Here is a 72,089-nt window from a genome sequence, read left to right as displayed (position 1 = left end):
AGAGCTTCACTTAATGTTCTTGGTTCCATTTCTGACATGAAAGTCATGAAATCTGGCCCGAACGATTTCTCAACTCTAGCCTGTTTGCTACGACGTGGCTCTTCACTTTGATCGTCAATAGTCCTTTTATAACAGCTAAGTTCGGTAACGTCATTTTTGTTTGAACTTCCGTTGTTATCACTTTCAACGTTTCCCTTTTTATTTGGGAATACGTTTTCAAAGAATATCGCATTCCGAGATTCTATGGTTGTTCCCACATGTATATCAGGAATGTCTGATTTGTGAACTAGGAAACGATATGCACTACTATTATGAGCATATCCGACAAATACCGCATCGAACGTTTTAGGTCCGATCTTTACTTGCTTTGGTTTAGGTACTTCGACCTTTGCCAAGCACCCCCACACTTTCAGGTATTTGTACGATGGCTCGCGGCCTTTCCATAGTTCATATGGAGTTTTATCATTTTTCTTATGAGGGATTCTGTTGAGAATGTGATTTGCTGATAATATTACTTCCCCCCACAAGTTTTGAGGTAAACCTGAATTTATCAACAAGGCATTCATCATTTCTTTTAGTGTCCGATTTTTACGTTCGGCAACACCGTTTGATTGAGGTGAGTAAGGCGCCGTTGTTTGATGGATAATGCCAGATTCTGTACAAAATTCATCAAACGGTGCACCATATTCTCCACCTCTATCGCTTCGAATTATTTTAATTCGTTTGTCAAGTTGGTTTTCAACTTCTGTTTTATAGGTTCTGAACGCCTCTAAGGCTTCGTCTTTACTTCTTAAAAGAAAGACATAACAGAACTTTGTGCAGTCATCGATAAAAGTAATAAAATATTTTTTACCTCCTCTAGTTTGCACAAATTTCAAGTCACATAGATCACTATGTATCAACTCTAGAGGAGTTGTTGTCCTTTCCACCGAATGAAAAGGTAGTTTCGTCATTTTCGCTTCCACGCACACTTCACATTTGTGTGTTCCGTCAACATTGATGTTTGGTAATAAATTTAATTTGACGAGACATTTGAGAGTATTATTATGCACATGTCCGAGTCGATCATGCCATAAATTAAAATACTCAACAACATAGCTGGAAGCATTTATTTTATTACCATCAAAATTTCGGAGTACAGACATTACAACCATTTTGAATAGACCCTTTTCTAGGTACCCCTTTCCTACGAAGACACCATTCTTCGTAAGTACAAAGTTGTCTGACTGGAACACTAGCCTAAATCCGGCCTTGACCAATGCCGCTCCAGAAACTAGGTTCTTACTGATGTCGGGAACATGGAGTACATCAATGAGTGTTAGCTCCTTTCCGGACGTCATCTTCAGAACAACCTTTCCGAGTCCAACAATTGGCGACGTCGTGGAATTACCCATATAGAGCTTCCTGCCATTTATCGGAGTATACTTGGAGAACATCGCCTTATCGGAACAGATATGATGAGTTGCTCCAGTATCAATGAACCACTGCTTCGGGTTGGTATCCACCAAGTTGGCTTCAAATACAACCGCAGTGAGATCCAAGTCGTCAAGAGAGGTTGCGACATGATTCGCAGCATCCTTTGGCCCCTTGGTTGGCTTCTTTGGGCGTCTGCAGTCCTTGGACAGGTGTCCTGCCTTTCCACAGTTGTAGCAGGAGCCTTTGAACTTCTTTGCTTGAGCCTTCTTTTTGAACTGCTTCGGCTTTTTAGCGTTCGGCTCGACCAGGTTGGACATTTCGTCTATAGTCCGCTTGGTTCCTCTGGAGTCGGATAACTTTCGATTATCCTCCTCTATTCGTAGCCTCAGGATCAGGTCTTGCAGCCTTATCTCCTTTTGCTTGTGCTTTAGGTAATTCTTGAAATCCTTCCATGATGGAGGGAGCTTCTCAATTACCGCAGCAACTGCGAATGTCTCGTTCAGTTTCATGCCTTCGGCGTCCAGATCATGCAGTATTAATTGCATATCTTGGACCTGAGATGAGACGCTTTTTGAGTCCACCATTTTGAAATCCAGAACCCGACCGACGATGAATTTCTTCAATCCAGCATTTTCGGTCTTGTATTTCTTCTCAAGGGATTCCCACAAAGATTTCGCCGTCTCCAGAGAACAATATACGTTATATAACGTGTTGTCCAAGGCGTTGAGTATATAATTGCGGCACAGAAAATCTCCGTGAGACCACGCATCGCTAGCAGCCTTACTACCTTCCGTAGCGGCTGGCGTGTCTTCGTGCAAAAACCGTAAAAGGTTTAGCGTTGTTAGATAAAACAGCATCTTCTGCTGCCATCTTTTGAAGTCGGTTCCGGTGAATTTCTCTGGCTTTTCTTCGTGCGGAATGGTTGTCGGAATGGCGGTCAGAACGACCGTCGGAATGTCGTTGGTAGCCATATCAGTTTGCACGAAATATCGTTTACGACTGTTATACCCGGGTAGCTTCTGGAGTATGCAAACTGATCGTCGAGGCTAGTATTCGACACTATCTCCGTAAACAATATTGCTCCGCTACGGTGCTTAACGGATTGTTGCAATTCGTTCCCAAGATACAACGATGACGAACGTCTCGGAATCGAAGCACTCCGACTTCAGTTATTCCATCATCTGGAGGATTGAGTGAATATTCCATCATCTGGAGGGTTCTATTTATACTGAAAGAAGAGGTTGAGTGTCTTTTGGGTGAGTGGATGTGTTCCTTGGGCTGGATCGATCTAGATCATCCATTCTGAAGGGTTGTAACCCTTCACCAAGCCCACTTCAATCTCATCCATTAGATCTGAGGAGTTGTGACCCTCAGATCCCGCCTATTATCATCGGCCATCGGATCTGGATTCATTGATTCGATGCTTCAGATCAAGTCTCATCCCAAGCCGTCAGATCGTTACTCTTTGGTGCAAAGTGCGCCTACAAAGCGCCCATTGCGCACGTGCACACGTGGCGGGTGGCAGGCTCACAGGTGCGAGCACCTGCTCGCCCTGGGCTAAGGGAGCACCCGTCCTTTTATTTTTGTGTTAACTCCATTAACACATCTTCATTAATAAGTAGAGAATACACATCGAGAATTTCCGATGTGGGACTATTCTCCCATGCACTTTATTAATGAATAATAAATGTTATTTTGGGCCGACTTTAAACATTAATTTCTCATTCACCCTTAATCGGTTTTGAGCAAATTAATAGTCTAAATCTATCTACGCGAATCGTAGATTTCAATTTTGAAGTCAATTACGACTTTCAACAATTGATGACTTCCTTCCTCAAAATCATTTTTGGTCCATTTAAGGCCCCAATATCCAACATTTAAGTGTACAGAAACTTAAAAACACAAGAAGTCAAGCGGAAGACGTAGTTAAAAAAAAAAGATAACATGGGAAGAGAGTCGATGAGTTCGGTGCATCCTAGGATGAGGAGCTATAGAAGAGTACATCAACGGATGAGAAAGACACGCACGATATTTCTGAAAGACAAGAAGTTGGAGCGGAAGACTGTTGGAGGAGAAGGTCGGAATTGGATTTGAGTCAGCTCAACTTTGGATGGCTGGAGAATCACCCAAGCAACCAGAACAGTCAGACATGTCAAAATGAAGTTGACTTGTCCAGACGCCTAGACTCTAGGTGCCCGGACCAGGTCCGAGTGCCCAAACCACCTTAGGTAAGAATCGACACCCCGTCAAGACGTTGCTGTGAGGATCCTATCATGAAGTCATTGTGAGCCATTGCGAAGCAGATATGGCCCCACGGTGGAGGCGTTATAGCTGCCACGTCAGTCAACAATAAACTCGACTAGTAGGCTATAAATAGAGCTCTGATCCTCGTAGTTCAATACAATACTTAAATGAACTTGTGCTTTTAATTCTAATTCTGTTTTTATATTTCTATGCTTTCAACAATGTAAGAGACTACTCCGCCTTCATCAAAAGGAAATCTTTCTATTGGAGCTTTTACTGCCTTGGATTAGAAACTTCTATGATGATAAACTAAGTAAATTCTGGCTCATCTTTTAATTTATGTTTATTATTTCTTATTCAACTAACTTGTGTCTATCATTGCTACATTCAAAAAGCAAAAGAACTTTATAATCTAACTTGTAGGCTATAGTACTCCCCTTCATAGTCAGCCTCAATGGGATCAGCAGTTCCAAACAGAAAAGGGTATCGATTATATGATATGAAAGCTAAACAACTAATTATGAGCAGATATGTTATTTTTGACGAAAATGCAATATGGAATTGGAAGGAGAAAGAAGAGCTTGAGCAACCACGAGTACAAGATGTTATATTAGCTTCATCAACTCCACCAAGTGAAAGTGAAAGTGCAAAACTTACTTTTCAAGACAATTTTGACACAATAAGTCCTCAAGGTATTTTCCAAACTCCATTAAGTTTAACTTCTAATGCAAGTTCGTTTTCTTCGTAAAGTCCCCTGAGACGAACTCGACGATTAAGTGAAATATATGAATCATATAATATTTCTGAAATTAAACTAAAATGCTTTGAAGAAGCCAATAAACATGAAGTTTGGAGAAAAGTCATGCACGATGAAATCGCTATGATTGAGAAAAATCAAACATGACAGCTTGTTGATCAGCCAAAAGATTGAGAAATAATTAGAGTCAAATGGATTTTCAAAACAAAAGTTAATCAAGATGGAAGCATCAAAAAATACAAAGCGAGACTTGTGGTTAGAGGATTTTTTTCAAAAACTAGGTATTGACTTCTATGAAACATTTGCTCCTATAACAAAATTGGAGATTATTCGAACATTGATATTGCTCTTGCTGCACAAAAGAAATGAAAATTTTATCAACTTGATGTCAAGTCAGCTTTTTTGAATGATGTTCTAAAAGAGGAAGTACATGAGGAGTAATCATAAGATTTCTTTGTGAAGAGGATCGAAGAAAATAAAATCTACAAGTTGAGAAAAGCTCTCTATAGGTTGAAGCAAGCTTCTTGTGCTTGGTATGCTGAGATGAGATTGATAAATATATGTTGATGATTTAATCTTCATGAAAACATGTTCATCATTTCAAAAAGGATATGATGAGCACTTATGAGAAGACTGATTTAAGGGTTACTACATTATTGTTTGGGAATTGAAGTATCTCAAATGAAAAATGAGATTTTCATTTTCAAAGAAAGTATATAGAAAGTGCTCTTAAGATGTTTAATTTATTTGGATGTAAAGCTATCGATACTCCATTAATGGTAAATGAGAAGTTAGAGAAAGAAGATGGAGTCCAAAAGGTTGATGTTGAAAAAAAGATAAAAGCCTTTTGTATTTAACATTTAACATCCACTAGACCTGATATAATGTTTGCAGCAAGTTCACTATCCAAATTCATGCAAGAGCCAAGTCAGATTCATTATGAGTAGCAAAAAGAGTTTTGAGATATTTGCAAGGTTCGGTTGACTATGGGATTTTATATAATATTGTCGAAGACTCAAGATTAAATGATTATTTTGATAGTGATTGGATTGATTATATTGTATATGAAAATTACTTCAGTTTATAGTTTTTCTCTTGGTTTTGAAATATGTTCATGGGATTCAAAGAAACAAAAAGTTATAGCTAAGTCCACTGCTATATTGTTATTGGCAAAAATCCAATCAGTCATGATCGTGCAAAACATATTACAATCAAATATCATTTTATTAGAGAATCAATTCAGAATGAAGAAATTCAATTGGAGTATTGCAAAACTCGAACAATTTACAAATATTTTAATTAAGGCTCTTCCCAAATAAAAATTTTATTTTTTCTGACAATAAATTGGAGTAGCGAAGAAAGTGCATTAAGGGGGAGTGTTGGAATTAATGTACTCATTAGGAATCTAAAGATAATGATAATTCTCCATCACATATTGATAAAATTAGGATAGTACTAAATGGTCAGAATGATCAATTAGAAAATGTCCTTGTAAATTATTATCAAGAGTATTTAGTAATATTATATTTATATATTAATTATATACATGTATTACAATTTATTTATAGCTGGCCAAATTCTGCTTTCAAGAACATAAATGACCTTGTTATTTTCAAGACGTAGCTATATTCGAGAAGATTAGTATTAATAGCTTTTATGATTTAATGAAGGTAATGGAGTCATGAGAGTCTATATATATCTGAATTGTAACTCTCATTAATATTTTATATAGAGAAAAATATCGAGCTTATCAACTCAATTCTCCACTAAAATCTTCTTCTATTCTCTTATTGTTATTGTTCTAGAAAACATACTCTTTCCAATGATATGAAAATAGATAAATTACAGAATCAGTTTATAGTTAACCGTTAAGTGGTTGAAAGATGAAATTGTTAATGTAATCAACCTTTAGGGTTTTAATATTTGTTTGACAGTATATTTAATGGAGCTTGGTCAAGGTTGACCTAATCAAGTGTGAAGTCTAGACTTAGAGCTGTTAGACGGGACAACTCGTGGCGGGACAGGTCAGCCCGTGGCGGGCCAACTATTTGGCGGGGCAAGGCGGGCCGACCCGTTAACTTACGAGTTGGCAAATTTCCAACCCAACCCAATCCAAGGTGGGCTACGGGTTTGGCGGCCCAACCCGCGGGCCCATCAATTTAAAAAAAAAAATTAAAAAAATATTTCATATCTTCAACGTTTTACTTCCAAAAAATTTTATCAATCAAATGTATCCATAAACATGTATTTTAAATATAAATAGACACAAATGAGTACTTATGTGGGATGAAAAGTACTATTTTTATTTCAAAATTATAACAAAGAAAGATAATAAATTACCATAAAACTTGACTTACATGTGTTTCTCAACCCGTGGGCTAACACAAGCCCGTCGCGGGCCGACCCACGTGGGTCGCGGGCCTAGGTGGGTCGGCCCACGGCGGGCTTGGATTGATAAAATTTCAACGCAACCCGCTTAACTTATTTGGCAGGACGGGTCAATCCGACGGACTCAACCTAAATTGAAGGGTCTAGTCAGATCAAAATTAACTAGATGACTGATAAGTGATGAGTAGTCTACCGAGTGGCTATAAGTGGTAAGTAATCTATAGAGTGACTAGCAAGTCCAAGCAAATCAATGTGGCCTGATACTTGGCAAGAGGAAAATCCTAAGGGAGGTAAACCTAAGTAAAGAGCAAAACCCCTAGGGGGAGGTAATTTTAGGTATTTAGGAGGAGGTAATCCTAGGTAATGAGAAATCTTGGAGGAGTGAACTCCAAGTAAAAGTCTTAGTGAATGAAGCTAGATCCTAGTGAGTGAAGTTAGGTGGTGAAAGCCTTAGTGAGTGAAGTCAAGTAATAGAAAATCCTAGAAGGAGGTAACCTTACGTAATGAGAAGTTTTGGAAGAGTGAACTCTAAGTATATGTGATCGAATGAACCTAAGTATAGTTTTGCCAAAACTATTTTGCATTTACTATTATTTATTGTTGTGTTAATTTAGTATTGTTGGAAAAGTCTTAGTAGATCAGACGATCAGATATTGAGCAGAGAAAGTCTAAACAGATATGAAGGACTAGATGTTTGGCAAATGAGTGAGGTAACCTCTGGAGGGAGTGCGGTGAGGTCGTATCCCAGTAGGGGCAAACTTTAGGTATAGATTCAACTCAAGAGACCAAAGGAGCTTTAATTTCTAAGTTGATATCAAGATAGTCATTGCTATTTCATTCATGTATACTATATTTGCATTAATCTTGCTCTACATATTTATGTTTTAACTCTGTTTTGTAGGATAATTATTATTTATGTTACTAACACTGTTTTGTAGAAAATGAGGTTCCGTCGACGGAACAAATATATTTAGTTGATGAATCGATGAAATATCATAATACTAAAATTCAAATTAGAGTACAAAAGGAAAAAAAGTTATTCAGTCTCCAAATAAAGTCTGATAAGTCAACGGAACAACGTGATCTTAGGGATTGGACAGATCAGATATGAGCAAACAAAGAAAGTGATGTTTAGTCGACGGAATAGTGAGCTTTTTATGATCGAACATATCGGATTATCGCAAACAAGAAAGGAGCAGAGGATCCGTCGATAGATAGAAGGATTAGTCGATGAATAAGTTCAGTCGACGAAATGCTTTATCAGTCGATAGAACGAGACCTATATATAAAATAAGCCATCAAGCTTCGAGCCATGTACAACTCCTACTTTTCAATTTTCTACTGTAGTCATTCTTTGCCCGTGCAATCGGCAACGACTATGACGCCGAGAGACTTTCGGCAACCTATGCTTCTTTCTGTTAGAGTACCATCCCTAATAATTAACTCCTCCCACCTACTGACGCACCATCAATGGTCCGCCCACTTACTTTTAATTTATCACAATTTTCTCCTCCGAAAGCTTGAAGCATCCCTAGACACTAGTGCCTCTAAAATTTTAGGTACAATATATAGAATCTGTGACTGTGTTCACCATTACTTCCAATTATCATATATATAACTATATCCACCTCAAACTCAAAACTGTGTTCGCCATTACCTCCATTATATTTAATCGTTGCTCTGCTCATCCAACACATATGACCAGAGCACTCGCGGGCGCGACTATAAATACTGCAATATTCTGGAACCTTCTCCTCACCAGTTCGACCAATTATTAATACATGAGGATGCGGGCCGTGGTAGTGCTGGCCTTGGCGTTGGTGCTAGGCCTAGTCGTCGTGGGGCCGTCGGAGTCGGCGACGTGCAACCCCCTTGATTTGATCCCGTGCTCAGCGGCGGTTCTGTCGGGGGCGCAGCCGTCGCCGTCGTGCTGCGCCAAGCTGAAGGAACAGAGGCCGTGCTTTTGCCAGTACAGCAAGAACCCCAACTTGAAGCAGTACGTCAACTCCGGCAACGGCAAGAAGACGCTCGCCACCTGCGGCGTCGCCGTCCCCTCTTGCTGAACTGCCTGATGCCTGTGATTTCCTCTGGGAGGATGAGAAATCTTAATTCCAGCATATCACGTTCGGCACAAGGAATTAATGTGTCTCCTTTATAGACGGTGTGGATGGATAAATAATCTAGATTATTAATATTTCTGTGTGGCAATTAAGTTATATCAATGCTTCTAAATTCAATAAAATTTGGCATAATAATTATATATGTACTGACTTTTATTAAACTATGTTCATTTAATTGTACTATAAAGTGAAAAGTTTAATAATTATTAACTTCCTAATTATGTACTAACCTCCAGATTTCAATCCACTGACATTATTGAAGACCGAGTACACACTTGGTTGAATATCTAAGTAGGAAATGAGCACTCCGAGACGGATATTACTGGTCTTAAAAATGGAGATATTAGAGGTTAGGGGTTTTGATGGAGAGATGTTTAATCTTGATAAAATATTCATAAAAATCCAAATGTATGTGTTTAGATTTTTAAACTCTTAGATGGTATATTTTTACTTTGTTCTTAATATAATTTACTTGTAAAAAAAAAAAGTAAAATGGAAAAGTGAAAAACGTGAATAAAAAAAAAAGTTAGAAAGTAGATATCAAGTGCGTGCCTGTTATAGAACGTAACTTGATAGTAAGGTAGATTGATTAACTTGACATGATTGGCTTATCGGCACTTTCGACCAGATCCATAAGTTTTCATTGATATTGAAATCCTATAATTAATAAGGAAATGCTCTACTATACAAAAAGCAAAAAATCCACGGAGCAATTGTTCTTACAATTAATTAGTTTCTATGAGGCATTGGCTATACAATTGACCTAGAACTGATTTGATCCATCCTTCCAACCAATAGTGTGCCTTCATTTCTAATTCTTTGCAATCAGTAACAATAAATTTACAGGACCTATTGTCGTTGGCCAATTTTTTTTCCAAGTTTCCATTTTTTTTCGTTGGTAAATTCAGTTTTCATGTATTTGCTGGGGAGATTAGCTAAGGTGGTTGAATCAGTGAAGCCAACTGAACATGTTAAGGATCCTGAACCGAAAACTGAAGAGGAAAGGTTCATGCTCCAGAAGCATGAGCTGAGCCTAAAACTGCAGGTAGGAGAGAGGAGTTTCTCATCATTATTAGTTTCTCCTATGCCTTTCTGAAACTCCTATCAAATAATTGTCCTGTATTTTTTATTAATCGTTCTCGTCTAGTTTTCTAATGGAAATTAATTATTGATATGTAGGCTCTAGGCCCTCGTATCTTAAATTTGCTAAAGAAAGCGGACTGACATCGGACTGAATAAAGAAAAAACGGGTTTATTGAGAGAATAAGAAGAGAAATCCAAGAAAAAGAAAATCATCGTTCTCTCAATTTTACAAAATAATAATAATAATAATAATAAAAATAATCTCTCAAACAACTATATATATATATATATATATATATATATATATATATATATATATATATATATATATATATATATATAAACTTTGATTCATATAGGCACAACTATTAAAAATATCCTAAATATTAAAAAAATAAAAAATTACTAAAAATAGTAAATAGATATTCGGAAACTCTGAAAAGACCCTAAATGATATTTTTAGGATCCAAAATTTGATGTTTGTAGGTTCAACTCAGTAATAAATCTAGGTCTTTGAAGCAACTTCATTTTAAATTAAATAAATCTAATTTTGATATCTAAGTTAAAAGCTATGACCTTATAAAATTTAGAAAATCTTCTTAGATCGATCCTATGGATCAGTTGAGATCTAAACTTGGTACCTTATTCTTGTTTTTGTATCATTTAAGTTCTCTTTGTTTGGTTAAAAGCTACAAGGATTTTATAGAATCTGATACAGTGATAAAGGTGGACTCCCCCTCCTCTCAAAAAAGAAAATAACGGATAAAATAAGGAAGACTGACCGACGTGAAGGTTAAAGTCAAGAAATAATCAAAATCACTAACCCGAGCATGGGCATGAGGGTCGAGAACCGTCGACCGGGCTTGTGTGGTCGAGTGGGCCTCGAACATCAGTTGGACAGGAGTGGCCGATCGAACATGAGAGGTCGACTGGAGCCATTACTTGCGACGTTCAGACGAGGTTGAAAACTAAATAATAATTTACTTGGTCTATTGCTCTGTCCGATCAGGTCTAAGGACCGACTGGATATATTGCGCCTCCCCAGCAAGAGGGAGGGTCGAGTGAAGAACGAATGGTTGACTGCATTCCATGCAGTCGAGCTGGCGATCTCCCAGCTGAGTGGCAGCTGATCAGCTTACAGTGGGACCTATATATCTATCATGTCGTACTCTTTTAGAAGCTTGTGCTACAAAGGACAGAGAATATCCTGCCGGTAAATCATTTTTTAGAAACTTTCAGCCTATCAAATCACATAGATTTGCACACTCGTTTAATGAAGGGTGTCAAAGGCCCTTTATGGTCTGTCCTTTCTTAAGAATACTTTGGAAAGCTTGCAAATACTTTGAGATAGGTGAGTAAGCCTAACAATGACATTTTAAAAGGGCGATCTCCATTTACAAATAAAAGTATGCGATATTCTATATTTTCACATGCCCATTTGTGGCTACTCGTTTCCACTATTTTCTTTTCTTGAACTGTGTATTGATTTGAGCGTCGGAGGATCAACATGAGAGATCCCTTCTTTGATCCGACGCTAACATTGTTTATATTGCAGGACCACGAAGAATCTTCATAATGGTGGCAAAAGGCGAATATGTTCGTCCCTAACACCTCCGCAAATCCGTACGAAGAATCTTCATATAGTCAATAGTAAAGTGGCATTCCTAGCTAATTATCTTTATGGCTTTTGAACAGGATCAGAACTATGAATTGTTTTCTCATTCATGCTCAAATGGACCTAGCTACAGATCAAGGAGATAAGGAATTAAGCTATCAAAATTTTCCCTTGTAAATTATCTCTTCATTAACGCGACAGGAACACCTTTTAAAAAAAAAGTAGGCAGCCTGTCATGCATTATGCAAATAATTTATATGGAATTTGATCACATTTTTCAATCGTCAAATCATTTCAACATCCCCAGAACGTCCATTCTATTTTTTTTTCTTAATTTATTGTATTAGAATCACATTAGACAAATATATGTAAATGACAAATTAACTCTGACCAAGATGAAGTTCTCGTTCAAAACGTGCCTAAGCTTGTGGCGTGTTCGATACCACTTCTTGTAAATATATTCATTTTGCATTATTGAGCATGTTTAGTAGTTATTTATTTTCTTTCAATCATTTCACAGTACATGAGGTTCTTTCACTCGCATGCTAAAATGGATTCTCCAATCCACTAAATTTGTTATTTTTTTAATTAATAATATAATTATTTTCAGTGTGCTCAGCTTGGTTGATCCTTTCATTTTTCTTGGCATCGTATTAATTAATTAAATTAGCATGTTTTATTAGAGTAAAAAACAATATTTCCAATTGTCTCGTTGATTAGGATGTAAACTCTACTCCAAAACGCGTTCCCGAAAACCCAAGATTTAGTTGAAATTTGATCTTAAAAATTTCTTCTAATTTTTTTTAAGGAACGATAGCTTGGAATGAATCTAAAGATTAGCATAGAAATTCATAAAAAATAAATATAAGTTAAAACTCGAACGTTAATTATAAGTTACGCCTTCGATATCAAACAATACAGAAAATCTTTCACAGTGCCATTTGGGTTCCCTGCCTGTCCATGACAGGCACACAAAAAAGTCAACAAGCATGGCGTTGACTTGTCTGCTACCAATATCTCCACGTTTATTTCGTTAGAAAATCTTATTGTAATCTCGAGGGCTAGCTGTTCTGAGGTCTGAACTCTGAACTTTGCTGTGGTGGAGTCCAGACTAAATTTGTTCTTTCTTTAATTTCCTCGTCTGCTGGCACAGAGAAAGAGATGGAGAGTCTGATGCTCCCCGTACTTCCTCTGGTAAAAAGCAAATCAACTGATGGATTTCTTATTCTTCTTCTTCCTCTGCCGATTCTTCCCTATTTCTAGAACAGAAGAAGGGCTGAGTTTTTGTTTCTCTTTTTATCGATTTCCTTTTATTGAAGGATGAACTAGTTTCATTTTATAGGACTTTCTTCCTCATCAGGGTAGATGGGAATGAAGAAGTCAAGAAACAGAGTCATCTTTACATGCTTTCGAGGAGCATAAGCAGGTATCTGAAATTTTTTCTGTCACTATAGAAATTTCTTGCAACATTAATAGTTGTTTTGTTTCTTATTGAAGAAATCTACATGTATGCTACTGAATTTTCAATATTTTTGAGGTTTGATTTGTTGTTTAAACCTCTGGTAGTTCCAGTTCCTGTTATATGATTTTAACTATGCAAATCGATTTAAAATTCAATATTTAATTATCTTCTATGTAGAAAATTTAAATAGCATACTCTAACTCTATGCCATTTTTATTATACAACTAATTTACAAATTATTTTTTAAGAATTAGATACTCCGGCTTAAAATGTGGTTCTTTATAGAAGCAGCGACTTTTTCTGATGGGTCAAAGAGAAAAAACGTGTTAAAATGGTGACTGACTGTTTCTTTTCAGTAGAGAAGTTTGACCCTCACTCCCGATTCCCATTGGCCGTCCACCTCTTCAACTTTCCGGCCGGTGGCTTTAAATCAACCCTGAAAGGGTCAACCAGTTCGAGTTTCATTAAAAAAAAACAAAAGTCAACTAAATTTGGTCGAGACAGTTCAACTATTTTGCAACTCTAATCTCGGATTTAAAACGCTGGTTCAATCTTCTATTCCAGTCAAAGAAATCCCAGTCAAATTCTAAGCCGTAAGATTTGTTTCTTTAATCCAGTAAAGAGTGGAAGGTAGTTGACGACCGCAGCTTGATGACAGATTTTTTCTTTTTGATTGGATCATTTTTCAGTTGTATTTCCTATTGCAGAGTACTGAATGTGCGTGAGAGAGAGGGAGGATGGATTGATAAGAGAGGAACGAAACAGCCATCTTCAGGCAGAGGTAACAACTATTTTTGCGATTTGGTGTTAATGGTTAGTGTCGTACTTCCTGCTTATTTTCATTTCTAATTATGTTTTTTTCCTACTTTGCTGCTATCTCTAATTGAAAAGTAAAGTCAGTATATATGAAATTAATTGCTGTGGATAGTTGTTAAGTATGAGTAGGGATGTAAAGAGGATTAAAGTTTAGGGTTTAGGATTTAGGGTAAGATGCTGAATGTAAAACAAATGGTGTAGAAATCTGAAATCCATCGAACAGAGATGAGTAGGCTCGATCATAATAAGTCAGAAAGAATAGAATGGAAGAAGAAATGGACGGCGCTGAGCGGCATAGAATTGAAGAACGTAGATACAGGAAGCAATCATACTTCTATGATCTTATGAGATTATCAGCCTGCATCATTTCTTCTTCGTAATCTTTGAATTAAGAGACCTTTAATATATTAAATCGAAACTTGTTCAAAGATCTATAATTAATTATCAGGTGTAATTCATAACGGCCCAATTTTAGACTAAAAAACATTGTTTAATGTCTTTTAAGAGGTTTTGAATAATTTTTATCGTTATTTTAAAATTATTTTCGTCTTTTGTATCGTTAGAGTTTTAGACTATTTAAATCTTTATTTAGTTGATGTTAATGCATTATCATGATGTTGTGCATTATCTTTATTTTTGAATTAATTTTATTCTGTTAAACCTAAAGACAGTCTCTACATTTGACGATTTCTTGTATCCTTTTTGAAATTTCTCAATAAAAATCAACCAGTAGAATAATCACTATTTTATTCAACGTCAATATATTTGTATTCTTAATTCAACCTTCCTTGGGAAAGTTCTAGTTTTAAGATCTAACCGCCTAGATCGACCAAACATATAAGGTTTGATTTCACCCACTTGCTGAATATTTGACTCCTACAAACTATGATCCTGGTTGCCTTATCAAAATCATAGGTATAGAGCAACTTCATCCCACAAAGAACATCAAGCTCATAGTTTATCAATTTGACTATGATAAATAAGAAAATAGTTAGAAAATTCCTAAAACTATAAGCGATTGCCCCTAATATTGTCGGAGATATTGGAATTTTCTGAATTGAGATTATAGGAAAAATAACTCATTATTTGTCGAGATGACTTGAAAGGATAATCTCAAACTGTCAAGTAAGGAAGGAAGATCTGGTTGATTGTCAGTGCTCGAGCCGGTCGCATAGCGGTCCGCTAGGTCTAGTGGGTCTCTTGGAGGAGAAGACCACACAAACAATTAAACACTAGTTGTTCATAATAAACTTGAGCAATAATAAAAAGAGGATTCATATGGTAAAATATTGATTGATTTTTTAGGCAAATTTTGCCCCAACCAATCAGCATTTGAAGTGCTAAGTCTTGCTCACACATGAGTCATGCTCAGCCCCGGTCCTTCGACTCAGGAGGCCCGGGGCGAAAAAAAAAGATTCAAAATAAATTTTTAATAATATACAATTCTTCTAAATGATTTTCTGATATTTCTATTTGTAAAATCATCTATAATATTATCAGTTTCAAATTTTTCAAAATATTTTTCTCAATACATAAAATTGTAAATCCATTTAATTTTTCATGTGATATTGACGATCTTATATATGTTAATTTTAATTTTAAAAAACTCTTTTCAGCCAATGCTACTGTAAAAGGCATAGTCAACAAGATTCTATAAGTAATTACAACATTTGGATAATAATTTATACTTTGAACAAATTCAAGAATATCAATTGTAGAGATTACTACATTTGGTAAAGTCATTTGCAATATTTTTTAATTCGATAAATAAATCATCTAACTTAACATCTGATAAGTTTTTATGAGTTAAGAGTAGATTTTAGATTGACACAATATTTTCGCAATTCATCATTGTCCAAAGTTCTTAACATTTTTGAATCAAATAAAAAATTAAATATATTTTCAAAAATTTTCATTTGCTGAAATCTACATTTTAAAGAAGCAATCTTATGTCCACAACAATAACAAAATAATCAATTCTAAATGACTCTAATAGTGAAACTTCATCGTCCTCTTTTTCATTAAATTATTTTTTTCCTAAAAATATGATGCTTTGTTGTAAATATTGGCTCTATATTCATATATAATGCAAGACTTTTAGTAATAGTCAAACTTGCACCAAAACTATTATTCGTATACTTTTCAAAAAAATAAGATTATACCTTCCAATTGTTTCATAGTAGTCCCAAATCCCTAATTTTTCATTTGTTTACCACTTTGCAAATTACAACCTAAAAGGATAAAAGTAAAAAACAATATCAAAAGGTTCTGAAATATGAATTTGGGCCCAACTATCCAAGGCCCCAATTACATGCCTAAAAAGATAAAAGTAAAAGACAATATCAAAAGGTTCTGAAATATGAATTTGGGTCTAACTACTCAAGACCCCAATGACATGCCTATAATACATAATATTTACAAAAAAAAAATTGGCCCTCTCAAATTCTGGGCCCAGGGCCATCGCCCAGTACCACCCTCCTCCAGGGCCGGCCCTGGTCATGCTCACACACGAGCCAACTTAATTTAGTATAATTCAGATCTTGGATTGGCACCCCCTATGGATCCACATGTGATAGAGAGTCTCTCCTCATGCATATATTCACAATTTCAATACTTTCAATATATTATAAATCAACCATAATACTATGAAACTTTTAATGTCGGACTAAAGTCTCATTCATAATGAAGTCTTATTTCTTTTATTATCTCTTTGGTTTCCATTCAAATTTTCAACAATATCATCATTTTGTCCTAGGGTCAATTTGATACTTCCCCATCATTTAGGGAGCTCAACCTAGCAACAAAATTACCTTTGATCATCTTTCAAGTTTGCCCAAACATCAGTTAAAGATCAAAACACCCTGATCAACCACTAACCATGAGAAATAAATTGATTTCCTTGTATTATCGACTTTTTTTCTTAATTTATTTTCATTGAATATAGATTCCTCGAGTAATCACCTATCAAATGATGGATGACATACTCTTCTTTTAATTTGATAAGCGATGTATTGACTGTGCATCTACTTTTATAAGGCTAACAATATATTTATTTATAAGTGCATCATGAACATTTCTTTTGAAGGACCATCACAAAAGTATATAACTATATAGATCTCAAAAAGAGATGACCTTCACAATCTCAACTCTAAGGAACCTAACATACTGCCTGAAGAGTTTTCATAATGAGCTGATTTATTTTCTAATAATATTACCTATATATTTATTTAAATATCATCATGTGAGATTAATTATTACTTTTAATTTTAAAATTTTACTTAATAGTTTTATCTAAATTTTTAAACGGTAAATATCACAAGTGTGTTCTTTTTTATTGGAATAATCACAAACGTACTTAGTTTTTTTATTTATTATCAAAACAACATTTGATACTGTCTTAGCTCTTCTTATTCAGCATTGCTGTATTAATTATAATTCATAATTTTTGTAACATGAATATTTCAATTCTGGTTAACACTAATAATACTATATTGTATTAGCTACAATTCATAACTATAATTATATGAACACTTCATCTCTGATTAATATTATTCGTAGTAATTATAAACCATAACTGCTATAACACATATAGTTAATTTCTGATTTACATTGATCAACAATATGTTATAATAGTTACCATTCACATCAGTTTTTCTATAATATTTCTAACATTTTGGGTAAACCATCTACTTTATTAAATTTAGACAATCATTTTTCACTATACTCTATATCACTTATCCTAAAATTTTCATTATCTTTATTATTTTATTATTATTATTATTTATTATTTATTTCTCTCCTATGTAATATCTACTTTTTATTACCCAATCAATTCCCTTTATTTTTTCTCTCGCCCAAATTAAATGATATTTTAATATTTAGGGAATAAATTTCATTCCCTAAATATAAAGTACTATTCATAAAATATAAATTTAGGAAATAGATAGTAGGTGATGCAAAAGTTATTTTTAAGTAAATTGTAAAATTTAAGATATATTTTGTGTTTAGAAAAGCTGATGTGGATGTTCTTTATAGGGTCATAACTATCATATAGTTGTAGCAGGTATAAAATTATAACTAGTATAATTGTATAGTTATATATGCTATGATCCATAGCTGTTAATTATAATAATATCGAAACTAAGAGTATTTAAAAAAATAAAAATGGACTTAGATAAGATGGGGTTGTCATTTGATAATAAATGAAAAAATGCATATATTTTATGATTCCAATAAAAAAACACCCTTTTAATTTTTAGTTTTTATCGCTATTATAAACTATATATCTTGAATAATATAACCTCCTAAATGACTCACCAAGATAAAGATGACTTGAACCCCATTATTATGCGATTTCCTTATGGAATTTCATGAGTTGTTCTTATGTATGAATTTCTAAAAGTTTCGGAATAATTCAAAATTGGATCATATATATCATTAATGTAAAACAATTTAAAAGAGAATGGTCGTGAAATCTAACCTGAATCAAGAGTTATTGTCATTTAATAATTGTTGTTAAAGCAAAATGAAGTTCAGGAAGTAAAATCTTATTGTAGATTCAGGGAGGAAGCTAGGATCTTGATTCAGCATAGACAACACTAATATAATTAATAAAATATAAAATATAAAATCTTATAATCATAATGGTTCAAAAAATATAATAGTTCACTTTTTTTATAGCTTATTTGATGTTAAGTACATTAATCTTTAACTAGTGAAGTGAAAAGTACGAGCCGTTGAATTAGGATTTCAGAGTAAATATAACTCTAGATATTGGAGAGGCTTGAAGTATATTTTTTTATAGTAATATAGGCTTTTACCCTTACAGATCTGACTATTCTTGGAGGTGGACAACCCTCTCACCTAGTTCACCTATAAAGTAAATCCAGAAGCACTAGGGGTAGTGTGCCTAATAGTTTACCTCCATAGTTAACTGCCCCCATTACTGAGCAGCATAAGCTAGTTAAATGGTTTTACAAGACATTGTGTGCCACTTTGTACAATCGCTATGCCAATTGGGTTGGCAATTAGTTTTACAAGACATTGTGCACTACCTTATTAAGTCGCTCTACCAATTAATAGCCTTATTGCATGCTGTAGCTGCATATTGTATTGAGATGCTTTGTGAATCCACCGATCATCTTTCTGTTGCATTGTGTCTAGTGGCAGGTTTGGAGTATTTACATGAGGGTATAAGATCAAACTAAAAAAAGAGAGAAAATTTAAATTTTAAGTATGAGGAAATTATTATTTTTCTTTTTGTATATAAATCTTATATTGTTTTGGGGGTATGTAGGCTATTCCACCTGTGATGGATCATGATATCTGTCAACATATATATTGTTCAACCACTTTATCATGACTAGAGTATGATTTTATATCGTTTTCTTGTATTTGATGGATTAATTAAAAGACAAACATATTATTTTTTGGCACTGGAATATATATATATATATATATAGTATTCCACCTGTGATGGATCATGATATCTGTCAACATATATATTGTTCAACCACTCTATCATGACTAGGGTATGATTTTATATCGTTTTCTTGTATTTGATGGATTAATTAAAAGACAAACATATTATTTTTTGGCACTGGAATATATATATATATATTTTTTTTGCACGCAACAACTATACTATACTATTTTTTCTGGGCTCCACCTCTGGATAGATTGATCTTCCAAAGGGAATAAGGAGACAACAACCGTTTTCTTTTTGATAGGACAAGAAGTCTCACACCTTACCCTTTGAAGACCCCATTTATATACTATAGACCCATTTATGCTATTAGCCATAAAAAAAATAATACAAATAGAGGCCTACACACACAAGATCCATATTAATTAATTTAGTCCATGATTACAATATTAATTAGATCACTATATTTAATTTAATTTTTAATGACAAATTTATTAGTTATTGTTGGAGTAGGTGGTTCATATCTGATGGGCAACAATCAGACCGTAGCACGATCATGGTGCAAAGCACAGTCAAGTTGCGTTTCGTGTTGGAAATCTATGTTCAACAGAACACGGTCGTGTTCTTTGACATGGCTGGGCAGTGTTCTGTTCTGGAGACGGTTAATTTGGAGATGTGAATATCATAGGGGTATATGTGTCTTAATTCCTCGATATGGCTAGGGTTGTATAAATACAAAAGATGTAATCCTTACTCATTAATTTTCTAGTGAACATTTGCAGTCGCTCCCATGGACGTAAACACATCGCCGAACCATATAAATTTGTGTGCTATTCTCTCTCGTGTATTTTATTTTCAACTACATATTTTGTGTCGGAATTCATTGCTTGATCTCAACAATTGGTATTAGAGCTCAAGTCATCATGTCTGATATTTAATTTGCTAAATTTGATCTGGCAAAGTTCAATGGAATTGGTAATTTCGAATTATGGTAAAGAAGAGTTAAAATATATGTTAGTATAACAAGGCATGGTAAATCTGTTATGTGAAAAGAAATCAGAATGGATGGAGAAGATGGATTGGGAGGAACTACAAGCGAAGGTTGTGACAACAATTAAGCTTTGTCTAACTGAGAATGTGATGTATCATATTATGAATGAGGAATCACAAGTGAAAGTTTGGTAAAACTTGAAAAGCTAGTATATGTCTAAATCATTGACAAACAAGCTCTATCTTAAGCATAAGCTATTAGAGCTTAAGATATCAAAGGACACAAATCTAAGTTAGCATATCAACGTGATTTATTAGATCATAAGCGATCTGAAATGAGTGATGTAAAGATCGAAGAAGAAGATAACGTGCTAATGTTGTTGAATTCTCTACTGACATCTCATATGTATAAGAATTTGGTTACAACTCTAACGTGGATAAAAGAAACTCTCAAGTTAGATGAAGTCACAATTGCCTTGTTGGGTTTTTATCAGTGAAAGAAAGCTAGTGATAAAAATTCTCAAGGTGAAGAGCTCATGGTGAGAGGTAACCAGGAACGTGGTAGGAGCAACTTTTGGTTTGAGTTGGGTAACAATAGAACTCGATCTAAATCAGGGAAGGAGAAGGAGATCATGTATTATAAGTGCGGAATAAAAGGGCATATCAAGTGAGACTGTCCAAAGAAAAAGAAAGTGAACGCCGAGAATAAAGATGGTTTATTCAAATATGCAAATATAGTGTAAGAAGAAAATTTAGATATCGACGATGGTGATATGATTTCTATCTTATCTGGTTCAAAACAATTAACAAACTCTTGGATTTTGAATTCAGCATATTCCTATCACATGACATCTAACAAAGATTGATTTGATACCTATAGGTTAGTTAATTTTGATTATGTTCTGATGGGTAACAATACATCTTGTCAAGTTATTGGAATAGGAAATATCAAAATTAAAATATTTGATGGTGTGGTTAGAATGTCATGAGATGGTAGGCATGTATCAGATCGGAGGAAAAGTTTAATTTATTGGGCACTTTAAATTGTAATGGTTGTAGTTATAAACTGTAAGTTGAGTGATAAAAGTGACTAAAGGTGTTCTTATAGTAATGAAAGGATAGAAACTAGTAGAAAATATTTATAAACTATTAGGCACCACAATTGTAGGTGAAGCTGTCATTGTAAAATCTGAATCAGATAACACAATCATGTGACATATGCGACTGGGTCATATGGTTGGGCATGGAATGATGAAACTTCATAAAAGAAAATTATTGATGGGTGTCAAGATATGCAAACTCGATTTCTGCAAGTTCTGTATTCTTGGAAAATAAAATAGAGTGCAATTCAAGATAACTACACACAAGATAGAGAGAATTCTTAATTATGTTTATATAAAAATCTCGGGGCTAGCCAACATTATATTATATGGAGGACATATGTATTTTGTAAGTTTCATTGATGATTACTCACCTAAAGTTTGGGTGTATTCCATGTGACATAAGTTAGAGACTTTTACTAAGTTTGAGATGCGGAAAACTTAAGTAGAGAATTAGACCAAAGAAAAGTTAAATGTCCTAGATTAGATAATGGTATTGAATACATAGAGTCGAATTTTCAAGAATTTTGTGAGCAATATGGGATAAAAAGACATTTACAGTTCATAAGACACCACAACAAAATGATGTAGCAAAAAGAATGAATCGAACAATAATTGAGAAAGCTCGATGTCTCATATTGAATGTAGGGCTTACAAAGAACTTATGGGCAGAGGTAGGGAATATGACATATTTCTTAATAGATCACCGAGGGAAGCACTAGATGGAAAAGTATCAGAAGAGGCGTGAATATGTAATATGATCGATTACTCTAATTTGAGAGTGTTTAGATGTCTATCCTACATATTTATTTCTAGTGAGGACAGATTAAAGCTGGATGCGAAGTTTAGACAATGTACTTTTTTGAGATATTAGAAAGGGTGAAATACTTAAAGTTTTAGGATCCTAAGGCAAATAAAATAGTGATTAGTAGAGTTGTGATCTTTGATAAAAAAAACAAGTCATGTATAGCATACTTAAGGGGATGGAAAAACTGTTATAAAAAAATTTCAGCAACAATAAGATAAGGTGTAGGTGGAGTTAAAAACTCATGATTTTGATTCTCATAGCTCAAAGAATATGGAGCATCAAATTATAAATATAGACAAGACCAAACATATTATCAAACTACCTATCAGGTATGATTTTGAAAACTTGATTTCTTATACACTTATCATTAGTAGTGCGAATCTTACTATTTTTCAGAAGAAAATATTAGCTCAGAGAAAAATAAATGTATAAATGTTATGGTGGAGGAGATAGAGTCCCTGCACAAAAACCAAACATGAGATCAGCTGAAATTCCCAAAGGAGAAGAAGACTATAGGATTAAATGAATATATAAGAGAAAAGAAGTCATACTAGAAAATGAGGAAGAAAAATTCAAGACTCGTCTAGTAGCAAAGGGTTATTTATAGAGAAAAGGAATTGACTATGATGAAATTTTTTCTCCTGTGATCAGGCATACTTCCATCAGATCAATGTTGGCTTTGATAGCGCAATGTGATATATAGTTGGAGCAAATGGATGTTAAAATAGTCTTTCTCTATGGTAATTTGGAGAAACAAATTTGTTTGACACAACCAGAGGGGTTTAGTTAGCCTAGGCAAAAGCACATAGTTTATAAATTGAAAAAAAATATATTTTATGAGCTAAAGCAATATCAAAGGCAATAATGTAAACTATTTAACTCTTACATGATTCATAATGGCTATAAAAGATGTGAGTATAATTGTTATATTTATGTGAAAAGTCTTGATGATGATTCACTTACTTTCTTGTTATTTTATATGGATGATATGTTGATTGCTATGAAAAGTATGGGTGAGGCTAATAAATTGAAAAAATTATTGAGTGAAGAATTTGATATGAAAGATTAGGTGCGACCAAGAAAATTCTTGGGATGGAAATTCATAGGGACAAAGTCTCTAAAAGATTATGGCTATTTCAGCATAGTTATGTTGAGAAGGTGTTAGACAAGTTTAACATAGGTAATGAAAAATCAGTGAGTACACTGCTGACGCATCATTTTAAATTGTCCATCGCAAAGTGCTGAAAGATATATGATAAGATTTAAGATATGTTAAAGGTTCCATATGCTAGTACAGTGGGTTGTCTGATGTATGCTATGATTTACACAAAGCCTGATTTGGTGTATGCTGTTAGTGTAGTGAGTAAGTTTCTTTCAAATCCTGATCGACAATATTGAGATGAAGTCAAGTGGATTTTTAAAAATTTGAGAAATACTGAAAATTATGGTATCATATTTAGTAGATAGTAGAGTGATCTTTCAGTTGCGGGATATGTAGATGTAGACTATATAGGGCATTTGGTTGATAGAAGGTCTACTACAAGATATATGTTCACTCTAGTGGGAGGACTCATTTTTTAGAAGTCCATGACACAACCATAGTTGTGTTATCCACTACTAAGTCAGAGTACATGGCAGTAACAGAAGTCACCAAAGAAGTGTTATGGCTTGTAGGGATGGTTAAATAACTGGTGTTCGAAAAAGTGGAGTCAAGTTATATTGTGATAGCCAATGTGTCATCTATTAGGCGAAAAATCAGATATATCATGTGAGAACCAAACATATAAATATAAGATTTCACAAGATCATGAAGCTGATTTTTTTAGTGAAATATTACTTTTAAAAGTCCACACTTCGAAAAATATTATAGACATATTAACAAAGTCAGTTACTATAGAGAAGTTCAAGCATTGCTTGAGTTTGATCAATTTCTTTAATTGCTAGATAAGATTCACCCCAAAGTCAGTCTCTCAAGTGGAGTTCTCAGATGCTCATTTTTCTTCTAAGAGTGGATATCACTAAGGTAGAGATTGTTGGAGTAGGTGGCTCATATTTGATGGGCAACAATCAAACTGTGGAACGATTATGGTTTGAAGCACGTCCAAGTTGTGCTTCGTGTTGGAAATCTATGTTCAACAGAACACGATCGTGTTCTCTAACACAGCTTGGCCATGTTCTCTGATACAACTTGGCCGCGTTTTGTTATAGAGATGCTGGTTAATTTGGGGATGTAAATATTATAGGAGTATTTGTGTCTTAATTCCTAAATATGGCTAGAGTTGTATAAAATACGAAAGATATAACCCTTAGTCGTTAATTTTCAAGTGAAGATTACGGCAGTTCCCATAGACATAGACATATCGATGAACCATGTAAATCAGTGTGTTATTCTCTCTAGCATATTTTCTTTTCGATTGCTTCATATTTTGTGTCGAAATTTGTCGTTGATCTCAACCATTATAATTTTAACTTGTAAGTCCAAATTTCGTCCATGACGACCGGTCATGGCTGGTCCCAAGCCCGGATAAAGGAGTAGTGTTGCATTAAGTTGTCAGTCAACGTTAAATCTATGATAAATATTCAATGAATGGATTCATTAAATTATTGTTCTAATGCTATGTTGTTCCTTAGAAGGAACATGTTGTAGGATTTGATTGTAACATCTCGACAAGGATCACTACATCTCTAGAACTCAGATGTAGTGCTAAATATGCAAAAGTTCACGTTGCATGGTCTGACTGTAACATCTCGACAAGGACCGCTACATCTCCATGAGAACTTGAATGTAGTGTTAAATAAGCAAGAGTTCTCATATCATAGGTTGGATAAGAACAAATATAATAGGAAAACTAATAATCTAAGATTGAGAACATGGAATGTAGGAACCCTCACTGTAAATAAATGGAGGTAGTAGATATGATGATTAAGAGAAGAATTAGTATTTTATGTGTACAAGAGATAAAATGGGTAGGCGAGAAGGCAAAGATAATAGAAAATTTGATTTTAAGTTATGTTACACTGGAAAGAGTAAAGCAAGAAATGGAGTGAGTATTATTATAGATAGTTCGTTAAAAGATGAAGTTGTAGGAGTAGTTAGAAAAGAGGATAAAATTATAGCCTTTAGATAATAGTGGTGAAAGAAAATATGAATATAATTAGCGTATATGCAATGCAAATATGATTAGATAAAGCTACAAAATTAAGATTTTGGGACGACTTAGATGAAATATTATAAAACATTCTGTCAAATAAAATGATTTTAATTCTAGGTGATCTAAATGAGTATGTCAGAGTGAAAAATGAGGAATATTAGAGGCTACATGGGAGTTGTGGATTTGGAACGAGAAATGAGGAAGGGAAAACAATATTCGATTTTGCGATAGCATATGATCTTATATTAGTTAATACGTTTTTTAAAAAAGAGAAAAATACTTAGTCACGTTCAAAAGTAGGAATAATAAATCACAAGTTGACTTTCTTATAGTTAGGAAGAAGGATAGAAAGATTTGAAAATATTGTAAAATCATTCCTATAGAAAGCTTAACTATCGAACATGTGTTAGTAATGTTGGATATATGCCTCAAATATAGTATCAATAGAAAGAAAATATATACAACTCCTAGAATTAAGTGGTGGAAGTTAAAGGATAGAAAGCAAAATATATTTAAGGAGAAGGTAGGAGTACAAACATTAAGTGAAATATATAGTAACTCTAATACGACATGAGATAAGATGATATCAAAGTTGAAAATAATAGTTAAGAGTGTACTCAGTGAGTTAAATAGACATGCACCACTAAGTAAGAAATCTTTGAGGTGGAATGAGAAAGCATAAGAGAAAGGGAAGGAAAAATGAATAGCTTATAAGGGATTATATATTTATAAAAATGAGAATTTTTTTTTAAAAAATACAATATCCAAATAGCCAAGAAAGAAGCTAAAATAAGTAATGAATGAAACTTTTGAATGATTATATCAAAAATTGGATACAAAAGAAGAGGAAAGAGACATTTATAGAATAACTAAAGTGCTCTAGAAGACAAGAGATTTTATCTAAATAAAATATATTAAAGATAAATGTAATATGATACTAGTAAATGATAGAGAAACAAAAGAGCAGTGAAGATGTATTTTCATCAACTTTTTAATTAAGGTTTAGGTGACCAACTTAATTTATGTAATTTAAGTAGGTCAAATGAATATAGAAATTTAAATTTTTATCATAGAATTCAAACTTCAAAAGTAGAACAAACTTTAAATGTGATATGCAATGGAAAAGCCTTTGGACCAAATGATATTTCGATAGAGGTATGAAAGTTCCTAGGGAAACAAAGTATTAAATGCCTTACAAAATTATTTAACATGATATTGAAAACGAAAAAAATATCTAATCAATGGAGGATAAATACTCTAGCTCCCTTATATACGAACAAGGAAGACGTACAAAATTGTACAAACTATATAAGTATTAAACTAATAAGTCATATCATGAAACTTTGGAAAAAAATAATAGAAAAAAAAATTAAGGAAGTAGACCATAGTAATCGAAAATTAATTTGAGTTAATACATGGAAGATTGACAATAGAAGTTATACATTTTCTTAGACAATTAATTAAAAAATATCGGGAGCAAAAATAAGATCTACACATAGTATTCATTGACTTAGAAAAAACTTATGATAGAGTTCCAAGAGAAATTATATAGAGAATTCTAGAAAAGAAAGGTGTTAGCGTAACATATATTAAATTAATTAAGGATATATACAAGGATGTAATAACCAGAGTAAAGACTTCAGGTGAAGTAATTGAAGCATTTCCAATAAAGATAGGGTTACATTAAGGATCAACTCTAAATCTCTATCTTTTTATACTAATTATGGATGAACTCACTACGCACATTCAAGACATAGTACTGTGGTGTATGTTGTTTGCAGATGATATTATTTTGGTAGATAAAACACATGAAAGAGTAAATGCTAAACTAGAATCTTAGCGGGAAATACTAGAAGGAAAATGTTTTAGGCTTAGTAGAATAAAGATAGAATATATGAAATTTAAGTTTAGCAATATTAGACGTAATGAGATAATTGTTGAGATAGGAGATGATGAGTTGTCTGGAACCTAAAGGTTTAAATATTTAGGATCATTTTGTAAAACAATGGAGGAATTGAGAGAGATGTTTTATATAAAATAAAAGCAGAATAGTTGAAATGGATGAGAGTGTCGAGTGTTTTATGTGACCGTAAAGTACATTTAAAATTTAAAGTAAAGTTCTACAAAATCACAGTTAGACCTGTTATGTTATATGGAACTGAATGTTGGACTATAACTCAAATACATGAATAGAAGATGAGAGTTACAGAGATGAAGATGTTAAGGTGAATGCGTGGATATACGAGGATGGACAGAAAAAGAAATGAAAGCATTAGAGAGAAAGTCAAAGTTGCATCTATTGAGGAAAAACTCCGAGAGATACGTTTAAGATAATATGAACATGTACTTAGATGACCAATGAATGCCCCAGTTACGTGATGTGAAATTATAACCAATACCCATATCAAACGAGGAAAAGAAAGATTAAAAAAGATTTAGTTAGTAATAATAAAATGAAATAAAATTTATTTAAATATAAATGATAATATAGTAATAGATAAAGTTTAATGGTATAAAGAAATTCATATATTTAATCTTTATCTAATGGGATAAGATTTAATTATTGTTATTGATATTGAACTTCAAATTCAGATAAATAAATTCTTCAAATTCAGAGAAATAAATTCTAACATTATCATGATCTAAGTAGGAAGTTTCTTGCAATTTCTCCGCATTTATGCTATGGAAATAAGGCAACGAAGTTATGGTTGTGAGCCTGATGACCAAGTCAGCGGTCCTGCCAAATGCTAAACATGGTTTTAAGCCTCCAAATGACAGCATGTGTTAATGGAGGGTTTGCTTTTTATCTGACTCATTAAACATGTGCATAAATTTCCTAAATTTTTACACGTTTCCTTTATCACATAAATTATAGGATAATATTAAATGAGTATAATATAGTTAATTAAAATGTTTTTTTATAATTTTTAAGGTTATTATTTAGATTTTCAAATAATATCATAAAAAGCCAATTATATATTTTTCTCATCTATTTTTATATGTGCTTTTTAAAAATAATATCTAATTAATTTTTATTAATAATTTAATTAATTTTTTAATTAAATAAATTTATTTTTTAGCTGACCAAATTGTGACACTAACCGTAAATTATATTTTAATTAATAAGATTTACTGTAAATTATAATTTAATTAAGAAGATTTACCGTAAATTATAACTCTGCCGCATTCTCCCAGCGTTTAGTCAATAAAACAATTTGATTATTCCAATACCCTATTTTCTACTCTTTTCCCCTAAATTCAAGACCACACGGTTCTTAAGCCTGAAATCAGCTATATTTGCGGCAACGACGTGGAAGCTACTGGATTACTGTAGATGTGATTTATCTCCTCCTCATCCACACACACATGCGCTATTTGGACGATCCCGATCCGTTGGCTGGTGCAGTCAAGAGAATGGAGGGGCAGAGATCGTGTTCGGAGGCGTTCGCATACTTCCACGTTGACGCAGGATTACCCTTTTTGACCACGTTTTTCGAATGCCGTTTTTGTGCCCTGCGCGCTTTAAACACAGCGGCAAATCAAAGCTGACGATTTCGAGCGCAACGGCAATGGAGAGGCAGCCCTTCGTTCCCTTCCCCGACGACTACTTCCACGGCGGCGAGAGCTGCCTGCCCTGGCCCTTGTCGCCGGACCTGCTCCACTTCGATTGTCCAACCGCCGCCACCGCCGCCTACCCGGACCTCTCGCCGGAGTTCGATCCCCCACCGCGGGAGGTCTATCGGAGCGCATTCCGGAGGTATGAGGGTGCGCATATGACGGAGTGCTCGATCTCGGGGGCAGGCACCGGCGGCGGGAACATGCACCGGCGGGTGGTGGAGATGCTGAAGAGGATCTCGAAGGCGGAGGAGCAGGCGCCGAGCCCGGTGGCGAATAGCCGCGGATTCCGGCACATGATGAGGGAGCGGCAACGGCGGGAGAAGCTCAGCCAGAACTACGCGGATTTGTACTCCATAATCGCCTCGAGATCAAAGGTCCCATTTTTGAGCGATTCCCCTGTTTTTAACCTAATTTCTTACCCTTTTACCCAATTCTAACGGATTTCCCCTCTCAAATATCAGGGCGACAAGAACTCGATCGTTCAATCGGCGACTCAGTACGTGCGAGAGCTGAAGGGGGTGAAGAAGGCGCTTCAGCAGCGCAACGAGGAGCTCAAGGCAGGGATTCTCGGAAGCGATGAAGTGGCGACAATCAAAATTAGGGTAGAGAATCCTTCTTCTCCCATAGACTCCATGATCGGAGCTCTTCGATGCTTGCAGAGCATGGGTGTGACGGCCAAAGCCGTTCAGTCTGATCTCTCTCGTTCTGAGTTTTCTGCCACCATTGGCATCGATACCAAGGTGAGCAAATCATCGTTGAACAATTTTCACATTGCTTCAGGAACTTTTTTACTTTTTCATTTCGCCTCTGACATTTAATAAATTACACTTTACCCTTAAGAGAACACCAAGTTTTACTAACATTTATATTTGGAATAAAAAAATATCCTTCAGAATACCTTATTTCCAAGATCAAAATATTTAATTATCATTTTATATTTTTCATGGTTGTTTATCTGTCGACAAAAGAGGACATTTTTAAAATGAGAAATATTAATGTATATTTTAACAATAGCAAAACTTCAAAAAAAAAAAATTTTAAAAAATTTTTCTTAATATTTTCCCCATTAATATTGAATTGCTAATTTTTAATAAAAAAAATTATGTTAAAATTTTAGAGGTGCTTTAATGTTAGGAAGGTAAAAGGAAAATTGCTAAATTCATAGGCACAAATAATATTGAAAACAATTAAAATATTTTTAATTAAAAATCATAAGTTTTTTTACTATTGCAATAGATAGCGACGGCTGACGTGGAGAAAGCCATGGAAAGTGTTCTGATGGAAGTAGAGAAGCAGCTTCCTGGAATCAGCTATCGGCCTCAACAATGTCATGTGAAAATATAACATATTTCTCCACGTTTTAGCATATTTTTCGAGTTCTTTAATTTTAGCAAAGTCAATAGTTTGACCATGTTCTTCTAGAGATGCGATACAAGTTTGACGAGGTCGTATTATCACTTGTTTAGAATTGACAAAGTCAACCATAAGAAGGCTGCTGGATCGAGGTTTCGTTTATGAAATTGTTTTTTTATTAGTTTACATATTGGGCAGTGTTTTTCCATGTTAAATTGTATTGATTTGTATCAAAATGCGCACGTTTAAAACTTTAAATGCTGCGCAGCCTTTTGATTTCTACTTCATTTGTTGCACGTTAATGACAAACCGAACAGATCATTAAAAATAAAATTGCAGTATTGGTTAGCGGTGGAACGTCGTTAGATTATGGATTAGATTTTACTTTGTCCTTTTCTCATCTTAATTTGCTATTTTTTAGCTAGACCTTTGAGCTTATTAATTATAAACTATTGGTTCAGCATGAACATTATAGTATTTACTGCAAGGAAGGAAGGAGATCGAAGGTAAATGAAAGAAAGTGAGTAAGATCGAGAATGTAAGAAAGGAAGGAGGAAGCAAATTTACTTGGATGAGAAAGAGCAATAACTAATTTTTATTAATATGTAAATGATTATGTTTAATTTTTTTTCAGAGTTTAAGGACTGACGCAATAATAAATTGAGCCATGTACCTAAATAGTCTGATTAGTTTCCTCATCAGAGGATATATATTGACTCCATCTTTTTTAACAAAAAGTAATTACGTAAATGACTGGGAGAGAGATTTTTTTCTCTGAGATATTGATCATATCCATTGAAATATCAAATTTATAAAATAATCATGCATGTAATTTAGGAACGGACGGAGTGTAATCATCGTTTTTTTATTACATAAGATGTCAGGGCATGGAGCCAATAACATAGTGGGTGGGGTTCAGATTTCGTGTTTTTTTTTCGCATTCCCTATTTCTCTTCGACCGGCACGCACGACATAAGTCAGAATCTAAATTTATTTGAAATTTACTATCAAAATTTTAGTTTTCAATTCTTCTAATAATCAAACTTGTTAGGGGTGTTTGATTTGAGGGAATAGGAATGGAGAATGAGAATGAGAATTATTGATTACCATTGTTAATGTTTGGATTATAGGAATATGGATAAGAATAAGGGAATGAATCCTTGAAATTGGGTAATAACTCATTCCCATGTACCTCCCCTTCAATGAGTCATTACCCTATTTTCATCAATCAAAATATTCTCTTATTCAAAAAACTAAAAATTTATTTATTTATTTTTTGTTCATATCACTTCTCTCTCCTTGTTTTCTCTCATCATATTTTCTCTCTCATCATTTTATCACACACTTTCTCTCTCCTATCACACTCTCTTTCCTCTTTTTTCTCATTACACTTTTTCTCTCCTCAATCTCTTCCATCACATTCTCTTCCTTCTTTTTTCATCATACTTTCTCTCTCATCATACTTTCTCTCTCCTCAATCTCTCCCATCACACTCTCTTTTCTCTTTTTTTTCTCATCATACTTTCGCTCTCATCACACTTTCTCTCTCCTCAATCTCTCTTGTCACACTCCCTCCTTTTTTTTCCTCAACACACTTTCTCTCTCATCATACTTTCTCTCTCATCATCTCTCCCATCACACTCAATGTTCTCTTTTTTTCTCATCACACTTTCTCTCTCATCATACTTTCTCTCACCTCAATCTCTCTCATCACATACTCTCTCTCCCCTCATTTTTTCTTATTACATTTTCTATCTCTTCATCCTCTCCCATCATAATTTCTCTCACATCATATTTTATCTCTCATCTGCTCTCTTCTATCACACTCTCTTTTCTCATTTTTTCTCATCACACTTTCTCTCTCTTCATTCTTTCTCATCACATTTTCTCTCTCATCATACTTTCTCTCTCATCATTCTCTTTCATCATATTTTTCTCTCACATTCATCTTTCTCTCACATCTAATTTTTTCTCTTATTTTCCTTTAAGGGTAAAAAAGGAAATATAAATTTATTTCGATAGAAAGTATGCAACTAACCAAACATTGCTTTTAAGAGTGATATCCATGCTCATACCCATTCTCATTCCACACTACAATAATTCCCATTCCGATTCTCATTCCCATGCTCATACCAAACGCCCCCTTAATTATTAAATTATTATTAATTTTTTCAACTAACTTTTGTTCAATATAAATAACCATAAAATTCATTAAAAATTCTTCTTCCATCTTATTACAAAGAGTTGTTTTAACAAGTGTTATAGTTAAAAATGTTCGTTTCATTGTTGTTGTAGAAATAATAAGAATTAAAACAAGACGAATCAACCTATCGATTAAATAAATATATTAGATTTAATATATAAGTAAATGATATAATTATAATATATAAACAATAACTAATAAAAAAAAATAGTAGTATAGTATTTGACTCGTAAAGATAATATCAAGTAGGGATATTAATAGTAATTGACTCGTAGAGATAATATTAAAAGAAAATAAATATGTGGTGATGGTCGCTATATATCACATACTATTTGAGAGAAGGGATGTGATGATTGTACTTGTCGAGTCATTGTCGAACACTTCTACCAGACATGAATATAAAATATCAAGTAAATGATAATATAAAACTCTTTAAGAAATATAGAGATTACATCATTGAAAAAGGAGGTCGAAGGAAATTCATTTCAAAGACAAACGGATCAACTCGAACCCAATGAAGGAAAAGGACAAAGAGGATCAAAACTAGAATCTTTAGCACCTATGACTCTATGGCTCTACGGCTGTGAGGAGGGACAAGCAAGATGGTAGCACCAATTGCTCTTGCGGCATTAAGCAAAAACATCACGTGAGTGGTACTGATCAAGTGCTGATTTTTTTTTTTTGATTGAATTAAAGTTCAAGCAATCTGCTCTTTTAACTTTAATTAAACCAATTCAAATAGGAAAAAAAGTTGGTAGAAATTTAATAGGGAAAAAATTACTGTCTTTTTACTTTAAAAAAAGAAACAACATTTCTTTATTTATCAAAAGAAATATCCTATTTTCAAAACTACTAAAAAGAATATAAAAAACAGGGTTATTCCCTTCCTATCCCTCCCGTCAACCTCCTAAATCTTACGTTATTTTTCAATACATGGGCTTGATATATGAAAATATTAGGCCTACGTAGACCTGATATTGAACCATATCAAGTCCAAAGTGGATTTGATATTTTCAATATCAGATCCAACATGTATGATATAGAAAAATATTAGACCCAGTGTGGTCCTGATATGGAAAATATTAAGCCCATCATGGGTCTGATATGGAATCATATCAGGCCTAACGGTGGGTCTGATATGGGAACATATCAAGCCCTTTTTAATCCTGGACTAAGGGGATGCATTGAAAAACGACGAGAGAGAGGGGATTTAGGAGGTTGACGGGAGGGGTAGGAAAGAAATAATTCTATTTTTGGTACTCTTTTTGTTAGTTTTAAAACTAATGTGCTATTTTTGGTAAATAAAGAAACATGACCACTCCTTTTGATAAAAAACTTAAAAAATTAAAAGAAAATTAATATAATGGTGGATATAATTTTTTAAAAATTTTATTCCTTTTTAAATGGGCAGGCCTGGAGCCCACCCTAGCCCAAGGGGGGCTCTGCCCCTGCCGGCATGTGCGAGCCACTCACCATCACATGTGCTATGTTTGGCACACAGGCACAGGAACTGTAGGTTCCGGCGCTTGGGATCCTCATCATCAGAACACATGCGGAGCCCGACGTTGCCCTCCGTCTGATGGAGGCCAATCGACGTAGTGTCATTGCCTTGAACTCCGTGATTCACGCAGATAACACGAACCATGGTGCTCCCCAGTGGAATCACCGCAGTTCATTTAATGCGCCCGACGCCCGACGCTAACGCCCATCGTCCGTTTATTGATGGTGACACCGTGATAGTGATGGGAATGTTTTTTACTGTGCCAAAGCAGTGAAAGTGTAAAAATAGGTGGGCACTCGTCTTAGCGAATATCTATCGGGAGAAAATGAGACCAGTGGTTCTGTTTATAAATACATTCGCTATGAGTTTTTTTTTATGATTTCAACATCAATGATCAATATACCTATATTTCTCTTACCGATTAGATGACTCTAATCGATAGAGTTCTGTATGGTGATATGGACCTTGTCCCATTTATACCCTCGATATCTCTTTTCGATTATCGAAGTACCCCTTCGGGTAAGAGACATACCCTTTGGGTAAAATTATCTCTAAGAATAAGAGTATTAAGGTTGAGGTGAAGGCTAGATCTTCTTTCCTTAAGGCAATATGGCCCTGCCCAAGTGCTTATGGTTTATTGGCGATGACTTGCATCTTGAAATAGAAGCACTCCAAATTTTAAGACATGTCAAAATTTTGAAGCTTTGAAACTCTTAAGAGAGGAGAGAAAGGAGAGAATCCAAGAGGAGAATTCACAACTTGAGAATTAAATGTATTGAGTGAAATGAATGAAATATGTTTTATAGAGATGAAGGATTACTCGTATGAGATGAAGGGTTACTCGTAAGAGGTGAAATGTTTCTTTTAAGAGATGAAAGGATATGAGATGTGTCTTTTTCCTTAAACTTTTTAACTTAAATATTTTCATTATGATTAATTAATTTAATTGATTAATATGATTAACTATTTATTTAATCTATTGTAAATATTAATTAATCAATTAATTAATATCACAATGATTAATATTTTAATCAATCAATAAATTAATTAATGAAATTAATTATAATTTCATATCCCTCAATGGTTCCATATACTCGAGTTAGTGTTCATCCATAAATCCAACTCGTATGCGAATCAAATTTCTATCCGATCATATCGGACCAACCCAGCATTAAACATTAATTTCTCATTTAATTGAGAAATTAGTTTACGACGGTCTAATTACGAAATAGCCATTTTATCCTTATTAGTCACCAAACTAATTTTCCAACAATTTCCTATATGAATGAAAATTATGGATAAGTTTCAACTTTCAAACAAGAGTTTCATCGGAAGACTATTGCATCAGGAGAGGTAGCTTGTGGTTTTGAACCTTCCGTAGTGGAATATGATCGGATTTACTTGGCTACCCAATGAACTATGTCTTGAATTGTTCATACGTTGGTGTAAACCAAGACAATCATATCTGCACAATAGCCTCTAGGCTTTTGTCAGTTCTCTACCGTGTCTATTGTGACCATGTACAAAGTTTGAGATTCATAAGTGTTTCATTGAAGCGGCCCGTCTTCACACTTATATAGGTGATCTTCTATTAATAGTATCCTATAATACCCTATTAAACCATTTACGGTATAATATAGGAATCATTAAAAACTTTTGTTTATCCTTTACTCATTTCACAGGTTGCATTTTTTGTCTCCAAGAATGAGTTGGAGTAATTACTCCTAGGTGCCTCGAATCTTGTAGCTTAGTTGTCCATTTTGAACCATGATCTTGGGATCTCCAGTCAACATGGTTAGGTTACCACTCTCGATTTAAATGTTGAGTTTTAGACTCATTCCCCTAGATATGTACTATAATTGATCTCTTGGTAGGCCTAGTGGATCCGCATAATTCTCCATATTCAATAAAGATTTTATCACTAGAGATATATTATTTTAATGATATTAAGTTATTTCAAAAGTTAATATTTTACACTAGTGTCATTCTCATAATTTCTTAGATACCTTAATGTATCATATATATTGGCATAGTGGTTAACCGTCACATTAGAAGGTTCGTGACCTTTCAAAGCCTTAAAGAGATTTTTTATTTCTATCTCAATAAGACTTATGGTTTACCGAGAGGATAATTTCTCTCACAATTTTTAGGATAAACCCAAAACTTATCAACATAGTTTTTATCATCTCTTCAATGCTTAAACCACTATTATTGAATTGAGGTGAATGTGATATAGTTAATTATTGGAATGTTGCTCTTCCTTGAGAAATAATCCTTGAGCAATAATATGCATTCTCTCCCTCAATCACCATGAATGATCTTGCTTAGTTGATTTTTCCAATCACATTTCTAGTATTTTATAAAAAACTTTAAGGGCATTAATCTTTCTTAAAAGCAAGTCTCCATAACTCCAATCTTCTGGTTTCACCGAGTTAAAACTGTGGTTGTTTAATCAAGATGATGATCACGATTACACTTATTGCATCACTTTATCTTCCAATTTCACTCAGCTAGAGCTATGATCGTCTAATTGGAGCGTTAACTAGAATTGTATTACTCTTAGAGATACTCAACTCAAGAAGCATACATCCCTTGGTTTCCAATCTCATCGAGCCAAACTACGGTCATCTGATTGGAGTGCTGACTAAGATTGTATTACTCTTTGAGAGATACTCGACTCAAGAAGTATGTATCCCTTGGTCTTCTAATCTCATCGAGCCAAAGCTGTGGTCGTTTGATTGGAGTGCTAACCAGGATTGTATTACTCTTCGAGAGATACTCGACTGAAGAAGCATACAACCCTTGGTTTTCCAATCTCAACGAGCCAAACTGCGTTCGTTTAATTAGAGTGCTGATCAGGATTATACTACTCTTTGAGAGATACTCGACTCAAGAAACATACATCCCTTGGTCTTTCAATCTTATCGAGCCAAAGATGTGGTTGTCTGATTGGAGTACTAACCAAGATTGTATTACTCTTTGGGAGATACTCGACTGAAGAAGTATACATCCCTTGTCTTCCAATCTCATTGAGCCAAAGCTGTAGTTGTCTGATTGGAGTGCTAACCAAGATTGTATTACATTTCGAGAGATACTCGACTTAAGAAGTATACATCCCTTGGTCTTCAAATCTTATCAAGCCAGAGCTGTAGTCGTTTGATTGGAGTGTTGACCAAGATTGCATTTATTCTTCATGAGACACTTGACTCAATTCTTAGTCACTTGCGACACACGTAATGCAATCCTTCTAACTCATCTATTTTGACCTCTACTTAGGTTTTATTGAGTTAGACTCGAGTCTAGATTTTTACTAAGTGAGCTTGATCTTCTATTTGAAGACCTTCATTAGCTCTCTTTTTGGATAATTTAAACTTACTATCCTCAACTTTGTGACTTTAGTCAAATGACCCCCACAAATCCTTGACCATCATTAAACCCATGGTATAATTTTGTTGTCCATCCTTTTAAGGTATGGTTCTCACATAGGAAAATTATATTCTTCCTTGCGAGTAACTATCACATTACTTGAGGTTTACTTTTAGATGCGCTAGGACATCTTTTGATAGTAACATTAAATGATACATTTTTTTAAGTGATACCGTGTCTTTTACTGTCATCGATTGAAGATAATTATGAAGAATTTCTCTAATTTCTCTCTAGTAGGAGTGGGACCCATGGTCACCATAATCGTAATATTGTCTTAAAATTGTTGGATATTTTTATTTAAGAGAAATATGGGTATATTGATCTTCGGTGTTGAGATCCAACAGTTGAGCCCGATTACTCATCTCGACGATGAGTCAATGACTCTAATCGGACTTACCGCCTCCTACGACTAGACTTGAGGGGGAGGCTTGTGATGCGGTGATGATGAAGGGCCCCACCCCGCTACCACAGTGGAGGTCAAAGGAGGTCAAAGTCAAGACGGTCAACACGTAGATGACATCGGTCGATCTAGTGAAGTATGCCCCGACCGGGGAGAAGGCACCGACTCGCCATCGCCTTCAACACGAGGAGCAATCAAACAACTGACGTTCAAGGGAGACAATGTGCAGAAGCCGAGTCGAGCGGCTACCCTGCTCGGCCAAACAACAGAGCTTAATGTGTGCATAGTTCAATTTCGGTCGAGCGGCTACCCCACTCAGTCTGGCAATAGGCTTCGGCTGAGTGGTTAGCCCCACTCGGCCTGGCAGTAGGCTTCAGCAATAACAAAGTGGACCTTTGATCGAGTAGACACAATAAGGAACAGCGAGGTTCTGGCCGAACAGACGAGGCACCAGGGCAGCGGAGTTCAGGCCGAGCAGTTAATCTGCTCGGCCTAACAGGACTGTCCTGATGATATCTAGTGATATCTTTTTGGGAGTTGGTGCCGCTAACATCGAGCATGGGCTGCCAGAAGATCGTATGGTGTAAGCTTCCACTGTTACTTCAGAGATATGCACGGTCTGTTAAGGTACTGTATCAGGGACACTTTACTGACAAGTCTTTTCAGGAAAATCTTTGGAAAGTGTGCTCACTTTGGGAAGCATGCACGCGAACTACCGAAACTCTATATAAAGGGGGGGGGGGGGTCCAAGCATCGACGGAAGTATGCGATATTCACTGTTTATGCTACGGTCTTCTTGTTGCTCCGCTTCATTCTTCATTGCCGGTGACTAACTTGAGCGACGGAGGGCCTACGCTGGGGACCCCTTTCCTAGCTCGACACTAACGTAGTCTGTATTGCAGGTCCATGCGGAGCCCACAGGAGGTCAGCATGAGCGCCACATCCCTAGCTTTCCTTCTCTTTGACTTTCGGACAGGATCAATGACATATTCACATTTTGAATGTATTTTTGAAATTTTTTATTTCTATATTAAGTAATGAATGAATTTTAATAATGTTTAAATTTTAAATTTAGATTATATATTTTAAATAAATATTAATAATAATTATATATGGTTAACATCACACCTAATTGCAGCGCGCTATGAATGCTCTTAACTATAGTGCATGGCACGAATGCTTCTAACTACACCGCGCGGTGCATGCCGTGAATGCTCTTAATTATGGAGGCACCACGAATGCTCTTAATTGTAGCATGCGACGTGCATTATCAATATCTTATAACTTTCAACAACTTGCAGTTGTGTGGTGTATGGATGTGTACTGTAAATAGAATAATTATGCACTACAGAGAGTCAAATTTGTTGTAGTGAAACGTCAGTTAGTTATCACAGTGGAAAAAAAAGAAAAAAAAAAATCAACTTTTTGAGTAATTGGTGATGTTTAGACTCAGTCGGTTACGGTAAAGCAGACCCTCGTCCATCAATTTATTCACATCAAAGTGTAAGTTAGTCAGCATCTTGACCGCTTCTATGTAAGCAAACTCACGCTTATATCGCCCCAAGGGAAGTAGGGTTGGCAACTCCACTTGCCAAGTGGTCGGGTAAGTGAATGGCTTAGGTGGCTTCACGAAAAAGAAGCGAGTCTTCCAACCTTTATGGGAAGAGAGATAGTTGTCTAAGAAGTGACATCCCTGCCTAGCCATAAAGTAGAAGACCCCAAGCTTCATTCGCTTCCGGTAGAAGAAGTAGTGGAAGATGACTAGGCTTAAGGGAATTCGATACAAGTAGAAGATGATTATGACCCCACAAAGGATTTGGAAAGAATTATGAGCTAACTGATGGAGGGGGTGTAGAAATACTTAGAGGCATCCTGAAAGAACTCGAGGATGGGAAAGCGAAGGTCCTTGATCAGTTGGCCGTGAAAAAAGGCGAAGAAGGCCACTGAAGGTGAGTAGGGATGCTGGTCTAATCTCAGTATTCAGATCCTATAATCTTGAGGAACACCGAACTCGACCCTCAACTCATCCCTAGTGTCTCTGGTAAGAGTCGATTACATGCTCATACCGGGGGCTTGACGGCTCTCCGACAACCATGATTCTAGTGGTGCAAGAATAAGAGGAAGGAAAAGGAAAACATATTAAAACAGGGACTTACGATGACACGGGGAGCAAACTGTCACGCCCCCAGAGGAGTCCCTACTAGATGAAAATCCGGCAACATCTCCCCTGTACCAGTGACAATATGAAGCATATATACATACACAACTATATACATCAATATCCAAACATATTCAACAGCCCACACGGCTGGATATAAGCACAAGCACGCAGTTATATATATATATATATATATTAAACAACCCACTCGGCTGTACTATAAACCAACACAGCGGAAAGACGATAAAGAAAACTCATACGAATTAAAACAACACACACTAGCCAGCTAGGCCTTATACAACACCACAACAATAAAAAATTCAACTCCACATCATAACTCCAAAAGATAATCGAATTAATATAACATCAAATACAAAATACCAAAATACGAGTAAAGAATAAACGAAACTCGATGCATTCTTCGGATGTGATGTAGGACCGACAGTCAGGACTCTCCCAAGCATCCTTGATTCATCTACCTGCTACCTGGCGAAAGAAAAATCATTTTGTGGGGTGGTGAGTACTGGGACTCAACGGGTAAAGGAAAGATAGTGCATGAACATAATATCCAAATAGAGAGTGCCAACAGTATATAGTCTCATAAGGGAAATAGCAGATATTACAATAAAACATAATAAATGTTCATACCTGAAACCATACCCTACACTAGTAAAATCAGGAGTAGAGCAACTCTGCTATAGAGCTACTCATAACTACAAGGGTATATATATATATATATATATATATATATATATATATATATATATATATATATATATATATTTTAAAAAATATTAAACTTAAATTTTTTAACTTAAAAACTTATTTTAAAAATTATTTTTTTTAACTTAAAAATTATTTTAAAATTAAACCTAATTTTTTTAACTTAAAAATGATTTTAAAATTAAACTCATTTTTTTAACTTAAAAATTTATTTTAAAAATTAAACTTAAATTTTTCTTTAACTTAAAAAACTTATTTTAAAAATTAAAATTTTTTTACCTTAAAAATTATTTTAAAACTAAACCTAATTTTTCTAAAATGATTTTAAAATTAAACTCAATTTTTTTACTTAAAAATTTACTTTAAAAAAAATTAAACTTAATTTTTTTTTAACTTAAAAATTATTGTAAAAAATTAAACTTAAATTTTTTTAACTTAAAAATTATTTTAAAAATTAAACTTAATTTTTTTACTTAAAAATTATTTTAAAAATTAAACTTAAAATTTTTTACTTAAAAATTTTTTACTTAAAAATTAAACTTAATTTTTTAACTTAAAAATTATTTTAGAAATTAAACTTATTTTTTTAACTTAAAAATTATTTTAAAATTAAACTAAATTTTTTATTTAAAATTATTTTTAAAATTAAACTTAATTTGTTTTACCTAAAAATTATTTTAAAAATTAAACTTAATTTTTTAACTTAAAAATTATTTTAGAAATTAAAATTAATTTTTTCAACTTAAAAATTATTTTAAAATTAAACTTAATTTTTTTCTTAAAAATTATTTTTAAAATTAAACATAATTTGTTTAACCTAAAAATTATTTTAAAAATTAAACTTAATTTTTTTTAACTTAAAAATTATTTTAAAAATTAAACTTATTTTTTTAACTTAAAATTATTTTAGAAATTAAACTTAATTTTTTAACTTAAAAATTATTTTAAAAATTAAACTCAAATTTTTTTACTTAAAAATTTATTTTAAAAAATCAACTTAAATTCATTTTAACTTAAAAATTTATCTTAAAAATTAAATTTAAATTTTTAACTTAAAAATTTCTTTCAAAATTAAACCTAAAAAAAAAAAAATGGACAACCGAAGTCAAAAACCAAGGGCGGGCACCCCTGGTATACTAACCTGGGGCGCCCGGAAGGGACTCCGGGCGCCCCGCCCCACTTGACCCCGGGTGCCCAGAACCCCCTATATATAGGGGGGCAGGGGCGCCCCCTCCATTTGCACCACAAACCTTTCGCTTTTGTCAAGGCTCCTACCGAGCTTTACTACGAAAGTGTTTAAAATTAAATTTTCTCTTGTTAGGACGCTGTCGCGAATCAACCGAGGTCGTCAGTTCTAAAAATATTTTGGTGATGACTCCTCGGTAAAATTCTTGTTCTCTGTTTAATTTTTTTTTGCATGTTTGCTCTCTTAATTAGTATACTGTTGCTTCATAATTTAGGAAACGTTCTAAATATAGTGCTGGACCCTCCACGCCTAGCATTGACCCTAGGTTTCCCACTGATGAGCTTAGGATTAAGTTTGAGTCGACCATCTACATGGCCATTAGGACTAAATGTGTAGATAAAGTGTTCTTTTTACGCTCTTGTGCTCTAGCTATAGAGGCTATAACCCACTACAACTTGCGAAACCTTGTTGAATGTACTAGTCCAGTAAATATAAGTTTGTGTGCCAAATTTTATAACAACCTAGTGAAAGTAGACGTCCTTACCTATACTACTAGGGTAGCTGGCACTGATATCACGCTATCCCCTACTACCATCAGAGACTTTTTGGAGATACGACCATCTATCTGTCCCTTTCAGTGCTATCTTCCCAGTAATCTACCATTTGGAGATCCCTACTCGCATATTACTCTTGATACGATTTATTCGTATTTTTTTGGGGGCGAGCGAGTACCCACTGTGACCCAGTTTAGGTTAGTTGCCATTCGAGTCCAGGACTACGCCCTTTATAGGGTCTTAGTCTTTTGCATCCTACCACTGAGCACTCGTGGCATCGCGGTGATGCACCCATTCCACTCTTTTCTTCTCTACGCCCTTTGTCATAGGTTAGATATTGACATCAATCTACATATCTTTTCCACCATTATCTACTCGGCCAGATACGTGACTAGTGGGCGAGTTCATATGCCCTACTGTCACATTCTGACAGCATATATGTCCTCTTTGGACATTGATGTCACCAGAGGTGACATCCGCTATATGACTGAGTTTGACATTATAGGAGCTAGGAACTTTTCCCTAGCTAGTATTCATATAGATGGCATGGGTATCATGTCTTGGCAGAGGGGGGCTCAGCACCAGCCCGACCCAAATGCTCAGCAGGAGGAGGCAGAGCATGATGAGTTTTTTCTCGCACTGTTTCCTGACGAGGTCGCTCCTGCCCCAGCACCAGCTCGAGCCCCACGTCCCGCACCTCGCACTCTAGCCTATCGAGTATCCAGACTAGAGAGAGTTATGTCAAGCCTCTAGCAAGAGTCCTCCGAGTTTCACCGAGACATACGGCGAGAGGTCTCCAACTTACGACGAGAGGTGCGACAGGAGGTCTCCGATATACGACGAGATGTGCGGCAGGAGATCTCTGACCTGCGACGAGACCTACGAGAGGATGACCGAACCCGACATACTGAGCTGTTGGCGCTACTTCGTTCTCTGGGTTCCGGACCACCTCCTTCATCATCTCAGTAGTTATATTTGTTATATAACTCTGTTATGACACTACTACAGATCTTGTAGTACATCTTGATCTATTGATTATCACTTCAGATTTGATTGGTTCTGCTTTAACTTAATAAACTAGGATTTTCAAAATTGTTTTCAAAAATGATTATCTTAAATCCTAGGTTAAAATTGTTTTTCAAAACTTTTCTACTTTTAGAATTTCAAAACAATTTTAGCCTTAGACTAAAAAAATCCCCTTAGAAATCATGTTCTCCTAGGAATAGTATTTGAGCATCTCACCTATATCCTAGGTTTACCTCGCTTGTGATTGACAAACATAGAAAGGGGTGAGATGCATATGCCAGTTGTCTGGACTTAAGATGCTTATGTCAGTGCATCGATATAAGTCTGGGCGTTAAATACCAAACATATATTAATCAAGTTAAGTTATTCATTTTAGTCAACCGCTAACTGATTACAATGAACTTAACTTGACTAACCAAGTGAAAGCTGTTATCTTCTGATAGTCAGTACGTACCTAATTGGTTAGACAACTATTTTAGATGTCAGGTTTAGGGGGAGGATTAAATCAACACTTAGCACTAAAATTATTTTCTCCACCTTAAACATAATATCTTTTCTAAATTTTTTTTTTCAGTTTTGAGATTGAATTTCGGTTTTCAAATTTAAAGTTTTTACAAACTTAGTCAGTGTTGAAAAGTAGTTTTTTCAAACTTGGTTTTGAAATCTTTAATTTTGAAAACTTATGTTTCAAATTTTTTTATAAACATATTTTTGAAAACTAGCTTTTATAAAACTAAATTCTTCAATTAGATTTTATAAACTAAGATTTTGAATCTGTTGCAAACTTAGTTTTAATCAGTTTTGAAAAGTAAATAGTTTTTAAACTCAGCTTTGAAATTTTTTATTTTTCATGTTTGAAAAGTGTTTCAAAATTGAAACTTAGTTTGAAAATTTAAACCTTAATCTTAAACCTTGGTTTTGAAAACTCATGATTGTAAAATATTTCAAAGTTGAACCTTATTTTGAAAATTTAAAATTTTTTTGAAATTTGGAACTTAAACACTTATATTTGAAAATTAGTCTATCTAAAACTTAGCTTTCCTAAACTTATACTTGAAAAATTAGTTTTTAAACTCTTTTTGGAAAATTCTTGTTGAGTTCATTATCTTTAAAAATTACTCAAAATATAATAAATACTTAGTTACTTTTCAAAACTTAGCTATGTTACAAAAGATTAGAAATAAAAGCTAAATTACTATGTGTTAAAATTTAAATTCCCCCAAGTTAACTTGACATCATTTCTTAAAATTTTTTACTTTGTTTGCACTCTGTATTGTTGATTATGTCCTTATTTGATGAATGCCAAAGGGGGAGGGATAGGTGGTTAAGTTAGAGCAACTAAATGTAAATTTGAAAAACTAACTTAAAACCTTAAAAAACCTCAAAAATCATGCTTGATTTTTGCATATGTTTTAACTAACTTAACCAGGTTGTCATTCCATCAAAAAGGGGGAGATTGTTGGTGCGATTAGCACTAACGGTCTAACTCAGGTTTTGATGAATAACAAATTAGGTTAAGTTAGGTTTGTCGTTATCTAACACTCTGATCGAGTGTGCATGTTAAGTTTAAACAGGTCGACGGGCTAACCGGACGCTTGGCGAGAAGTCCAGCTAGGTCGACTGGCTGACCGGATAGCTGGCGAGAAGTCCAAGCGGGTCGACGGGTTGACCGGACGCTTGGCGAGAAGTCCAGCTAGGTCGACGGGCTGACCGAATAGCTGGCGAGAAGTCCTGACGGGTCGAAGGGCTAACCGGACGTCTGGCAGGTGAGTAAAGGTAAGTCACTTGAAGGGAGTAACTGTGAGGACGCATTCCCGGGAAGGGAACATTAGGCGTCGATCCGGCTTAGATCCATTTCGGATATCTAAGTCGAGATCGTGACTAGATTCCGGTCTCGGAAAGACGGAATCTAAGTCATACTCTTGATATTGAATTTATAAAACTGTGCTAATACTTTGTTTTGCAGGAAACATATTATATATTTGCCTCGGACTAACCTTGTCTTCCAGGAGAAGGAATCTCTGGAGAAAGGTGGTCTGAGTGCCCGGAGGTTCGCCACGTGGAGCTCGCTGGTTGGACCTGCCACGTCTCACCAGGGCGCCCGGAAGGGATCCGGGGCGCCCTGAGCCTCATATAAAAGGAGGGTTAGAGGTGGAGCCTAAAAATAACAACTGACAAGAAGATCTTCTACTGCTTGCTCTGCTGCTCTGCACTCCTGCGATGCTAACGAAGCTCCGACAACACACTTTTCCTTTTCGATTTATTCTTTTGTCACTATTGCTTTTATTTTCATTAGCATTTTCTGTACTTAGTTTGTAATAAATTTTGAATTGCTAGTGATTGTCCATCGAAAGCACTCAACGAGTGCGGGCCTTGGAGTAGGAGTCGACACAGGCTTCGAACCAAGTAAAATTGGTCTGTGTTAGCATTGCTTAATTTTTCTGCTGAGTTTAACTCTCTTCGAAAGAATTTTCGTAATCGATATTCACCTCCCCTCTATCGAAACATCACGATCCAACATGTAGTTCCCTCCCAGTCAAGATTCCAGGCCGCGTGTGGCAGCTGTCCAAGCCCCAAGGCCCAGTTAGTGGGGGTCACACTATTGCACTTACCATAGGTCCCACACTCATGCCACAAGTGATTGCTTCCAGTTTACCCGTGACTCCTGGCGCGCAGCTGAGCTGGGCCTACCTCCACATGAGATCATGCCCAAGATATAGAGGCTGCTGATCGGCCAATAGCTCGTAGCAGGTCAGTCCAGTAAACCTCTACTCGACAATACAGGGCAAGGAAATCAGCAGCCCGACCACGACCAGGAGCCAGGAGAAGCCCGGGAGGAGGAGAACAGGGGAAACGTGGCCTTCCAAGAGATTGACATGATCTCCAGAGGGCCCATAGATGGAGATTCTGCTAGGGCTCGGAAATCTCATGAGCGTCGCCTAGAGATACACGTTGTAGGATGCAGCCGAGAACAAGCTGCCGGGCCCATAATCAATTTTGGGCTGCAAGACCTGGAGGGGTTGGAGCTGCCTCACGATGATGCCCTACTAATCAAAGCCGTCATAGCCAATAGTTGCGTGACTAGGGTTTTCATTGATACCGGAAGCTCTGTCAATGTGCTGTTCAAGAATGCATTCGAGGGCATGTAAATTGATGCCAGTGAACTCCAGCCCATGACCACTTCATTATACGGCTTCACCGACAATGAAGTAAGACCCATCAGCTAAATCAAGCTAGCCATATCATTGGGTAGCGAGCCCCTGGTGACGACGCGGAGGAGCACTTTCATAGTGGTGGATTCGCCATCCTCGTACAACATCTTAGGGAGATCGACACTGCACGAGTTCCGGGCGACAATCTCCACTTTTTATCAGAAGATTAAATTCCCTTTAGGAGACCATGTCGGGGAGGTTAAAGGTGAGCAATTGGTCTCTTGCAAGTGTTACATCGACATGGTGAAAGTGGAGGCTCATAAGGCTCAGAGAACTTAGGATAGCAGTATCCATGTCATCCAAGAAGAACCTCTGCCTATAGCAGAGGAGTCCTTCCCTTGGGAGGAGGTTCAGCTCTATCCCGAGCATCCGCAAAGCCTCACCTTGCATATCGATTGACCTACCTATCAAGATCAAGACAGACCTGGTCAAATGCTTGACTCGCAATAGGGACGTCTTCGCTTGGTTCCCTGAAGAGCTACCTGGAGTCAGCACAAACTACATCTTCTGCCTGATTCCTGGCCGGTCAAGCAGAAGAAGCAAAACTTCTCGATCGAGTAAAATAAGATCATCCATGCTGAGGTGGACCAGCTCTTGAAAGAAGGACACATTAGAGAAGTGCAATTCTCTCCCTAGCTCTCTAATGTGGTCATGGTGTCTTAAACCCAACAATAAGTAGAGAGTCTGTATCGACTTCTGAGACCTCAACCGTGCTAGCCCCAAGGACTGCTACCTGCTACCTCAGATTGATTAGATGGTAGACTTGACCTCGGGCTATTAAAGGATCTGCATGATCGACGCTTACCAGGTGTACCACCAAATCCCTCTAGCGCAGGAAGATCAAGAGAAGGTCAGCTTCATCACGGTAGATGATACTTTTTGTTACACTGTCATGCCTTTTGAATTGTGAAATGCAAGAGCTACCTACCAAAAAATGATGGATAAGATATTCTGAGAACAGATAGGACGGAATGTTGAAGTATATGTAGATGACATCCTCATCAAGTCCACTCTGACTGTAAATTTGATCTCTGACATAAGGAGACTTGCGGCACGCTACGACAGTATGGGCTGAAGTTAAATCCATTGAAATACTTATTTGGAGCTCGAGGGGGGGGGGGATTCCTGGGATACCTCATTATTGCAGTAGGGATCCTTGGGTTCGCAAATTGCGGACCAGGAGATGGTCCATTACATGAGGACCTTTGATTTGGATGAACCCCACCTTTAAGTAGGTGGGGTCCATCCAAATCAATGGTCTAAAAAAGTGGACCATCCCCTGGTCCGCAATTTGCGGACCAGAGGATCCGTGCTCTCAATATTAAGAGGAGAATCGGGGCTAATTCGGAGAAGGTTCAAGCACTTCGAGACATGAAAGCGCCTCAAAATATGAAGGAAGCCCAGAAGCTGGTGGGAAAATAACTGCGCTGTCCAAGTTCATATCACGGTCTGCAGATCGAGCATTACCTTTCTTCAAGGTGCTCAAGAGAGCGGCCAAGTTTCAATGGGATGAAGAATGCAACTAAGCCTTCGAAGAATTGAAAAAGCATATGGAGACCTTGTCCTCACTATTTAAACTTTTTGCGAGGGAGCCACTCTGGGTCTATCTATCAGTCACCCTTGAGACCATGGGGGCGGTGCTGGTAACGGAGCAAGATGATGTACAATGGCCAGTGTACTTCTTCAGCCACTTATTGAAAGGGGTCAAGTCTCGATACACGACCCTGAAAAAATTGGTTTATGGATTGGTACTCATGGCTCGCCGCTTACGACCTTACTTCTTGTCACACCCCATCACAGTCATGACCAACAGCACCATGGGTAAGACTCTTACTAACGTGGAGGTAGTATGTCATCTCATTAAATGGGCAACTGAGTTGGGAGAATATGACATACAGTACCAACCCCGAACAACAATTAAAGCGCAAGCCCTAACAAATTTTATGACGAAGGTCCATCAGCCTGATTCTGAAGAAACTTGCAAGGTCTACATAGACGGATCATCTACCTAACAAGGAAGCAGAGTAGGGATACTTCTAATATACCCTCAGGAAGATATTCTGCAACTGACCGTTAGGCTAGACTTCAGAGCCACTAATAATGAGGCAGAATATGATGTGCTATTGGCAGGGCTGCAAGCAGCTCGACATGTCGGAGCCGCTCGAGTTGTCATTTATTCAGATTCTCAGCTCGTAACTCAGCAGGTAGCGGGCAACTTTGAGGTTAATAGTGACAAGCTACAGTTATACTGGGAAGCATATGAGAAAATGAAGGAGGGTTTCAAGAAAGTCACAGTGACTAAGATTCCCCTAGCAGATAACCAAAGGGCTAACGAACTAGCTAAAATGGCTAGCTCTTTGACCACTTGGGTGTTAGACAGGTCGATAGCTCATACTTTCCTAATAGCTCAGATAGACCTACAGAACAATATCGAGGAGTCGATCGACTGGAGAGCCCCAATGATCATTTATTTTTAGCAGGGCGTCCTGCCTGTTGATCCTGAAGAAGCTAGATTGATCAGGAAAAGAGCTCATGTATATACCTTGATTGGGGATCAGCTGTACAAGCGAGCATTCTCCAGACCACTGCTCAAATGTTTAGAAATGGAGGAGGCAGAGTATGCCCTATGAGAAGTACATCAGGGGTACTACGATAACTACGTTGGAGGAAGGATGCTGGTTCAAAAAGTATTACTGGCTGGATATTTCTCGCTCACTCTACAGAAAGATGCTCAGCGATTGGTGAATACTTACTTATCTTGCCAAAAGCAAACCTGACCCATCGGTCGACTGACATGCTGAAAATCTAAATAGTCTCATGCCCCTTTGATTAATGGGGCATGGATATTGTAGGACCATTTTCGATAGCACCAGATCAGAAACGATTCTTGTTCGTAGAAGGAGACTATTTTTCCAAATGGGTGGAAGCAGAAGCCCTGTCCAGGATTACTAAGGGAGTCGTTAAATAGGAGATCGAGATCTGAGGCTGGACAACGCTTTCTGATTGACTCAAAGTTCTCCTCTACAAGTTGCTCGTGCTACACGTCTCCTACAACTCTTCAAGCTACTCCATCTAGAAGTACCGACCAAAGCTTCAACTTCAATATTTATCAGTATAATGTTTAGCTTGCATTATATTCATTTATCAGTATGATAGTAGGTTGTTACTATCTTGCTCATTTGTATGATCTGCTTCTTTCCGAGAAGTTTGGAAAGAAGAGTTATAGTGAATTGCCCATCGGTGCGGTCAAGGATCGCGGGCCTTGGAGTAGGAGTCGATCTAAACGTCGAACCAAGTAACCGAACGAGTTTTTCATTCTACTTTCCGTTGCACGATTATGCTTTCTAAAGTAAAAAAGAAAAGTTTTAAAAGGCGATATTCACCCCCCTCTATCGCACTCATCCGATCCAACAATAATGTCATGTCTCATCAAGTCTTTTAGTCCTACATACTTGGTAAACAAATTAGAATACACAATATCTAACTTTAACATTTTGTCATTCATTAAAAGTTGAATTTGATTATTAGTGCTAACTACACCAACACTTTCAAATAAATCCATGGTAGTAGTTATAATGCGGTAGATATACTCAAAATAGTTTTATCTTTGTGGATAACTTTGATTTACTTGCCCATTTGACAATCACACAATTTATTCTTTTGGAACTTTAATTTTGGCCATCATTGTACCAACTCTTTCTTTGATAATCGTTTAATGTTTCTCATGTTGGTGTGGGTAAGTTTTTAGTGTCAAAGCCAAGTCTCCTATTCTTTGGATATAAAACAATTAGCAAACACATTAGTAGAACTAAATAATTCAATTTGATAAATATTTTCCTTTCTATAGCTTATGAGTATGGTAGTGTTTAATCCATTATGCTTGATTAGATATTAAGATGAGTAAACTCAACTTTATATTCCGAATCATATAGTTGACTAAATTTAGAAGATTGAAGGTCATGCCTTTACTAATAAAACATTCTTAATCATGAATTGTTTAGAAATTTTAATGTCTCCTATTCTTATAACCTTAAATTGCTACTTTTATCAAATAAAATAGTACATTTGTTTTTATTCATGTTTCTCGTCATGAATCTCTCGTCATGTTTCTATTTTGATGAATCTCCACTATTTTGATGAATCTCTTCATGTACCTTAAATTGCTACTATTTTGATGAATCTCTCGTCATGTTTCTATAGCATCTGTTATCTATAAATCATGTTGTTGGATGCTCCCCCTAGGCGCGTGCCTATTTAAACATAATGAACTAAATATTTTAATACTCAAATTTTAAATCTGGTAGCATCAATAACATATTGCATGGGTACCCAAGCTTACACAATTTTAACTTTAGAAAAATGATTTCTATTGATTAAGGATATAAATTTTACTTCTTTATGTTTTGGTTTATGCCCTAATCCTGCTTTATTATAAACAGTCTGTTAAGCTTTTAAAATCATATCTAAATATTTTGAACTTTAAGTAAACTTTTCCAATGCACTTCTAAGATCATCTACTTGTAATTTTAAGGATGTATTTCATTCTTGAGCTTATCAAATTGATTAGTAGCATTCTCATGATTCATGCAAGTCTCAGATGACACATTTTCATTTCTAAATGACTTTAATTCATTTTGTAGTTCTTTAACTCTACCTTTTGACTTAGATAAAGTATTTGTTAAACATGCTATGGTGGATTAAAGTTTAATTAATTTAGAAGAAGTTACCTTATCATCACTAAATGATGACTCACTTGAATACTCCATATCTTCCTCAATAATTTCTTCTTCATCCTTACTACTCTCAACATTTTTCAATGCCAAGAGAGATAAATGTCTTGAAATCTTTCCCTCATTTTCTTCTTTCGATAAGCTCGAAGATGAGTCATCCTGTATCCTTCACAGCTTCTTTTTTCCTTAGCTTGTCATCTCACTTCTTTATCTCTAGGAAATTAGCTTTGTAGTTCCCTTTCCTAGAGCACTCGTAACAAACTGCATCAAACTTTTATTTTAATCATACTGGAGACTTACTTTTTCTTTTGTTGTCACTAACATCTTCTTAACATCCTTCTTCTTGAATTTTCTAAAGCATCTCACCATCTTCTGAACAAAGTTTATCATCCCACTGGATGATAGCTCCTCATTACTATCACTATTTTGTTCAGATATATTCGAAAAAGGACTCTTCCTTCTTCTCATTCTTCTTTTCTTTGTTCTTCTTCTTGCTCTATTCACCTACAATGAAAGTTATATCTTTATTCTTATGGCTTGCATTAACTTGTTCATGCAATTCTAGTTCACAAAATAATTCATCTAGCTTAATAATTGGTAAATCCCTTGAAACTTTATAAGCATCAACAATTAATGACCATAGTTAGTTTCTTAGGAAGGATTTAAGTGTATACCCGATAAGGTCTGAGTTCTCTACACTTTCTCCAATTGAACGAAGACCATTGAAAAGTTCCTTGAACTTTTCATATAGTGAACTTACCATTTCTCCTTCCTTCATGGTGAAATTCTGCATTTAATTTATGAGAATGTCTCTCTTTGCAATCCTTAAGTCCTTTATGCCTTCATTCATCTCAATAAACTTGTCTCACAATTCCTTGACACTCTTGAATGGACCAACTTTATTTAGTTGCTTTGAACTCAATCCGCATTGAAGAGTTACAATAGCTTTTGCATTTACTTGTGCCTTCCACTTTTGTTCACCAAACCATCTCAATGATTCCATAATTTTTCCATCTTTTGAAGTTGGCGCAACAAAACCCTCTGTCACTGAAAACCACATATCAATCCCAGTAAAAAAAGTAGTACTCTGTGTGGCTCTTCTAGTAGGCAAAGTTGTTTCCTTAGAAGTAGGGTGATCGAGTAGTGCTATTGCCCTCTTTCAAAGACATCTTTGTAGCTTGAAACTTTTGTTCCTTTGAATGTGAGTCCTCTGAAGCAACTTTGCTCTAATACAACTTGGTAAGACCTTACAAGCTAGAAGGGGGAGGGGGTGAATATCTCAAATCTCTTAGTTGTTGAGATTGGGCAGCGGAAACCTTGAAGCGACACAAGCACGGTGCTAACTCGGATGATTTTACTTAGTATCCGTCTCCTTAAGGTGAAGCTCTCATCTTTCGTTAAACCTTCTTCTTCTTAGATCAAAATCGAAGATGGAGAAATCTCTTACAGTAGTATTACAATCATTTTACAACTTTCACAAAGATGAAGAAGTAATAAAAGAGGGGAAATAAAAGAGATTACAACTTTAGCTCGGTTCTCCTTCTTTTGGATGCTCAAGGATGTTGCAGGCGAGAGCTTGAGGCTAATCTTGAGCGGAAGAGAAGCAATAGAATAGTATTTTCTTCTCATACCCAAAAGCCCTTTTAAGTATCTCAGAATCGGGTCGTTTCCCCACTTTTTGTCACCACCAATCGATTGGTAGAACACACTAATTAATTGTTGACTGTTTGACTATCCGTTGAACTATCACCGACTCCAGATCGATGGCTGAGATCATCCCAATTTTGAATCTTAATCGATTGGTTGGAAATGCTCAATCAATTAGTCAATCAATTTGACAGTCTTCCATTTCTTTGTGAAACTTCTGACAATCGATTTAAAATTCTGAATCAATCGACCAATCAATTTGGTACGAATTTGTCCGCTCAATAAACTTCTGCTAATCGATTGCATCAATCGATTGGCAATACCCAATCCATCTAATTAATCGATTTGGGAAACTTTTGTGTGTTTAGAATTGGTTATCAATCAATTGCAAATCCCAAAATAGAGGTCCAGAGTTTAGGATTTTAATTCACTAATAGATTTATAAATATTAAAATAAGGTTTTTCATCACAAAACCCTACATATTGCCCTTTAATATACTAATCCATCTCATATTAATCTAAATATAAATAACTATCATCCGAGCATAATTACACCATCGTCTCTTTTATAATTGCCTCGTAAGGAGAATTTATATACGCTGAATAGCTGTTTTTTTATTAATATAAAATGATTACGTATATTATTTTTTTTTGAATTTAAGGACTGCCGTAATCAGGACTGGTCCTAGATTTTAAAAGATTATGTGTTAAAAAAAATTCTTGAATTGGTTTATATGTGTGCATTACTATGTAGTATCAGTGTATCAAGATGGTGATACGATGATACGATAATGATGACATTAGACAATGATTATTAATATGGATGAAGAATTTGAGAATGAATAAAAATAAATTTTGAAATATTAAGATTTAAAAATAAAAATAAGAAAAGACTCATGGATTCTAGTACGAATTTTTCTTTTTTTTTCTTTATAATTACATCTTCTATTGTTTTTTCCTAATGAATATATATTTATTAACTTTTGCTTAAAATATATATATATATATATATATATATATATATATAATTAAAAAAAAAAGTGTTGGCTGGACGTAATAATAAATTGAGCGATGGACACAGATAGTCCGAGTTTTTTCCTCGTCAGTAGGATATTAGGATATTGTTTATACCCATCGATGTACCAAGTTTGGAGCATAAGCCAATCAAATGGTGGCAGACTCTTCGCCCGGCACGTGCGAGTCGCCCACCATCCCGCGCCGCGTTTCGCGCACGTGCACCCCATCTGTGGGTTCCGGCGCTTGGGATCCTCGTCATCCGAACACGTTCGGAGCCCGACGTCGCCCTCCGTCCGATGGAGGCCGATCGACGTCGTGCCGTTGCCTTGAACTCCGTGATTCCAGCAGATGACACGAACCCCGGTGCCCCGCACTGGAATCACTGTTGTTCATTTAATGCGCCGAGCGCCCGACGCTAACGCCCACCGCACGTTTATTGATGGCGACAGTGATGGGATTTTTTTTACTGCGCCAAGTAGCGATTGCGTAAAAATAGACGAGCGTTTTCGCGAATATCTGTCGGGCGGAATTGAGACCAGCGCTTCCGTTTATAAATACATCCGCTTCGAGCTCTTTCGATTCGCATCAACGTCGTCAGCTTTGCTCGACCTTGACTCCTGACGATGGCGGCGGCGGGGGCCGGAGCAGCGAGGGAGAATCGTTTCCGCGGGGTGCGGAAGCGGCCGTGGGGGCGTTTCGCGGCCGAGATTCGGGACCCGTGGAAGAAGACCCGCAAGTGGCTGGGGACCTTCGACACGGCGGAGGAGGCGGCGCGGGCGTACGACGAGGCTGCCCTCAGCCTCCGCGGCCCCAAGGCGAAGACCAACTTCGGCTCCGCCGGGGAAATCGAGGCACCGGCGCAGATCGGATGGGGTCCGACTCCACGGTGGCGATCGGGCGCGGTGTCTACGGCGGACGGAAGAGATCTGGCGTTCGGGCCTCCGCATCAGGCTGCGGGCGGCGGATCAGGGCGATCCGGATGGCGGTCGGAGGCCGTCGATGCGGCGGCAACGTGGGCGGAGCTGGAGAAGAAGAGCGCGGCGGCGGCGAAGGGAAGGAAGGCGGAAGACGCAGCGGCGGAGGCGGCGAGACCGAAGCCTCCTTTTGCGTTCGATCTTAACCTGCCGGCTACTTTCTTCTGAAACAAATCCGACGGCCGGATGCCTTGGTCAGTTTTTAGTTTCTATTATTTGTTTTTTCTCCTTCTTCTTTCCCATCCCGGCTTGGTACGAAGTGCTCGATTAGAAGATCCGGTTCCAATTCGATTGGACTTAGACTCAATCGCATTGTTTGATGCATGCGGTGTTGCACGGCTAGTGGCTGACAGCAAGTTTCCAACGAATGAATTGATAATTAAATGCCGATTACGTGGCTTCACGTGTGGGGGCGGCTTGCATAATCGAGTTGGGATGGATTTGTAAAAATGAACCAGGATCAATTTTTGATATAGTCGACGAAAATACGGTGGCGTGGTTGCCCGTTCGATTCTCTAATTTAACTCTGTGAATGATCATGAAATCGACCGTATGAAAAGTTCAAGGTCAACATTGGAGAAAAAGAAACGTGTGGGGGCGGCTTGCCTGCTTGTGTTTCTCCGTCTCCGTTGCCATGTACTTAATTGAGTGGAATCCGCGGGCATCGCAGTCACATCGGAGCACGAGGGCGGCCGCCGCCGCCGCCGCCGAAAGTTGGAGTCGCTGCTCATCCAATTACTGCTCCCGTCGCTGTCGTACGGTGTCTTCATTAAGGAGATGCAGCACATGGCCATCAGCTTTAAGAATTGCACCTCGTTGGAAATTGCCAAATCTAACTGCTAAAAACTGAAAGGACTGAAGATGGTTAGCGAGTGAGGAACTTGGCGCAGTGTGGAATAAACAAATCGAGTCGTATGAAGGGGTGATTGGGGAGGAACAGATAAGTTGGCGCAGTGGGCTGCCATGCCATGCCCATGCCCATGCCCATGCCCTGCCACTGCCTTGAAGTTTAGAGGGCTGCGATCGCACTTTTTTTTTTGTCTTCATTAATTCAGTAGCTTAATGGACCTAGTTGAATCATCATAGGGACTATAAGCAAACATATAGGAGTTTGAACTCTAAATTATGTTTTCTTATAGTCACTATATTGATTCCAATAGTGACATTGAGTTATGGGATTGATGAAAGAAAATAAGAGAGAGCGGGAGAGAAATAAATAGGATATCATAAAAGAACTAAAAGTAGATAAACATTTTAACTCGTGGTATTTGTGATTTAGATTTATTTACCTGTGCTTATGTAAGAGTCGGCTTTCTTGGCGGCTCTTAAAATGTTTTAAATTTCATCGTTAACAACCATATGATTTTTCCCTGGTTTCTTCATTCCAGAACACACTTTTTTGTCTTTAAGAAATCAAACTAGCTAGAATCGCAAGAAAATGGCACGATGATGTTCAAAACATACTGAAGGAAGGGAACACCCTTTTTGTGGAATACGAGCTTCAGATTCTCTTCCTTTGTTCATTCTTCCGAATAATTATGGTGTGTTTTTTTTTCTTCTTTTAGCCTTGATGAATATAGTTTTATTATTTTTCAAATTTTTTCCCATAAAAATGATTACAATTTGAGTGATAGCAACAAGAATAATGAATGAAATTGCAGGGAAAAGTGTACTATTGCACACGCTGTTCATCACTTGCAGACATTGTCGGATCATGTGAACACACGGACAGATTCAAGATTTTAAGTTTAGGACGACTATATAATAAAAATGATCTATTCCTTTAAATTCAAAAATTACTCGAAGGTACTTATCAAGGACTTAAGTACAATTTTAAACAGTTGAATAATTAAAAAAGAAAAATAATGACTAAATTAGTATTTATAATCCGTAGTACATAAATCTAAAATTTCATGTAATTAGAATTACCAATTTGTTGCATCCCATTTTCACGTTTTTTTTAAAAATGAATAATACAACAACATCTACATATTTACAAACATGTAATTACCAACTTCAAATTTTTCTGCCATCTATCTTCCATTGCATATAATGGAAAGGAAAGAAAAATGAAAAATCAAGGATTTAAGAGGATATGAAAAAAAATTGTTAACAAAAAAAAAAAGTTAGTACCTTGTCCTTGATCAAACCATCAAATTAAAAAATTCCAGAATTCTTAAGAGCAGAAAGAACTCTTTAACGATTATAGATACACATGAATTAAACAGAAATTGTGAAATTGATTTCCAAGAAAAAATGCAGTGTCGCAAAATCCTACTGCAATTTTGTATAAAACAACAAATCAGTTTAGTTACATATTTAAATAAAAAAACAAGGCAGTAAGATATTATCAAATGTTTTTTGTCAAACTTCTAATAAAAACTTTTGAAGATGACATGCATCATATTGATTGGAATAATGACAGACAGAAAGTCAGAAATTTCCAAGTCAATTAAGTTTTAAGTATAAAATACAATTCTCTAACTAAAAGGAATTCGACGTTCTTTTAAATTTTCAAAGTCTTCAATGATAGCTTCTATGCTTATATTTCTAGCAATTTCTCTTTCAATATATACTATTAATATGTCTGAGAGAAAAGCATCCTCCATTTTACTTCGAAGTCTTGTTTTCACAATATTCATCACAGAAAATGATCATTCTATAGTAGCAGTGGAAACTAGAAGAGTTAGCACCAATACGATCACTCTAAAAATGAGATTGTATGTAACAGACTTGTTAGTCTTCACCAACCATTGACATAATTCTGAAATGGTTGACAAATTTTTGTAGTCGGGCCCTTTGACTACATTATACTTGTAATGCTTTAATTGCATCTCCAATTGTTCTTTTTCATCTTTTGTAAACTCTTGGGCATAAAATTTTTCAACTAATTTATATATATCCACAACACTTAAAATCTCCACTACATTTTAATGATTTAAGACATTACTAAAAATAAGCAATTCCATAGCATCATCACTAAAGAGCTCATTAATTTCTTGCAACTGTGAATCTATCGAAGCATAAAAGAGGTCTACCTGATAATGATGTTCAATGGTAAAATTGTCTTAACGAGCATGGGCTCAACCTCATCTGTTAATGTACAGAGCATTGAAATCATGAATATCAATATTTCAAAGTTCATAAAAAGATTTCACTTTTACAAGCAAATCATTCCACTTATTATCTCTCATCTGTTGAAATAAATTCTTGGTAGATAATACAAGCTCCATTGCATTTATAATATCCCGAGACTTACTTTGGAAAGCCTGACAAAGGATATATGTGATTCCCATAATCTATTTCATAAGATGCAAAATGAATACAAAATCAAAAGAAGTCATTTCATCATAAATAGATGTTGCATCTACTCTTTGAGAAGGAAGTCCATCATTCATATAACCTTGAGCAATACCATACGTGGTCCCCTCGGATGGGTCTAATGGCTAGCACATGAGGTGTTACCATAATGAGGTCTGGGGTTCGAATCTCGGTAAAGCCAAGGTAAATGTCTCCCTTATGTGCTAATCACTATTCCAAAGGCTAGTAGCCACCCGTGATTTATCTCCTCCGTGTTGACCCTGAGACGGGTTGGCGGGGGCGCTGGGGGCGAGCGTATTCATCTTTTACCACAATTGAGCAATACCATACGTGATGCACTAAACATCTTAATTAAGTCTTTCAATGATCTCAGATGAGAACTCCAGCGTGTATCAGCAGCTTATTGTAAAGTACCCATTTGATTAAGTCCACGCCCTGTCTCGAGTTCATTAATAACGATCAAATGTGCAATATCATCCGCATGAGCATTCTTCAATTCATCATTACGCTTACATGAAGAACCAATAATATTAACTATAAACGTTAATCTATCAAAACATTGATGAATATGTGTCATATTTTTTTGATGCTGCAACTAAAGTTAATTGTAATCGATGAGCAAAACAATGAACATAATAAGCACTTCTACAATCTTTTATAATCAAAGCTTGCAATCCATTAAACTCGCCCCTCATATTACTAGCACCATCATAATCTTGACCTCTAATATTTTGAACATCCAAATTGTAGTGAGCCAAAACAGAATATATAGCATCCTTTAAAGTCAAAGGCGAAGTATCAGATACATGAACAAGCCCAAAAAAACGTTCTTGAATGAATCCATTAGTATCCATGAACCTCAATAATATAGACATTTGCTCTCTTTTTGACTCATCTCGGGCTTCATCAACAATTATGCAATACTTGGCAACTCTGAATTACATTTTTCACTCTTACTGAAAGCACATGAAGTATTTGTTTTTTAATATCATGACTTGTATACTTGGCATTTTTTTTGAGCTTTCTCAATTGCCTTTGAAAGCTTGTCATTATACATAGTTAGCACATCCAAAAATTCAAGAAAATTGCCATAATTAGATGAACTAGATTTCTCATCATGACCTCTACACGGAATTCCTTGAAGTGCAAGAAACAACACCACATGTATATGAGCCTTTAATCGAAGATGATTAGTTGCAATTTGGTCATCATTAAAATTGCCGAATATCCTTGATATATGTTGTGGTTGATTCATCAAATTCTCACATGCCTTTTCAGCATTACTATGGGGTGAAAAGACATTATCTTTGCCTATATGGCCTAGGAAAGCACAAACTTTTCCATTTCAAACTTTCTTCCAATTATCAAATCCATCAACAGTAAATGCAGTTTGATTTAAGCATCCTGATAGCTTATTGAAGATAAAACATGAAAAGCAATATGCTTTATCTTTAGCTGGTGAATACTCCAACTAAGAAAATTAGCCATACCAAGCGGACTGAAATCTTTGAGGGTGCTTAATATTTTTATTTAATGGATATTCTCGAAGAATGGGTTGATATGCCTTCATACTCAAATAAGCCCGATGAAGCTCCTCTCGTTGGTTAGAATGATATTCCTAAATTTATCAAGCAATCCAAGATCACGCTATAAAGAATTGAGATCAACCACTTCAGTTTCTGTATTTTTTAATCTTTTAGTAGAAATTTCAGACGAGAGATCATTGTTATTTGATCTTGTCAATGGGGTTACAGGAGTAACTTGATCAAGTTCATTTGCTCTCTTCCTTTAAGAAAACCTATCAATTGTAATAGATTTTTTCATTTAAAGTATATGAAGCCTTTAGCAATGAAAAACTTGAATTAGTCTAAATAAGTGAATAATAATTAATAACAAAAATATTAAACAAACATTAAGTAAGTGAATAATAACAACATCATTAAAAAAAATATCAAGCTTTTTATCATTTCACCAAATATTAAATCAACAATTTCAACTTCAACTATTTAGCCATTTAGATACTTTAATTTCTAAAATCAGAAAATTTGATTAAAATACCTAAAATGAATCATTTTAGTAGGAGAAAAGCAAACAAAATCAAGGAGTCTAACAAAAAGGAGAAAAACAAATAAAATCAAAGAATCTAATAAAATTGTGAACTTTAAACTGTTCTTATGGAGAAAGAAGCTATAAATAATAACTGTGCATTTATTGGTTGTTTCAAAGCCACATGCCCACTATAACTAAATAGTTGAATCATTACCAATTGTAATATAATATGTTTGCATAATTGCATGTGTGTGCATATATCATCGGTGAAAAAAATTCTAAAGCAACCTTCAACTAGATCATGCCATGTAATATACTAATATCTAATATTATGATTTTTTTTCTCAGAAGTTTATGGAATCATGTCTATTTGGTTTTTGGGTATTATTTATCTTCTTTGTGTAATTGTGTTCTTTGCTTCTTCTCGCCTCATTCATAAATCATAAATTCACAATGAAGGTATAAAACTATGCTATGTGCCAACCTTCATAGACTCATAGTGTGCAAAAATGAATATGGTTTTCCTTATGAGTTTTTAGGGGTTCAAAACCCTAAGTACGTAAGGAGTAAGGAGTAACCAAAATTGCACCTTTCTCTCGATTTGGGCTCAAGAATGTTCTCGTCGCATCCAAGTGTACATCCACCCCTGTGTGAGCGTATACTTTGATTCAAACTCCTCGCATGCTATCCTTTTAAATCAATTGATTAGCTATGCTGACAGAGAGAGAAAAAAACTCCCATTTGATATATTAAACAGGGACAATAAATAATCTAAGGCATGATGAGGATTAGAAGAATTGATGTCTCTAATTATATTATATTTAGAATGAAAATATCTATTATATATAAAATTACAATAGAAGAGAGAATATAAAGTTAATAACAAATAGAAAACTAATTATTTTATACATAGGAAATTAATATCTTTCTAACTACATTCCTGTATTTCCTACTCTGTATTCACAACTATTCAAACTGTCACAGCTACTCGATACAGCTGTTTATTTTGTACAAGCTGTGAAAAATGTTCACACTTGTTCAATACTCCCCCTCAAGTTGAGGAATATATGTTTTTCATTTCCAGCTTGACTATAAAATTATGAAATCTAAAATTGTTTAGTCCCTTTGTTAATACATCAGTCAATTATAGTTCTAAAAGGACATATGACATACAAGCACTAATCCTTCTTCCATTTTTTCTTGATAAATATTTATTAATTTCAATATGCTTAGTCCAATTATGTTTGAATAGGATTATGAGCAATATTGATAGCTGACTTATTGTCACAATAGAGTTTCATGGGGCATTCTCATTTGATTTTTAAATCATCCAGAATAATCTTCAACCATAGTAGTTCACATAATCCTTCAGCAATGACCCTAAATTCTAATTTTGCAGATGATCTTGCCACCACATTTTGCTTTTTACTCCTCCATGTCACCAGATTACCACCAGGGAAAGTACAATATCATTTAGTTATTCTTCTATCCACTAGAGAACCTATGTAGTCTACATCTGTATGTAGCTTCGAAAGCTAGCGTCTCATTCTTCTTGAACAAAATTTCCTTTCCTAGAGTGCCTTTCAAGTAATGTACTACTCGGTAAGTAGCTTAAAGGTGAGATTCTCTTGGATCATGCATGAATTGGCTGATTACACTCACAACATATGCTTTGTCTAGACGAGTGTGAACAAGATATATGAGCCTACCAACCAACCTCTGATACATCATTTTATCCGCAGTTGGTTCTTCCTTAGCTCCTCCTATCGTATGACTTGGATCCATTGGACTAGAAATCAACTTACACACAATCTTTCTTGTTCCAGCTAACAGATTGGTCACATACTTCCACTGAGAAATAAAAATTCCTTTGGTAGAGTATGCTACCTCAATACCAAGGAAATCCTTCTATTTGTTAAGTTCCTTTATTTCAAACTCCTTGATCAATTTCTTCTTTAGATCATGTTTTTACTTTTCATCGTTTTCAATTACAATGATATCATCTACATAGACTAGAAGAGTCATCACCTTCCCTATAGTTGAGTACTTAACGAAGAGAGTATGGTCTCCTTGGCTTTGGTTATACCCAGACTTCTTCATGACTTTTATAAATCTTCCAAACCATACTCTAGGAGATTGTTTTAAATCATAAAGAGTCTTTCTCAATTTACATACTTTGTTACCAGTATCCCTTGCAAATCATAGTGGGAGGTTTATATAAATTTCTTCATATAAATCTCCATGGAGAAATGCATTTTTCACATCACACAATAATAAAACTCTAACAGTATTTATTTTTACAACTAGAGCAAAGGTCTCCTAAAAATCTAGTCAATAAATCTAAGTATAATCTTTTGCCACCAACCTAGCTTTATATCTCTCAAGAGATCCATCTGCTTTGTATTTTAGTGTAAAAATCCACTTACAATCAATAATGTCCTTCCCCTTTGGCTTCTCAACAACCTCCCATGTCTTATTCTTTTCTAATGAATCCATTTCCTCCCTCATGGCATTCTTTCATTCTCTTTTTGACAATGTCTTAGAAATAATATTGGGAATAGTCATGGTATTTAGACTCACAATGAATCTTTTGTGGCATGGTGATAGATGTTTAAGAGAAACATAGTGAAATAGAAGGTAGAGAGGGTGTTTGGTGCAATTCTAGTACCTTTTCTAACAATAATGGGAAGGTTAAGGCTATCTTTTAGGCTAGAGGATGATTTAGTAGGTTGTAAATGTGGGGTCAGATCTTACCATGATCCTAGTATTAGGGTCAGAGGTTTGTGGTTGAGGTTCTTAGACTTGTATTGCTTTAAGAGCGGCATTTCTCCTTGAATACACTTGAGGAATACTTGGAGTATCACAAGAACACTAGATGGAAAGGAAGATAGAGGTGACTCATTAGATGGAATAGGAATGGAAGATGATTTGATACAGACTTGAGTAGGAGGAAGATCAAGAGCATCAAATGACTCAGAAGTGCTATCTTCTATCACTTAAATCTCCCCTTAAGGATAGAACTTGAAGAAGAATAGGATATATTCAAAGAAGGTAACATCAGCTGAGATGTAAAACTTTTGAGTTGAAGGGTGGTAACACTTGTACTCTTTTTGAGTGGATGAGTATCCCAGGAAGACACATTTTATAGCATGAGGGTCTAATTTACCTCGTAGTGGACCATGGATATAGACAAAAGCAGTGCACCAAAATCCTAGGAGAAAGTCCATTTATGGTTAGGAAATAAGGATAAAAATTGTTGAGGAGTTGAATGAGATTCTTGAAGTCTATTTATCATGTATGTGGCATTAAGGATAACCTATATTAGTGTCATCCTTGAGAGACACTTATGAGTTGATTGACTTGGGACATATTGTATCATATTTATAATAGAAAATACTTTGTTTTCTATATTTACTTCATGTTTGTATTAGTTGAGTAAATATAATGCCCTAGAATAGTAGTTTCTACTCTACAACATATCAATTGGTTAAACTTATTATGGGAGACTATATATATATATATATATATATATATATAACACTAGTCTTAATTATTTCTAGTCAAGTATTAATATACAAGGACAATATTAATACATTGAGATTAACATGTAGGTCAACTGATGACTTATTCTCATAAGTCATGGATATAAGATATCAAGTTGATACATGAGTATATATTAGAGAATTTCTACTGAATTCACCTGTCATGAGAAGTTTTAGAGATCGTTATATAAGTGTCATAAACATTCTCATAGTGACTATTATTATAAATAGTCTTTAGATCTAAAGATACTATAGTTACCAACATAAGAAGTTGTATACTTTGGTATCAATAAACATCACCTATAACAAAGTGAACTATAAAGTCATTCACTGTATACAATGAGCTATACTAAGAGATACGAGTGATGTAGATGAATTTGTCCCTTCTATATAATGAAAGAGATATCTATGAGCTCCTTGATTAAGTAAGGCAAAACTATTAAAATGCATGGTTATGCTCAAATAAGTTAATATGAGATATTAAACTTATTTGGTTGAGTGTACTTAGAGATCAAGAAACACATAAATTGATGAGAGGATGACACAATCTATGTCTTATGAATCAATCTAAATATCAAGGATAAAAAGATTGAGCTATACAAAATAATAGTCACATACAGGTTAGCTCGGATCTTGACATTCTCGTTACTTAGGTATCAATGATGTAATGCTAGATAATACTCATTGCTTGTGTATCTAAAAATAGCTTTAGAAATACTGTCAATATTATGAGAACATATTAGATCACACGCAAATAACATGTTGATTTAGAGATTGATTTATTTTAGTTTGACTAAAATAGTGTGGGTCTGAGCCTTAAGTCTGAAATTAATTTCGAACCTTAAGCTTATTGATTTAATGAGTTAATTCAATATGCTTCCTTTTTCTTTTAAGGCCCAACCCAACTCTAGAGTCCGCTAAGAGAAACACTAATAGTCATCTCTTTAAAGAGGGTGGAGAAGGCAAAAAGTTAGTATTATTTTTGTTATCTTAAATAGTCATCTCTTTAAAGAAGGCAGAGAAGGTGAAGAGTTAGCTTGTTTTTTATTGTCACCTTAAATAGTCATTTCTCGCAAGAAGGTAATGGGGTGAGACTCTCCAATTCCTGAGTTCGTGAGATGAAGAAAGGGATGTGCTCGTGTAGATACCGTAGATGTGTGGACATTATGATCACACTCAAATTGGCCCGACTAGCAGACTTTCGAGGGTTGTTCACGCATTAAAGGTAACAATCTTATTCCATGGAGTAGTTGCACAAGTAGTTCTACATTCACATGGATCTCTGGATGAGATTGATTTCCGTTATATTTTTAATTTATTTTTCTCTATAGATCCCTACAGGCTCTCCCTAATATGATGAGGAACATTGTTGTGAAAAAGAATGACACAAGTAGTGTTGAATAAATGTCTATTTTTCCTTTCTGCTATTACATTCTGTTAGGGTGTATGAATACCAAACGATGAATAATCCCTTAAGATTGAAAGTAGGAGGATAAGGTTTGGTTGAAGTAATATCTAGCATTATCAGTCCTCAAGTTTTTGATTTTCACTCCAAATTGATTTTAAATCATTGAGTAAAAATTAGGAATAATAATGCTAACATCATATTTTTATTTAAGAAGAAACAACCATGTAACCCGAGTGCAATCATCAATTAAGGAGATAAACCATCGAGCCCCAGAAACATTGGGAATATTAGAAGGATCCCATATGCCAATATGAATTAAATGAAAGGAAGTAGAACTTCTTTTATTGCTAATAAGAAAGGTTCACAAGAATGTTTTCCAATTCACAAATATCACACAAATTCATAAACATCCAATCCTTGAAAGGGATGAGGCAACATAACCTTTAAAACTCTTAAGATGGATGACCAAAAAGTTTGTGATACAGCCAAATATTATCTTTATTGAAAGACCTGTGAAAGGACAAAGACAAATTATTTTTCTGAGTGAATTCAAGGTAATAAAGGTCACTATATTCCTTAGAAAGTTCAATCCTCCTCCTTGAGTCTTGATCTTGGAAAACACAATAAGAAGGGGAAAAAATGATATGATAGTGAAATTCAGTAATTAATTTTTGAATGAAAATAAGATTGACAGACAATTTTGATACATGGAGAACATTTTTAAGGATAAAGCAGGGGTAAGGTGAACATTTCTAAAATTAGCAACAGTAGCTAAAGATCTATTGACTATTATAATTTTTCTATTACTTAGGCTAAGGTTATAAGTGTGAAAATTTTAAGAATTGAGAGTTATGTAGTCTGTGATACCAAAATATATTATCCATGAGTTATCAAAAAAATTATTTGAGGTATTTATACAAAAGGGAAGTGAGGAGATACCTAAGAGAGTCAAAGTGCATGCACCATACGGTTTATCAAGAGAACCCAACAATCTTCTAAGTTTCTCAATTTCTGTATTGTTGAATCTGCCTAGAAAATGAAGAAATGTAGAATCGGCTATGATTAAAAATGCAAAAGAAGAGAATTAATAATGAAGGCTTAATACTCTGATACATTTTGAAAGAATTGATATATCCAATTGTATTACATTTAGAATATAAATACTCATTATATATAAAATTATAATAGAAGAGAGAATAGGAAACTAATAGTGAATAAGAAATTAATTATTCTGTACATAAAAAATTAATATCTTTCTAATTACGTCCCTTGATTTCCTACTCTATACTCACAGTGTCACAATTGTTTGACATGACTATTTATTATATACAAGTTGTGAAAGTTGCTCACAGCTGATCGATAACTTTCATTATTTATATTTAAATAAGTTATTTTTTAATTTGTTATATTCAATGTACGTCTGACCATAATTATCATAAATCAAATTACAAGTCGGAATCAAAAGCTGCAGCATAAAGCCACGCCACTATTGTGATATTTGAGAACAGTGATTTGATCCACTCTGACAAATAATTAGTTGCATTAAGTGGGAGGGGAGAGAGGGAAATGGATACAATACAATTGGGCAATAATCTCAAGAGAGAGCAAAGCTTATGACAAATACGCTGGAATACAATCAAGTCCATATTAAAAAAGATTCAGATATATTGGATCATTAATTTAATTAGATCATTAAATGTTAATCTAATATTTATTTAGATTTTTAAAATAAGTCCAAACTAAATGAATCCCATATTATTAGATAACATAAAACTTGACCACATTATTAAATAAAATCTTATTAGATATGACTTGGCTATATTTTATCTGATAAGATAACCCCTAATGGGTATATATATATGGTATATTAGTACTATGTGCATGATATCCGGAGACTTTAATTGTGCTTATGAGACGGGCGACAGTTGTGCTCGTGTGAATACCACTAGAGGCACGAATATACTGATTATGCTGAGATCGAGTAGACTCTCTAAATACACAAAGGTTTTACGTATCAAGAGATATCTTTTTGCGCCAGGAATATAATTAGAATTCACCTAGATCTCTAACAGATTACTTTTTCAACTGCATTTTATTGTTTAATTATTACATGCATGGAACCCAACAGTGATATCAGAATCACTTGCGAATTTAAATACATCGTTTTATTGTTTGATTTTATATTTGATATAAACGGACATGATTATTATGATTATACAAATTATTTATAGGTGTTTTGATTTTATAGGTGATTTTGATGGGTGTTTTGATTAATTTGGTATGAACTGTAAGGAACTATAACGCTAAACACGCAAAAAGTGTAGTAGAAAAATAAATTCCTTCCAAAAGATCCATGCAAAGGAAACCCACATACTAAGTTTAATGAAGGGAGTTTATACCTTTGGTGTGTGCCCTTCGCAATTCCGACAGCAACGTGTCTTTAGGATGTAGATCTTAGTGCGATTAGCACGTCCGTGCCTCTACAGTATTCACAGAAACACGTTCTCCGTCCGTCTTATGAACTCATGACTTGGAGAAGAAACAACCTTTGTTATGCTAGCAACTACACAAGGTTGTTTTTGGCCAAGAGAAGAAGAGGAAGAAGAGCAAAAACCAAGAAGATCACCATCACTCAAAAGGTCATTTCATCTATATAAGGTGACTTCACAAAAGGGTTATTCGACATTATTATATTTATTCATTCGACACTAAACTAAATAAATATAATAACCAACTTTACCTTTTATTAATTAATAAAATATGATACAAAAGATGTTCTTGTCAATCATCTCATAATTGATACTAAAGCTAATACTAACATAAACACTATAATCTGGTTTCATTCAACAAATCAAACAATGGTAGTTTTCAGTATAATTGAGATGAATGTGATAATTTGTTATGAATAGATTGTGACATATTAATCGTTATGATTAAATAATAATAAAAAATTTTGATTTGATCACAATAATGAAACAATCTGTTATGAACACTTTGTAAAATTCGATTGTTAATATCCAAAGGAAATCAGTGAGCAACTCATTCAATTAGTTAAGGAAATCATTATTACTTTTTGGGGGCTCCGCCCCTATCCCCCACAAGGGGTACTACCCCCTTAACTCCCACCTACTATCTGGAAGCGAGGAAGTACTTCGAGAAGATTCAATTCCCTTAGGTTGATATTTCGATCTTCTCATTAGCTTGAGAAGTTCATATTATATGGGTCATACTCATGTAATGTTTATTTTGTTTTACTTGTGCAATGTATGTTGACATATGTCATACTTATGCGATGTATATGATGCATGTTAAATAGGTAATTTTTCTAAAATTAAGTTAATTTAAGATGTCTACCTAAGTTTGACACTCATTACTACCTTGAACATTTGTATACAAGTTTGCCAAAGTACAGTGTCTCATTTATCTTGGTAGAATGCAATAGGATAATTGTGATATTCGACTTATCAAACATTGGGTGTGACTTAAATAGATTGTATCAATAAGATTAAGATTTTAGAGGAATAAAGTTAGGAAGAATAAGTTTTATTGTTCACCTAATTATCCAAGAGTTGCATTCGATACAATTGTAAAGGTTACTTACCTAAATAGCCAAGTATTAGGTGATTAGTCAAAGTTAATTCAAGATAAGATAAAATATGGATCTTGGCCCACTAAAATGTAACTACTATTGAGTTTGGGGCTATTAGTATGGATAAATTATATTTACACATATACATAACTTGTTCCTACTCAGCCTTATAATTTAGTGGAAGAATCATTTAATTAAGGATCTAATTAAGTGAATTATAAATGATACTTATTTCTGCATTTATTATTTTTGTAGATTATCATGTCTACAAATACATCAAATACTCTATCACTATGATCTGTCTTTGAGAAGGACAAGCTCAATGGAGCTAATTTCCTAAATTGGTACAGAAATTTGAGGATTATCCTTAAACAAGAAAGTAAACTATATGTCTTAGAGCAACCTATTCTTGAACCACTTGCTTCTAATTCCCCTCGTGCTGATAAAGATGCTTATAAAAAGTATCAAAATGATGCATTGGATATATCATGCTTTATGTTTGCTGCCATGAACTCTAAGTTTCAGAAGTAACATGAGAATATGGATGCTTATGGTATTGTTGGACATTTAAAATCACCATATCAAGAGTAGACAAAGCATGAGAGGTTTGAAGTATGAAAGGTCTTATTTTAATGCAATATGGCAAAAAGAAGTTGTGTAGGAACTCATGTTCTTAAGATGATTGGTTATGTTGAGAACTTTGATTGACTGGGCTTTCCATTGGGCCAAGAGTAGACCACTGACATAATTCTATAATTGTTGCCTGAAAGTTACAATCAATTTATCATGAATTATAACATGAATGAAATTGATAAATCATTGTCTGAGGTATTAAACATGTTGAGAATTGTTGAACTAAAGCTTAAGAAGATCAATCCCAACACCAAAATGATGGTGTAAAATGAAAAGGAAAACGTAAGTTCAAAGGTAAGGGTAAGACCCAAACTAAAGGTAAGACAAAATCTTCTGTATTGAAATATAAAGGTGGAGTGGCTAAAGAAGGAACCTACTTCCACTTTGGTCAGACCGAACATTGGAAAAAGAACTGCAAAGTAGACCTAAAGTAATTGAAAAAGAAGAAGGAAAGTGAGACTTCTGCCTCAGATATTCATATTATAGAAGTCAATTTATCTATTTAATTATGAGTATTAGATACTAGATGTTCTTCTCATATTTATACTAATATGCATAATCTAAGAAAGAATAGATCGTTGATGAAGGGTAAAATGGATCTACGAGTTGGCAATGGTACAAGAGTTGTTGATATAGCTGTAGGATCCTATTTTTTTATCTTTGCCTACTGGGCTTGTTTTGGAACTTGAGAATTATTATTACATTTATGCTTTAACTAGAAACATTATTTTTATTTCTTGTTTGGATAAGAAAGGTTTTTCATTTACCATAAAGAACAAATGTTGTTCTATTTATTTAAATAAAATGTTATATTGTGATGCATAATTAATGAATGAGCTTTATGTTCTAGACCTTTAAAACTAAATTTAGAATACAAATATAAAATGGTTAAAATTCAATGATGTAAATCAAATATATCTCTGGCATTATAGCTTGAGTCATATAAATGAGAAACGCATATCTAAACTCAATAAGGATGAACTTTTGAACTCATTTGATTTTGAATCATTTGAGGTATACTAATTTTGTCTATTAGACAAGATGACTAAAACTTCTTTTAGTGGACAAAGCGAACAAGTTAATGAATTGTTAGTGATGTATGTGACCCTTTCAATACAACAGCTAAAGGAGGCTACCAATATTTCATTACTTTTACTAATGATTTTAGTAGATATGGTTATGTGTATTTAATGAAACAAAAGTCAGAGTCTTTTGAAAAATTCAAAAGAATCAAGAATGAAGTGAAAAAAACTTAGAAAAGGTATTAAGATACTTTGATCAGATTTAGGTGGTGAATACCTAAGCTAAGAATTTCATGATCATCTAGTTGAGTTTGGGATCATATCCCAACTCACTATACCTAAAACACCACAATGGAATAGTGTATTAGAAAGGTGGACCTTATTAGATATAGTATGATCAATGATAACTCATGCATATCTTTCTTCTTCTTTCTGGAGACATGCTCTAGAGATCACTGCTTTCACAATTAATCATATTCCATCTAAGGTAGTTAAATAGATACTATATAAGATAGGGACTGGGAAAGTCTCAAAATATATTTTATGAATATTTTGGGTTGTGAAACTCATGTTAGACATCAAGTCTCAGAGAAACTAGGATTCAAATCAGATAAGTACTATTTTGTAGGATATCCTAAAGAAATTGTAATGCCCGAAAATTCTCAAAAGAATTTTATAAATATCCTAGTATTTTTCTGGAATTTTAGGATATTTTTACAGAATTTTTAGAGTAGCGGAAGTAGCAAAAATAAATAGAAACGTAAAATAGCTTAAGTGGGAATTGAACCCGAGACCTATGAGACCCTATGTCTTATAGATAACTCTAGTAACCAGGAGGCCCCAGCAGGGGTGTGCTGAAAGAAGAGGGAAACCATTATATTTATATTTAAGTTGGCCGGATAAACCACTTAGTATAAATAGGAAAATTATTAAGTGAGGAATTATTTTTAACGCAACTCTTCTCTTCCTAAAACCCTCACACGCCGCCCCCTCTTCCTCTCCACCCTCTCGGCGCCCAAGACCTAGGAACCTAGGGTTCCGTTCCAAGGGCCATAGGAGCACTTTCCGGCGACGACTCCAGCACGAGAACGTTCCTTTCCGCGAGAAGGGCACGTAGACACGAGGAGATCGACAAAGGGATCTTCTCCACCGGAAACCTAGCGTTTAGATTTGTAAGAAACTTCGAGCAGGAGGTAAGAAACCCCTCACCTGCAGTATAAGTAGCTCTTCGTACGTTTTATGCATTAGTTTAGTCATATGCAGAATTTTCAGTATATAGGGTGTGAATTAGCGCACACCAAGTGTTTGCTTTAATGCTTAGCTCAGAAAATGCCACTATAGGCATTCCAATAGTTTAGATAAATGCAGTAGAAGCATTTTATAGCATAGTTAGTCTTGCTATAGCTTTTATGGGACTACGG

At 35.1% G+C, this 72,089-nt stretch overlaps 3 protein-coding genes and 1 long non-coding RNA gene across 5 annotated transcripts; all 4 read left to right on the top strand.

Annotated features, from left to right (window-relative positions):
* Positions 1-8,504: 8,504 nt before the first annotated feature.
* On the top strand, positions 8,505-9,067 carry LOC122029894 (non-specific lipid-transfer protein 2-like). The gene has a single exon (XM_042589032.1). The coding sequence runs from the start codon at positions 8,587-8,589 to the stop codon at positions 8,866-8,868; it is 282 nt and encodes a 93-aa protein (XP_042444966.1). The 5' UTR covers positions 8,505-8,586; the 3' UTR covers positions 8,869-9,067.
* A 3,618-nt stretch (positions 9,068-12,685) lies between these two features.
* On the top strand, positions 12,686-31,055 carry LOC122028905. 2 transcript variants are annotated; one of them, XR_006124994.1, is made up of 4 exons: positions 12,686-12,817; positions 12,966-13,049; positions 13,793-13,866; positions 30,809-31,055. It is a non-coding gene; the product is annotated as an uncharacterized LOC122028905 (long non-coding RNA). The 2 variants fall into 2 exon arrangements; XR_006124993.1 differs by lacking the exon at positions 30,809-31,055 and adding an exon at positions 19,840-26,110.
* LOC122028904 (transcription factor BHLH148-like) lies at positions 28,652-30,629 on the top strand. The gene is made up of 3 exons (XM_042587877.1): positions 28,652-29,368; positions 29,456-29,734; positions 30,231-30,629. Exons 1-3 carry the CDS (start codon positions 28,874-28,876, stop codon positions 30,336-30,338), a joined length of 882 nt encoding a protein of 293 aa, XP_042443811.1. The 5' UTR covers positions 28,652-28,873; the 3' UTR covers positions 30,339-30,629.
* Positions 31,056-54,753: 23,698 nt separating the features above from the next.
* Positions 54,754-55,272, top strand: LOC122028911 (ethylene-responsive transcription factor 3-like). The gene has a single exon (XM_042587888.1). The coding sequence runs from the start codon at positions 54,754-54,756 to the stop codon at positions 55,270-55,272; it is 519 nt and encodes a 172-aa protein (XP_042443822.1).
* The last annotated feature ends 16,817 nt before the right edge of the window (positions 55,273-72,089 follow it).

Source organism: Zingiber officinale, chromosome 10B, assembly GCF_018446385.1.
Source record: "Zingiber officinale cultivar Zhangliang chromosome 10B, Zo_v1.1, whole genome shotgun sequence".
Taxonomy (NCBI): Eukaryota; Viridiplantae; Streptophyta; class Magnoliopsida; order Zingiberales; family Zingiberaceae; genus Zingiber; species Zingiber officinale.
This window is presented reverse-complemented; position numbering and strand designations above follow the sequence as displayed.

What these genes read in the sequence shown, in the direction of transcription:
- LOC122029894 (XM_042589032.1), top strand. Translation starts at nt 8,587, where the DNA reads ATGAGGATGCGGGCCGTGGTAGTGCTGGCCTTGGCGTTGGTGCTAGGC.
- LOC122028911 (XM_042587888.1), top strand. Translation starts at nt 54,754, where the DNA reads ATGGCGGCGGCGGGGGCCGGAGCAGCGAGGGAGAATCGTTTCCGCGGG.
- LOC122028904 (XM_042587877.1), top strand. Translation starts at nt 28,874, where the DNA reads ATGCCGTTTTTGTGCCCTGCGCGCTTTAAACACAGCGGCAAATCAAAG. An exon ending in TAATCGCCTCGAGATCAAAG is followed by an intron (nt 29,369 to 29,455) that starts GTCCCATTTTTG and finishes CTCAAATATCAG; the next exon opens with GGCGACAAGAACTCGATCGT. An exon ending in CCATTGGCATCGATACCAAG is followed by an intron (nt 29,735 to 30,230) that starts GTGAGCAAATCA and finishes CTATTGCAATAG; the next exon opens with ATAGCGACGGCTGACGTGGA.